This window comes from Alosa sapidissima, chromosome 3 (genome assembly GCF_018492685.1).
Source record: "Alosa sapidissima isolate fAloSap1 chromosome 3, fAloSap1.pri, whole genome shotgun sequence".
Classification (NCBI taxonomy): Eukaryota; Metazoa; Chordata; class Actinopteri; order Clupeiformes; family Clupeidae; genus Alosa; species Alosa sapidissima.
This window is the reverse complement of record NC_055959.1, coordinates 30,015,943-30,088,031: the sequence shown is the minus strand read 5'-3', so window position 1 is coordinate 30,088,031 and position 72,089 is coordinate 30,015,943. Positions and strand designations below refer to the sequence as shown.

The following is a 72,089-nucleotide window of genomic DNA, read 5'->3' as shown; positions in this document are numbered from 1 at the left end:
CATTTCCTCAAAGACCACTGACTAAACCTAAGAGGTTTGAAGACCCTTTTTAAGGTCAGGACAGCCAGTGTGCGACAGCAGTCAATCAGCTTGTTCATAAGTTCACATTATAAATGAATAAAGATTCACGGCTTTCTTTCACTAATAATAATGTGAATTTACCAACCATTGTGCCCTCCCCACTGAATAAAATACATTGCCATGTCTTTCCCACAATGCAAGCTTTTTATGACCCTGCTCCCTCCCATAACAGAATCGGTATTCACAAGAGTGATGGGGAGTGAAAGCGGCAATATATAGCCGTGACATTTAAAGTAGGAGGTAGAGGGGTGAGGGAAGCTTTTTTTCCATTTGAAGTTCTAAGGATCGAGCATTGGTATTCAACGGGCAGGGCAAGCATAAGCCACGTATTAGAAGCCCTCTCTCTCCCAGTGCAGAAAATTTGTGCAGATTTGATACCAGAGATTAAAAAAGCCAAGAGCCACTTCCGCGAACGGATGGATCAGAGTTAGTGTGCGTGGAATGACTGGCATGTTAAATGTTTCAGAGCCGGCTTTGGCACTGGCATTGATCAGGGGGAAGGGAGCGAACTTGGAGCCATGTTTTAGAGCAAACAGCAATTAGTGGCAGATACTTGCATCACAGATTGAAAATATCATTTAACACTCTGCATATAAACAAGAGACTAAGGGCCCTATCATGCACGCAAAGCGTGACACTAAGCTTGTTCTTGTTTTACACCCAATTCAGTGATGAATTTTTCGCCATGCGATTCGCCATTCGCCATGGTGTGGTCTGGTGCATGATCCAAAAATCACTATCTTACAGCCTCTAAATATCATTACGCCACTGACCTGGTCTAAAGGGAAAGGCGCATATAAAGCACTGCTAAAGACGCACCGTCACAAGATATAAGCAGCCCTTAGCAACAAGTCCCAAACAACTTGTCTGCAGGATGAATATCCTTAGGATTTATTATTGGGGTAAGTGTTGCTTTTCTTCAGGTTATGTTTTTGATTGCCACAGCAACACATCTGAGAAGGCAGAAGGGGGTTCACTTTCATTCTCTGTCCTTATCATCTTTCGCTGATAAAAAAGAAAAAGGGTTTTCACAGATGCAATCAGGCTTGTTTGATAAAGGTTGTTAAATGAGGTCATGTGTAAAGTCAGAAAAAAGAAATGATTAATCATGCAGTGTGATTGTAAACGATTACAATGCAAGCAACCCATATACATTATGTTTCCTGTATGCCGTGGTACACCCAAAACAGTAATAACACTGAAATTAAAAGGCACACATTACAAATCAAATTATACTACCCATATAGTTTAGATTTCAACACCAAAATAACTGTACAACTATCATATCTGACAATACACCACACTAAACTGACAACAGCTCTGCACAATCTACTGAGAACAACTGCTCTACACAGTCTACTGAGAACAACTCCATTGTCCATTTCCAATATACTGTACCACTTCTATGACACTGAGTGTGTTAAGGAAGCAAACACATTTCGACACATTTGTGCTGGTACTGAAAGAAGATTTATACTTAAAGAAGTAGTAAATATTGAAAAAATTGACTCCTTCAAGGGAGGATTCCCCAAGGGAAATCATGTCTATTGAATCAGTCTCAATCGCTTTCAGTCATCCATGTCTGTAGAAGCAAGACAATGAAACAAGCTCGTCCATGTACTGACAGTGGCTGAGGGTTGACTTTTCTCCACTAAGGGAAATAACAGAGGAGAAGAAACAAGCTGTACAACCACTGGCATCATGCAGTATGCTAAAAGTTTTGAAAGTACTTGTACATAAATGTAAAAAGAAAATAAGGTTTACATCAAATGCACTGTAATTGCAGACACTTTTTTGTTTTAATTCTCATCGTGATTATTACCATCATTTGCATTGTACATTAACACAATTCACAGCATGGTTTCCAAAAGATCATTATATCCGGAGTCTGAGGCTAATTTCAGGTTGATGGATTATGCCAAATCCTGGAATTAAGTGCCTTAAGTCTGTCATCAGGTTTAATCTATGTCTAGGATTCTAGCTATTTGAGATGAGAGGAGGCAGAAAGTACTGGACACCAAAATGCATGTGGATATAAATTGTATGGTTGCAAAATGCAAATTTTGTAAATGTTAAAAGAACACAACAGAATCTGAACAAAAATACATAGTTCTGGTTATTGATTATGATTGGCTGAGCTGCAGTCAAAGTCATTGTAAAACACACACACACACCCGTGACCACATTACATCAGTCAGTTACATCAAACGGACAAACAAACCATCCATGTGTTGCTTGGCAAACCATGAAGAACTACATTGCTTGCAAAAATATTTATTTGGTAACAATAAATTATTACATTTTTGCCACTGTGTGTTTATTTTATGAAACCTTGAAACTTTTTTATAAAAGCAATAAGATGCAAAAGGACATTGTTTTACAGTGATTACAGAACTGCTAAGGGAGGTTTGGGTGCAGTTTTAAGGGAGGGTTTAGGCCAAAAAACTTTTGATGAAGTTATTATGATTACTCAACAGTTTAAAAAATATGACGAAAACGAAAATGAAAAATAAAACGAAAAAATAAATTCCACGATATGTCTCTTTACATTTATGTTACTGTTTCGGTGTGGCTTATGCTAAGAAACAAATAGTTCGTAACACACACGCAGAACTTAAATCAAACATTCTTTAGAACACAGCTGACCCTCTGCCTTCACTTTTGAATGAAAACCCATTGCCATTAACAGCGGTCATTATTTAGAGGTCCTTAGACGAAAATAATGACCGGTAGAACTTTGGGAAATCCCATTCAAGTCAATGGAGCATTCTACCTGCATTGTGAAGAGCTGTTTAATAACAAGAGATAATGGAACAAACAATGCAAATTTGGGCATAGCAACCAACCGTTCCAAACTTTTAAGTACAACTCTGCTTGATGCCATGGCCCTATAACCACCAAAGTACACAATGTTCAGCCATGAGCACCATATCACCAAACATTCAACATACAGACCAAAGACCATGTGCTTTTTTACGCACCTCTACACTTATAGAGCTAGGCTAGACTCTACCACTGTCCAAAGAATGACCACCAGCAAGCAGGTCACCTGGCCACACGAGACATGCCACTCCTGTGATGAGTCAATGGCTTGACAAACTCAAGCATGCCTCTGAAAAGCCCACAGTGTTATCCATATTATTGAGTATTACTGACACCTGGTTTATCATCTTTAACATTATGCTGCCAGAGTGTAGCGCTGTAGCTGCCTGGCTACTAGCTGGCGGCTGCAACAACTCAAGCTAGGAGCACTGATTGTTTTTGTTTTATTTCGTATCAACGGTACTTGGTGACCTTGAGAAATGGAGTTCTATGTGAAAAATCACCAGAGTTTCCCTTTAAAGGATGAGTGACGATTAATTTGACCAGATGTGTTCATCCACACCTCTCTCCAACTGGTGACCTCCTAATCCCTAGCTATACACAAACACATAAGGACATCTGATCATGTTTTTGAAATGCAATGGCATCTCAGAGAAAAGCTATGGAACATCGTATGATCAGGGCAATGAAAAGTGTAGTTGAGAACAGATTCAGTTGATGTAAAATTGATAGCTATGGAGCCGAGCCACCTTTTGTTTTTCAGCACTTTAGCTCATCTAATGTATATGAAAACATATTCTACAGCTCCCTGAATCAAGAACACAGTGAAACAATAGCAATAATAGCATGAATAGGAATCCTAAATCGTATGCAAAATGCCATGGTGAAATTAATCAAGACATTCATTTCTCTGCTCTAATGCAGTGATTACACAGCAGGAGATCATAAGAAATGACAAATCGTCTATTCAAGATGTTGGGTAGTTTGGTCAAAAAAGTCAAATTTGAAATGCTCTTGGAATAGTCGAAATGGTCTTGGACCATCTGACATTTTAAATTTGTTAGTCATCTGAAAAGTGTAAAAAAAACTGTTTTTCAGGACAGGTAGACAATTTAAAAGTCATTACCATCTGAATTTAAGATTACACAGCAGGTATCAAGGTCACAAATTACAACCAACAATGTCTGCTGTTGATCTGACAAAAGAGCTTTATTCAAGAAGGAAATTCAAGAGGAGAGAGCGGCAGTAGTCTAACAAAAACACAGACAGTGTTGTAACAACATTCCAGATTCACACTGCAGGGGCCATTTGTAATAAAGCAAACCCTGGCTGGATACATAGCAAACATATTTCTGTACAAAAAAAGGATTTATTTTATAATTTCAATATGATTATCACAACATTTCTCAGCAATTTTACTGAACCATGTCTCCTGATGGAGAGGCACACAAGAAAGTAGCCTGCACATAGAGAGTGGAGCATTATGAACTTCTACACAAGTAGACACCAAGAGAAATGTGTTATTGTGTTTCCAGTGGGTGAAAAGACTAATTTTTCTATTAAATGATGACAATGGCTGACCTTTGGAAGTCATTAAAATAAGACATTTACCACCTCATTTAATCTATCATTACATGAACAGAATTTTTTTAAATGAGTTCAAGACACACAATTTGAATGCCATTAATTTTTGGCTCTATATGGACATTTAAAAACATTCAACAAAAATCAGGTAGGTCTTTGTGATTGGAATAATGCATTTCCTACATTACAGCGCCCTAATAATAACATTACTTAACAACACGTCAACATTTTGGGAAGTTAGCTTATTCGCCATCTCCTGCACTACACAGTTAAATAAGATGATACCCTTCTCATCACTGATGTGTATGATTTTTGAGCCTAGTCAATATCTTTAAAGAGTTCATTGACATAGCCAAGCTCCCCGAAAATGCTATGCTAGGGTAGACTGAGTACAGCTGACACTTTTTGCTCACACAAAATCAAACAAGAAATAGATACTGAAAAGAAGTAGCTTGTAGACTAAAATATTATCAATCAATAATACTCATAAGTAGTTTATATTTTCCACAATTAGCTCATAAACATAAGGAACAGTGTAATTGGTCCAGGCAAACCTACAAAGTAATGACTGACTTCGTCTGCTGTTGTGGGAAAGTTAATAAACTAGGCTATAATTTAGGTTACTATACCATAGGTCTTATCTTTGTGATAAATAATATTATGTCAAACAAGACATTTAGTGTTCACAAACACTGGCTACTTACAAAGACCCATCCTCCTTGCATCATATATATTTCTTGCTGATGGCCATTATTGATGGCTGTCTTTATAGGCTCATAATTATAATACTGTGGTATGACATACAGGAATTAATTAACATTTTTAGCCTCACCAGTGTCAAAAACTGCAATTATGATCCATTACCCTTATTGACCAACTCAGCCAGACTTCTTCATCATCATCATCAACATCAACCAATTTTTATTCAGGGAGAAATTGACTGAGCATCAAGCCCTTTTACAGCAATGCCCTGAGTTTACAAAACAACAATAATCAAAACTAGAAATGTAATGCTAGAGGAATTACAGTAGTGGATGGAAAGCTGCTGGCTTAAAGGAATTATCCGGAGTAGAATGCACTTTAGATCAATTTACGGATGATTGGGAGTACATACGTTGAGTTGACATCAAAATCATGTCATTCAGATGTGTTTTGAGAAAGTTCGATTTTACCGTTTTTAGTCAAAACTCGTTAGCCTGGAAGTGACCCGGGCATGTCATTTCACCGCTACAAAACGCTATTTTTATACCTCTTCTACAGTTCCAAACAACATTACACTTACATGGTAGTGAGTAGAGGGTCCCTAAAGCCAAACCGAAGTATCCCGAGGTCTTTATGTGGTCGGATAGAGAGTCCAGAATGAATTTCATCAAGCCAGTACTTTTCCGGAAATGTTGCTGCTGCAGCTGGTATCTTTAGGGGAAAGTCCGTAGGAGTCGATTGGAGTCGACATCACGTCACGTGACATTTCAAAATTCCAACCTGTTAGTAAGCTAGGGTTTGCTGTTGCATACAACTTCATTTCGATTTCAAAAGAAATACTGGACTATGTTTTTTTTTTTTTTTTTAAAACGGCGACGAAATTGTGAATTTCCAGAGCGTGTTACTCCACACTCGGCAATCGACTCCTACGGACTTTCCCCTAAAGCTACCAGCTGCAGCAGCAACATTTCCGGAAAGGCACTGGCTTGATAAAATTTCAGGCATGTATGTCAAGGCATTCTTGAGATATCGCGCTCGGAGTATTCATGGACTTGACCTTTGACCTCCAACATCAACTCACTTCATCTTTGAGTCCATACAAACACTTGTACCAAATTTGAAGCATATGCGTCAAGCCGTTCTGGATATATAATGCGCAAAGCATGCGATATGGCTGTGACTTTTATTTTGACACACGGGAAACACTTAAACAGGATATGTAGTTCAGGGAGAGCCAGATTGTATGCTAAGAAGCTGAGACAGTTGGATTCACAGGTGACACCTGTGCCAGTGTTCTGATTAGCCCGGGAACTACTCTGGGAGATTAACACACGCAGCTGGCTTTAGGCCATTATGACATCACAGCCTCCATTCAAGTCTATGGGGGGGGAAATGAGCTTTTTAACATTTTTAATCCCCTATTTCTCAAGTATAAACTTTTTTAAAAATCTGAAATAATAACTCTCTTGTCCAACTCCAGACCTACACAACGGTTATTTCAACATGTCTGTACGTTAAGCGGTTAGAGTCGCATTCATTCTTGAAAAGGTAAAATGAAAAGGTTATAATAATAAGAAGAAGAAGAAGAAGAAGAAGAAGCCAGGAGATTTCAAGATAAGTGGATTCCATCCACTATAATAACAAAACAAGAACAATAAAAAGATACAAAAGGCAAATAATAATAATAATAATAATAATAATAATAATAAATAGTAAGAAAAGAAAAAGGGAAATATGTATTCTTACTGTCATGAACATATACATTTTTCTGGAACATTCTGACATGTTTTGTCATGTATTGCATGTAGAGACTATATATTTGAAAATTATTTACTTGCTTCATTTCCCTACACACTGATAAAATCAAGGGGAATCATGATGGATACCGAGGCCGTCAGAACTGATGTGTGGCTGTCCCATAAAAACTTTTCTTATCTTGAAAGTTGAATTTACTCAATGGAAACGACGGTGATTGGAGAAATGAATGAGAAACTTACTTCAGGAAACGAAGTTCTCTCGGAGGAGGGGTGGGGCTGTTTAGGTCAGAATTCAATTTAAATATTTCACTTTAGCCTATAGGACACGGACTGGATATGCTCCTTGCTATTTTAATTCAATGATCAAGATGTACATCCCCAACCGCCCACTGCGGTCTTCTGATGAGCGTCTGTTGTTTCGACCAGCCATAAACGCTAGGTCAAATTCAAGACTCAGCGGTTCTATGTTGGTGGAATGAGTTGTGCAGTGCTCTCCGTTCTTGTGATAGTTTTGGGTCTTTCAAGAGGGGTCTAAAGGCATATTTCTTCAACATGCACTTAGTTTATTGAGCATTTCTTATGCTTTGTAGTTTGTATAGTATAGTATTTGTTTATTTTCAGTAGGCTATTAATTTAATTGACATTGTTGTTTATTATTGCTATTCTCCGTCATCTAGTCTTACCAACTTTTTAAATCGTTTCCTGTAAAATCTAACTATTCCAAATCCCAAATCCGATAAAAAGTGGCTTTTATCCTGCAACGTTGCTCTTCTGCCCATTCTAACTATGCGATTGAATGTGTGACTTGTTTTCAAGGTGGATTTTATTCAAACCAGGCTCCCCTAGCAACGCGTGTAACGCAACACCACAACGGCAGCCGCCAGGTGCACACCCCACCTTTCCACACATAGCCCTCTGTGAGCCTGCCCCTGATTTCTGCAGATGCCAGCGTGCGGACACCATGTATGAAAGAACCATTCAGCTGGCATGGGGACAAGCTTGGACCTGACAGAGGCTTTGATCTGCTCACAACGCACAGCCACAGACCCCCCCCCAAAAAAAAAAACCCTTCCCATTACGGTAAGCAGGTTTGAATGCTCCGAGCTAGCAGAGTGGCCTGGGTTTGAATGCTGGGTGACAAACTAAATGAATAAATAAAACATGAAAGGCTTTCATGGGGAACCCGACACCAGAGTTGTGGCTGATGGGGAGTCATGCAGGGAGACTGCAGGTGAAGCCCTGAGGCTGAGAGGTTTGGCGGTTCAAAAGCGGGTCATGGCTGCAGGATACACACACACACACACACACACACACACACACACACACACTATGTGTCCACCCACTGTGGGCGCCTGCGTGCAGTCATGGGGGTAAGGGGGGTCTTCGAGCCTGTGGACAGAGCCTTATCAGACAGAAACATGCTGAGGGAAGTCACCACAGCCCAGTGCAGAGTGATCTTATGGATGGGCTATTTTACATGCATCAACACATGATTTAATTCTTCCCCTTGGCTCACACACTGTTGGATAGTAAATGGAACTGTGTCACCCTCTGTGTCATTTAGTTGAAAGTCTTTTCACTGTCTAACAAAGAAGTGTGGAGATCCTAAAAGCCTCCATTAAGACAAAGTCACAGATGTTAAGAGTGAACCACTGAGTGCAGCCCTGTTTACCACTGTTTTCATCTTAAAATGGATTTAAATAACTTAAATAGGAGGCACTTTCTGTGAATCACTGAGCATATGCCTACTGTAAGCCCATAATATCTTTCCATATCAGCAGATATGTTACACTATCTTCTTTTCTTCAATTATTCATGTTTATTCACTTTAAAAGGACAAGCTCCATACTCACTTAATGTCTACATAATGGATTTCTAGGCTACTTTAGCATGGGAATGTCTTGAAATTAAATGTATCATTTGTGGACCATTTCTAAAGCAGTCAATGTAAAATGTATGATTTCAGATATAAATTCCATGATGCAATACTTTCAGTCCATCACCAAATCCCTCTATTTTCAAGTTATGGGAAAAATATATGAAAGGTGCTATGCTTCCATTTTTCCTAGACAGTCATCTGTGAAATTCTCGAAATTTGATGCTTTACTAACATTTATCATTTTACATAGAGGCTATACCCCGTATGTGAGTGATACAAATCTGTTTGTGTGTGTGTGTGTGTGTGTGTGTGTGTGTTGATGAGTTAGACCGCCAAGCCAAGTTATTGGGAGAACAAGAACAATGGAGAACTTATCTTAATCCTCATGCTTTCTCGAGATGGGTCAAGGGGGTCAGCATGCAGAGAGGAACGAAAAACAGATGTACTGAGCGAAGATCCACTATAGGCCCTCGGCGACACAGGGGGAGAGGCCCAGCACAGAGAGGAGTGGTGGCAGATAACACAGCTAGGCTGCCGCTGCATCAGAAACTAATTTAGAGACAAAAGCCGCCAGAGCTTAATGTTCCAGCACTAATGATTTCTCTGTCTGCAGAGATGCGCGTCGGACGACAGCGCTTTCCCCTGACTTTTTAAAGCCAGCGTATATCTCTGTCAGAGTCTCCTGTGCCATCCGCTCATCTCCTGCACAGGCAGGGGCAGGTGACATCAATCCTCTTGAAGACTTAGTATAGACCCTTTCAACAATAAAAACAATGCTTGAACGTTCTATTTGGTTCTCAATCTACTTCCTCTGCATTAAGATAACATATGGAATGTTAAAACGGAAGCCTTGTGAAGCCTTCAGACTTGGTGCTTTTTTAGATTATATCAATGGCAGCTGATGCTGAATCATTACCTGCTTACAAAACAATTCTATACGAGGTTGGGGATGTTTTCAATACTCTAAACAAACGTGTATCTGTTTGAAATATTTTGTTCAAGCTTGTGCCCATGTGGAAATTTAACACACATAGTATGCTCATATTATTTTTAATCAGTCTGTGCACTCTTGTTTAGCCTGATTTATAATTGCCTAATGCAATTCAAGTGGTATTAGGCTGTGTCTTACTGCATGCAATTCTCACCCCATTTTCATTCTCATGTTATCATCCAAAGATCAGACAGCATCACACACACAAACAGACTCTCATTCCCACTTACTCATTCATAAACACACATTGCTATCTCGATAGATTCTGCACTATCTAGGCTTTCCTCACTTTTTAAGTTCATCTAAGGCTGCTTTTCAAAGTCATCAATCCAATGATATGTCATCATTTGCTGGTGTAATTTATTTTACAATTATGTTACAGAGTGACTACTAATGCAGATTCAAAAAAGAAAACATTTCATCAGTTTGCCTACAACCAAAATGCACAACATGTAAGAGCATTACTGCTTGCCAGCTTCCAGATGAAAATATTAATGATTGTTTATGTACCCGCCTCATGTCCCAAGATGCACTAAAATAATGGCCTACACTTACTTTTTGACAAACTGTTATACACAACTTGCCAAACCTCTACCTATAACAAAATACATGGTAGAGAGATATATTTTGTCTCAAAGCACTCGAAGAAAGGGAGTCCAACATTGATCAGCTAAAATTCTCAGGTAAACAGAAGGTAATATCTTTATTGATCTGTCCATTGTCAAGCTTTGGTTGACACCTGAAAGATGGAAGAAAGGCAGTAGGCTGGCATCACAAATTGAACAGCAAGAGACAGGCCCTGTCAATGTTTCTTCTTCAGAAGGGAACAAAATGGATGAACAGTGTGTGGCTCAAAGGATAGGTTTACATTCTGTGTTTATGTGCAGACACACACAGATGATGATTAAATGAAAGAATAGTCTATAGACCCTTTCAACAATAAAAACAAAAACAATGCTTGAACGTTCTATTTGGGTCCCAATCTACTTCCTCTGCATTAAGATAACATATGGAATGTTAAAAAGGAAGTCTTGTGGGGCCAACTATGATGCTGATATTGGAACTCTCTTGAAAGGGTTGCTGCCATTTGCTTTGGATTGGTAGAAAGACTGGTCAAACTCAAACATATCTGTGAGGTACTTTAGAGTGCAGAATGTAAAGAGCCAGCCGCAGGTGGAGCGGTGTTTAAAATTGGACAAAATTGATCTATTTACATACAGACACACTGCTGGCAGAGACCAACCACACAAGAGGCACTCTAGGTTTGTGCTGTTGGAGTCATTTAAACAAAAGATGGATTTCATAGTGCTTATCAATGGTGCTTACTGACTGTTAAGTTCTGCTATTACCATGCTCAAAAGTATAACTGGGAATAGGAAGCGTACGAGTCAGGTAACACAAGGAGAATTCAATATCCACAAGGGCACTTTCTGCAAAACATTCCATTCGATACACCTTATTAGGGCATCTTCAAAGAGCTCTGCCTGCATTTGTCCAATAATGGCAGAATATAGCTTTAACTTTTCTTTTCATGTTTAAAAAAGTAATTTATTTTATTAGTCGTTTTGATTACGTGTTAAATAGCACACCTCATAGGTTCAACAGATACGAGATTTGGTACACATAAGTTGTGAATAACAGTTGCATTTAAAGAATCTGGTTTGCAACCAGACAGCTTGCATCTCCTACGCACACAACAGTGTGTTGTATCGATTTAGCAAGCTTGCCAGATTTGTATTATCAGCACTGTGTCTGTATTGACAACACTAGGTGCCATGAGCTGCTCATTACGGTGTCCCTTGTCAACCTCAAAATGCAAAATTAGCCATTAGCTACAGACAGATAGCAGTTGAGTGCTGGATAACCAATGCATATCTTGTGTATTGAACTGGCAATGTGTGGCCATGGAGACACTTAATCTTCACTCAGACCAGGGCCAGAGTGCATCAGAGAATGATAAACATGCTTTTCACTATTTTCAATACTTAACTCCTGATATTCCTGATATGCCCAACATTCACAACAAGAATATACCCAGAAGTGTTTTTTTTTTTTATCTGTCCACAAGAATAATTTAACATGTCTATGTTGTTTATATGCCTGGGTGATAATCACAAAAAACTGCATTGATAAACCTCCCAATCAGTGGAGCAGAATATATTTTGGGTCAGCTGAAGGCAGAATGGTTTAATTGTACTAAATAGTTTCCCTGATGTTCTCATGTGCTGGTGGAAACAAATCAAATGCATTAGACACACAAGGGAACTACACTATTGTAGAAAGACATTCAGAGCTGAAACATTCAATACTGTAAGTATAAAGTCACAAAACTTTTATACAACTGTCAAAGTCTTATTTCTCTGTGTAATGTCAAACTAGCAAGGGTACTTGGGTGCTATGTCTAACTGAGCATGGTGTAAGCAATGGAATGAGACATACCTGTACTCAGACACATGGGAAGGTCAGTGGTGAGTTACAGTACATCATGGTTTCATTGCTTCATTGTTGTCATCACTCTAACAAACTCAGGGGGATCAGACTTCATGTGCTATCTGAACCTGACAATGATGGATTTTGTTGTTGTTGTTGTTTGATTTTTGTTGTTGTTGTTCTTGCATGTCATGAGATTAATATCAATCTAACTTGTCAGAAGACCAAAGGGGTAAAAACAACTGTCATTCCTATTAAGACTACAAGGGCTGAACTGCTGATGTTTATGTCACACTTCAAATGGACTGAGAGCATGTCTGAACCTGTAGCCCTCAAAGGCCATTATCTCCTTGTCCTAGCTCTTATTCTCTGATTTAATGTAATTTATTTATCTAATTACACAATCATTTGGCCGGTATCCAGGGGCTGTTCAGCTTTCAAACTAGGTCATCAGTGATTGGCACCATTAGTGATGATGTATACAAGCAACACAAGTAATGAACTGTGAGATTGAACCAGCCTTTTCCCTTCTAAATGCGGAAAGCACTGTAAAAGCGTTGATGGAATACTTTGCATGACATGATTTTTGGACCCGCAAGTGCAAAAAGGTTATCATCACTTGCCACCACCCAAAGCAAATTGGTGAGGGGAATTTTTAGTCAATATATTTTGTAAAGCTTTCCATTTCAAATATACTGTAACCAGTTCTTCAAAAAAGATATATCTTGCGAGATATTTAATGAATTTCACAAATGACAGATTTCAAAGAAAAGCACCCTCCACACCCAAAAAAGGAACTTTTCACTCCCAAGACAATGGAAATGACTGATGTAATTGGTGTTTTCTTTAAAGCTTGATTATTGAACAATATTAGATATTCCCTTTAAAGCCAACACGCTTGGGTGATAACCGCTAACAAACATGCACAAAGGGATTACTTCTATTCTAATAGACTCCTTCACAGCTGTTTGGTATGTGAAGTGGATCCACAGGGCATTTTTCATCAATCAGAAACATGCATAAACATAATTAACTCCTCCACACTTGAACTTAGCAAGTGTCTGAAAACCAGTAATTTTCATTAGCCCTATTGGATAAAATGCTACTGGTTGAACAGAGTAGATTCAGAGAAGAGTTCATGCATTCAGAAAGTCTCCGTTCGTAAGGATAACACTGAGCATGCTGATTACATCTGCTTTCATTCTCATGGCAAGCAAATTAGAGAGCTTTGTGATGAAAATCTGGACACAAAGTACTTTTTTGTTTTTAAATGGCTTGAATAATCTCTTAATCCTTGCTCTCCATGGGTGGTGAAGCATTGACCAGGACCATATGACCCACCGTTGAATGGAGTGGTACATGCAATTGACATAAACAAGGCCCATTAATACGGACAAAGGTGTGCCATGCATAAGGCACAGCAAAACTTTTACCAGACATGATAAAGTTGGGAATAAAGTCACATCACCACTGAAGGTAATGTAAATGGTATCTCTCCAGCAAATGGGCCCTCAATGCTGCTGACCAGCAGAAAACATTCAGGAATCGAGCAATGTGTGCCAAAAAATATGGGGACACTAACAGCACCAATAATATATTATCTCAGTGGACTAACGCTCCGAGTTCCAAACCCTTTCAGCAGGATTTCAGCTATCTGCACCACTCTCCCTTGCACACACTACCCTTTTCACTGCTCAACGCCTTCCCTCTTTCATTTGTCAGGAAGCTATGGTATCAATTGCTATGCAGAGAATTTCTTACTCAGCATGTTGCCTTTTGCTCTGATAAACAGGCAAGTGAAATGAAGTCATCCAGTGATGTGGCAGTAGATCACATGGTTATTCACTGTTTTTTTTAAAACTACATCTCTTAAAGGACTCAACACATTGCTACTCTGAACAAAGATCCACTCAATTACACATCCATGTGCAACATATCTACAGGGAATCTGGAATCTGCTTCTCACAAGACATTCAACACTCTAGTGCTCTTTGTATTACAGGAGCCAAATTGAACTATTTAAATACCATATATCTCCTTGAATATATAGAAATCCACACAAGTAAACAGTACTAGTTGCTTACAGGCCCAGAAAGGTGCTAAATCCATGTCATATTAACCACATTGCCCCAGAAGGTTTTAATACACCTGTCTATCTATCTAACAAATAGGAGAAAAATACACATGCAGCCTTATAGAAACCAGATTAATGCTGGATTAATTACATTGCTCAACAAATGCTGTAAGCCTTGATGTGGATACATTGTGGCCACAGGCAAGGTTGAAAACATCACTTCAATTACATTCTACTTTTAGAGTGGGAGGCCACATCAGACATGCTCTCAAAGCAATGTCACAGCATCGGGATCCAGAGTGGTGCAGTCACACAATACTAAAGCTCGACAGCCTGTTCATGACGAGATCTCATCATGCATTACTACTGAAATACTGACTATCAGAACAGCGCTGAAAACTGAACAATAGTTTCTGGCCTTAAAGAGTGGCAATGCACACAACTTAGAACATGCAGGTATCTCATCATGTTTCACAAACAGTCACAGAGGGTCTATTAGGGTGACAAGTTTCTATTCCTTCCTGTTATTCACACCAAGCTGTTACAATAACCACCCTGTCTGAAATCAAATCATTATCAAGCCCACTCAAACATTTAGACATTAAAGTGAGCACTGTGAAATGAAGTGACTGTCGCATCTCGGACAATAACCATTCTGAGCTTGCTTGCTGCACGGCCCCCAGGGTGGTTTTGTTGCGGTATTAGTTGCCTGCTGCTACAAGAGAAGCTGACAGCTGCCATCTCTCTGAATCAGGAGGAAGCCACCTCTTCGTCTCACCACTTCAGGCAGGCTACTAATTCACCCAAAGGCAATACCCTCGGAAAATATTTCACAGAAGATGCCCTTTTCATGTGTTTCCGTAAAGAACTTAGGCTTGAATGTACTGGTTCTGCCTCACTTAGGAGTGCACACTTGAGAGTTAAAGTGACCTTTACTGTCTTGGCTTGACTAGCCAGGAACAAATGAATATCATATAAAACAAACGTAAGGCATACGTTATTGTTTAATAATGGAGAGTAGTTGGTCCTTGGCTCCTATCAAAGCTGAGGTCATCCTCTGCTTGGCTCATGGAACGAGCTGCGGGCTAATCAAGATCAAAGAGAAGTCCGTGATTTACATTCAAACCAGAACACGAAGGGGGATTTCTTGTGTGTTTCTTTCCTACTTTACAGGTCTGTTTCAATTGTCCAGTGTGAAAGTGAGGTATGTGTGTATTGATAAAATATGTTAAGCCTCTTAGAAGTCAGACTGCCAAGTCCTTGCCTCATCTGGGAGGTTTGTGTCACGGTGCTTTCCTGTTTTAACCACCTTGTATAAACACAATTTCATGGGTGTCAGGGTTGTGTGTTGCACCTCAGTAAGGTGCACCATGTCAGGTGTCCGGAAACCTTATATAAGCCTTTATCACAGAGGGCAGTGAGTAGCAACAAGCATGGCATTATTTTTGACACAATGTACATTATTCGCACAGTTGATACAGTATTTAAAGTGAAATATACACTTACTTTGGATTCCCTTTCAGTGTTAGATAAGATTGGTAAAGTACACATAGGTATGTGTCTGGATGCAAAGTCCACAAATGTAAATGAAATGTTCTAGTATCGTTACATCTACACATGCATCATAGCAACATACCCGCCACACACTCAAACTCAGGTTTCAGCACAGCAACGTGAAGAGTTTGTCCACTCGCACAATGCAGTGAACCATTAGAGAAATCTACAAGTGCCCAGACAGACAACATCCCCGGGGGGGTTCACTTAACACCAGTGGGGGACACGGGTGGGCAATTTCAGGAGTCAGTGTAAGATGAAGATGAATGTCGCCAGGAGGTCCCTGGTGACACACCCCGCTCCCTAGCCTCTCCGTGAAAAGCCTCACAGGGGTCTTAGAAGAAGCTTTGACATATACACACAGGCACACACACACAGGCACACACACACACACACACACACACACACACACACACACACACACACTGCTGCTGTTCCTGGCTCAGGCCTGGGCTCTCAGACGTGCTATTTATAGGTTATCAGATGTGTCACTTCTCACATTCTTCACATCCTCCTCTTTTCATCACTCAGGCCATGCAGCCGCAGACCGCCAAGGAACACACACACACACGCGCACACACACACAGACATTCACACAAACCGTCTCGCCGATCCCATCAGAGACTCACAAACTGACACTGAGGCTAAGTGACGCACAATAGCTGAAAAAGAGCGAAGTACCATATCACTGTGGTCTGTTCTTTGGCTTTGAAATGAAAATGTCCATTACTTCTCCACTAGCTGAACAACTCTGCTCGGATTGACCATCTGATAATTGTATTAATCAAATCATATTATTTTATTCAGTAACGCACGTATGCATAATTCAAACTCGGACACAATTACTTATGGATTTTGTAATGGTACATGATATAGCAGAAGTATAAGCATGCTGACTCACTGAGATCATGTGTTAATTTGGACTCAGCTTTCCACTTCTGTGCTCCATGTCAACATAACAATGAATAAATACAGAGTAAATAAATACAAGGAGCTATATAAATGCTCTAGGCATATGTGCCGAGGGCTGGAGAAAGCTTATAGAGTTATTATGAAAACACATAGCCTTGGCTCGTCTGTTGTAGTGTGGGAAGACAGAGCCTTGTTTGTGAAACACAAAGCTAATGCAGCTCTCAGTTAAGCTTGAACATTTGGTCTCTGCATGTCTTTGATAAAGCCTTCTGTCTTCAATCACCATAAAATAAGACGGCTGCTCCCTTGTACAGTATTAAATCGAAAACAAACCTTACTTCCAAGAAATCCTTGTTTGTGGTTAACACCAGATTATTTCCTCTCAAGTTTCAGTGGCCAATCTGGTTTTAATAAACCAAGGATAACAACAAATAAACAACCCTTCCATCCACATCCACAATAAATTAAAAAACTCTATTTGCCCTCCAATCTAAAACTGTTTTACATGCTGTTTACATGCTGTTGTTCAGCTTGTAAACACTGATGTGGGTAATGCAGTTACAGAAAGTTAAAGTAATTAATCGAGTAATTGAAAAGTGATTGACCACAAAAACTGTCTTTAGTGGCAGTGAAAAAGTGAATATCTATAACTACTGTATAAAATCATTTAGTAATATTCATGCATCTCATCTCGTTTATCCTACCCCAACCCAGTAAAAATTACTTCTTAAAACACGGTATATGGGGATCTTTTACACCAGAATATGCAGTGGCCAACCCTTCAGAATTCAGGCCAGACACCTGCTACCTTTCCTTCCGCCTCATCATCAGAGAGGCTCATGCTGTCATGACAACCAAAGAAGACCAGCACTCTCTCCATACACTATCCGAATTCTGATGGAGCATATTCTCCACTGGCCAAGTCTGTCTCCCCATTCCAACGCCAGCAAGCTCACCTAATCCCAGGCAGGTCACCAAGCTGCCATGAAGCCCAGAACCTGCAGCAAGCCCAACAAGTCCTCAACCACCCACACCCCAAAAGCATCCGAACCCCCCCCCCCCCCCCCCCCCAACCCCAACCACACAGATTCAAGAGATTCAGCCAAAAGATAAAACTCTGTAGATGATGCAAAGAGGGGGAAACAGATGCCTTCTCATTTGCCACAGCACTTCACGTAAATAACAAGATATCACAAATCTGCATTATGCTGCTGTTTTCGATAGTTTGATACTGCAAGGTATTGACATTCTATGCTTTTCTAAACTAGGGGGTGGGGGTGGGGGGGGGGGGGGGTTTGGCACTCACTTTTGGCTGCACATCCCCACCATGTGTACTGGCACACTTGCAGCTCTCCCTGCCTCAACCTCTCTCCCACCCGCAATCGGGCTGGCCACATGGTCCTGCCTAAATGTAAGTAATTGTAATTAATTACATTTAGTTATATTACTAATAATCAGGATGCCTTTTAACTATCTAACTGACATTGTAATAGTAATAAAGTATATCAATTAATTGTAAATATAAATTTGGATAAAAGAGCGAACATGGATTCTGATGCAGCGACAAGCAGTTTAGACATTAGCTATATGTCTTCCAACATAAAACCCTCTTCAGTCACAGGTGTTGCATTGTGACTGAGGAGACACTGACAGCTTTGAGTATCTTGTGGCAGCGCCCGATGTAGGCCTACTTGATGTAAATGTAAGTGTTTCCCTTTCCTTTCAGCACTGAAGCGCCGAATCCCCTCTACTCCAGGAATCGCTTTCAGCAATCCACGCCTATCAAATCTATTTGTCAAGGTTTGCCTGTGCATTCTTTGTGCTGATAATGCTCAGATGCACTTGAGGGCTTCGCCGGAGAGATGGGTGTTCTTTTATGTTGAGAGCAAACATGTCCCTGATCAAAGTGGCATGGAGGCTGGCTGAGTGGATGAAGATTTTTTCTGTGTTAATGTATCATGATCTGCCAGTCTTCTCATGTCACTGCATCCTCTTCACAGTACAGCTGATTTCACTTTTCTTTTTCTTTTTGACAAGAAATGACAAGACAACAGGTATCGTCGGAACACAATCACACACCTCTAGCAGTCTAGCAATGAGGTAAACAAAGAAAATATACAGGAATATAATATATAATAGTGTCGATATCACTCATGTGAAATCCCACACTACCTTCACAGGCTTGAAAGTGTTTATAAAAGCAAAGTCCATGAGGATTTAAACAGAGGGGAACGTAATATACTGGACACAGAACAAAGCCTGAAGGAAATTTCGGGAAACTCGAATAATCTTCACAGCACATCATAAGATGGCAAACAATACAAAGCACAAACGTGTATTATCCATGCTGGGATGAGCAGCTATTAGCTGTTTTTGCCCATTTAGGAGAAAGCAATTAAATCTTCCAGTCAGCACAATTAAACTGATCAACACATCATAAGCCTTTCAATAACTACATATGAGGCATAACAGGAATGAAAAAACATTTACATGTAATCACTAATATAATCTGCTTTTAATATTTTAAGCTGACCTCTACCCCTCTACAAAACACCACAACAAATTGCTCTTTGCCCCCCACAATTCGAAATAGCATCAAAATGATGTAACTCTTGAAGCGTGTCTTTAGGTAAACATAATTTTAAAAAAATACTCATAGGTCAACTGCTGCATATGGGGTGTGCATCTTTACTATGTGCCAAACAGCCAAAGGCAGGTATGGCCAGCCAGAAAGGCTGCCAGAGAAGAGCTTCTAAATCAGAGGCTGGCACTGACCACATACAGTAAATGAGAGATGAATCACAAATCACACCAGTGGGCTTTGCCTATTTTCTGAGCACTTGCAAGTCTGTGTCTCTCCTCTGTTTAAGGACCTAGTAAAAGGGAAGGGAGGAGAGTAGCTACTGTGTGCTTTGTGTACGTGTGTGTGTGTGTTTGTGTGTGTGTGTGTGTGTGTGTGTGTGTGTGTGTTTGTGTGTGTGTCTGTGTGCTGCAGGGGTTGTGTTGTTGTGTGGTGGAGAAGGCCTAATTTAAATGTGAATGATTAAATGAAAATATGGTCTTCGCTGGCTCCAAATGGCGGGGTGATGTCACGCAGGGGTTCAGGGGGAGTCATTAGACCTGGCACGCCAGTCCACAAATCAGCCACCTGCCACAGCCCTGTGCCCACCACAGCTGCTCTCCGCCGCCCTGCCTGTGCCCTCCTCTGGCTCGGCCCCCCCTTCACCCCCACCTCCACAAGTCATCCTCATTTTCATATGCCATGCCACAGTGCACGGGGGCCAGCTTTTATGGAGGGAAAAGATCATTAGTAAAGTCATTGCCGCTTCTGCTGCAGTTGCTGCCAAAAAACACTCCCGTTCCCTAATGGAGCTGGAGGAAATTTCATGGTTTGCCATGGAAAAATATTTGCTTTCTTTCGCTGTAAATTGTAGTGTACAAGATGGCTGTTTTACTATCGCAGGCATTAGGCAGCTGCTATTGTCACCCTGGCTTTCATCATTGGCGTCCTTCAACTTGATGCTCTGTTTAACTTTTAAATGATGATGGGGTGTTTTGCTTCCCCGTTGCTAGAAAAGCACTGTTTACGACTTTGACTTATACCACTAACCCCCGTCATCCCTTATCCTTTTTCTCTCTATAAAAACACTGGCAAAGTGCACATATGTTGCTAGACGCTATAATAGATGGAAGAAATTCAGTCTTTATTACAAAGCCTCAGGTGCCTCGTATGACAGAAAGGGCAAAGCTAACATTTACAGATTTCTCTGGGCTGTGCCTCAACCAAATGTTTATTTAAAGCATTCATCTTCTTACGGGGAGTTCCGCTGAATTGTAGCAACTTCAAAAGTCAAGACGATTACTATCATATTCCTATTTTTTTTTTCTATTTTTCTTGCCACATATAGTCCAATTTCACTGCTGTACTTCTTTTTGCTTCTTTGATAAATTGCACTATGGTTGTGAGAGCTCAAGTGGTTTCCCTTCTTTTAAAAATTGCATTTCTGAATTCAAGCTTAAGTTGGTATATGTTGCCTGTGCATATCTGGACTATTTACATTCAGTTGTGCATTCCAGGCATGGTACATGTTTGCACAGGGGGGAATGTAAATGACAAAGTGATATCACCCAGCTCCGTGTGACAAATTGTTCATCGAGTCTTGAGGCCATATTTTAAAAAGGTAAAGTAAAGATTACACTGACACTGATCCTGCCGTGCAGAATATGCTGAATAGGTAAAACATTTATTTCTCATGGCCACCTGAGCCACTCAAACACTTGAGCTGAGAATTCATATCCATATACTTTCTAGAATAGGATAGATCAATCACAATTGAGATAGCACTTATCAATGGAATGTCATGCTTTTTATAATTGGTTTCAGCATCACTTTTCCTCCCTCCTGACACATCTCTATCAAAAAATTGAACAAAAGGAAAAGCAAAAGGAAAACCTGTTCCTCTAGAGCATATCAGGCTCTCGCCCTGGACAATGTGGTAGCGCTTGTTTGCCTGTCCCCACTGACTGAAATGGTTCCAAACATCAACAGGTGTTTCCTGGTTCCCACTATGTCCAAACACAAGCCTCTGTTCCATTAGTCCTTTTAAACAGATATCGCATGCGTCTACGTAAACCGAAGCACACATTCCCACGCTATGCTTAATGTGTATCCACATTCAATAAAAACATTCCTGTTGACCCCCCCACACTCCCCCTTTATCAGATGGTATCCATACTGGGACAAAAGGGCAGAGGTCAATGTTGGGCAGGAAAAGACACTCACTTAAAGCTTTACAACAAATGGGAAGCTTGCTTTATGCAAGTGTTTGTAAGTATTAATGTTTAACAACCAGAACAAACAAGAACCAATTACGTTGTATTACTGTAATGTTGAGGAAAAGTCGAAAATATAATTGGAGAATTGTTCTCTGAGTGATCAATATTAGTGTTGGAGCCCCAGCACATTTTAAGGAAAGAGCTCATGGTTTATTTTCTTAACATGTACTAGTGTTTTCACACACTAAACTACTGAGTAACAAGAAACACAGTTTATGGTAGAGATGGTTTATTTGAATATTCAAACCATGCAGAAAATAAGCATTTGTTTTGACTGGACATTCCTAGTTCCATGCAGGCAAAATCCTTCCAAAGGTAACAGCTCTCTAAGGCCACAGTCATGCCTGCTGCACTAAAAACTATCTCAGTGTTTATCTCTTCATTAAAGAAAGAAATTCATTAAGTGGGTCTCTTGTGAATTACAATTTGTATTTGATATGAACGGGGATAGCTATTAAATAGAAAATGTACTTTGTAACTTGGTAACACTTTATTTTAATGTGTCGCTGTTACAGTGTACCTACCTAATTAGATACAGTGGTACAACCTGTGTAACAACATGTACTATCAGGTACTATCATTGTACTTGCATTATGTATTTGTGGGTACCTACATATAGTTGTTACATTGTAATACTGAGTGCTTTGCCAAAACTTTGTTAATTTGCCCAAAGAGCTGACCTGAGACCTGCTGGATGGGGTAAATCTGGTCATGATAGATTTGATATACAAACCATTCTTAGCTCCAGTCAAGGCCTTATTGTCTTCAGTGTACATGTAACAGCTGTGCTGCTACAACCTTGTTACTCTTTGATACAGTGGAATAAACCTATTGGGTTTATGCCTATGGGTTTATGCCACTGTATCAAAGAGCAATAAGTGTGTACTACCAACACAGTTGATATATGTACCATGTAGTGAATTAGTAGACCTGTTCTAAGACATCGAAGACACAATATACATGTCATATGTACATGTACTGTAAGTAATTAACTGGTACACTTAATAGGTTTATTCCACTGTATCACACTGTAACAGCGACACATTAAAATAAAGTGTTACCCAACTTTTTACTTAGTATTAGTAACATCTGATAACATGACACCATTGCTATGCATCTTCGTACAACTGATTGAATGTTGTGCTGCAACATCTAGTACAGATAGGGAACTTCTACATAAACACATGAGCTAGGAATGTTAATGTTAAACATTTTAACTTTACTAGTGGTGTACTACTGGTGTCTCAAGTAGTCTGTAGTCACAGTTTTTGGTAATGGTTTTATGTAGGCTACTACTCTAGGAATACATGTACACATTTCTGAAGGTTAACAATTTTTTTTTTTTCTCTGTTTATCTCTGTGTTTCTTATGGGACCACGGACTGGGCCACTCGGAGATTGTTTCTGGGCCACATTTGGCCCGCGGGCCGCCATGTGAACAGGCCTGATCACTGATTGTTATTATTATCTTATCATATGGATAACCAAGCAAACTGTACTTTTCTAATAGTATTAGATTTTATATACATATACATTTACCTCAATCCTTACCAATAAAACCCCAGAAATCAACCAAAGCCCAACCAAATCAGACATCAATGAGCATATGACAGAGGCTGATGGAAGACGCACCCCCCCCCCCACCCCCTCCAATTGCAACCATGACAACCACCAAACACACTCACTCAGGCCAGCATGAATGTTAAATGCTATTCATTCAAAAACTTTTGTATATAGCCTAACATGTCCATAACCCCCTGCCTGCTCTCTTAAATAAGATAACTCATCCTATCCAGTAGCCACTCAATGTATTTACATTTATGCTTTCATATGAAAATGAAGTTGCCACTCACAGGGCATGTGGCACACGTTGTGTGAGCTTTGATATGAGGGCCTTGTTCTGCACAAGTCTTCAGAAAGAAGCTTTTGAGTGTTAATCACTAACGACGGATTGCAAGCACATAGAGGCATTATAACTCGCTCTCAGTGAAATCAGGACCACAGCCAAATTGCATTGTAAGACTGTGTGTAAAAGGGAGTTGTTGATGTATTAATGGCATGGTCAAATTGATGGGCCTAATACTCTGTGTGTCCTGAGTTTTATTCCCGAAGGGATGGCTGGCAAGACAATCTCAAAAACTTAAATCACACCTTAGGGACTGTTTAAGTGGATGATATTGTTACTAAATTGTCCATTACTAAATATTCTTTGTATTTAAATACGCTTTCTTAAAATAATGCATTTTTAAAGTACTTTTTTCTTTTTTTCAGTGTCACTATGATCTGAAAGATAATTGTACAATACAAAGGCTTAAATGATTAGACCACCAACAGAACCTCAAGCACTAAAGGGTTCAACCCTGCTAATGATGTTGCAAAACAGTGGGTAGTATATTACCATGAATTAAAATGTGCAAACATTTGGCAGAACCAAACTACTTAGCAGTGTGTGTCAAATCAATGATTTCACATGCATTTTACGGAGACAAAAAATCAATAAATTATGGATACAAAATTTGCGATTTGCAATTCATTCCACAAAATCAATAATCAACAGGACGGAAATCAAGCACTGCCTGCCTTTTCCCATGACAAATAATCTTGTGTCTGACCAACACTCAAGCAAAACGTTACACATATGAAATCACCGATGCGAGAGGAAAGCTACAATTTCTCACTCTGAGGACCTCAAGAAGGGGGAGGGGGGGGGGCAACAAAGAAAAGCTTCTGCAGTAAATGATTGCACAGATGGTGTGGCAATGAAACGTCAGGGTTTACAGTCGTGAATGGGTGATGTGTGCGTACTCGCCTGATGGTGCAGCCAGCAGATAATGCACATGTGGAGGAGAAAGTGTGTTTTCACCTGCCATATTAGACACAGTGTTTTGATGGCCTGGATATTTCTACAGAAAAGATCTTGCCAAACATCTTGCTATACTGGAGCGCTTTGTGTTGCACTCTATGCATGAAAAATGACTATAAAATACTTACTTACTTACTTATAATCTGTTTAAATCCTCACAGGCTCTGACTCTATGCCCTGATGACCACTGGTTAATATATTTATAATTTTACGTCAGATGAATATCCTTATATGGTATTGATTGCCACTTTAGAGTTGAAAGTGACAGTAAAGGTAATGGATCCTGTTCATTTTATTCTAGTTGATAAAACACCAGCACCTTTCATGAGTCTTTATGACAAGTCACTTATGACATGGGAAAATGTTGAAGCTCTTGGCATTTAAAGGTGGAGGCTGAATGTCAATCTCAACCCCGATTTGCAAGCTTTGATAATGCAGGCAGCTGGCTGGTTCCTCCTATGGGATCAATACCATCTAACCCATTCCCAGAAAAGAGCTGGTGGCTTTCCAAATATCCAAAGACCTTGACACAGGACTTGAAAACTGGCTGACACCGTATGCACATCAACAACTTTGCTGAACCTCTCTGAATTAAATAAGCCTTTATGACATGATGTGAACTGCCATCACCAAAGTAGCTGGACAGTCAGAGCTATTGAGACGGCATATGAAACACTTGCAGTACTGCAAAAGTCCTCATGATTGGCAGGACCTTGCAAAGGCTCTGGAGTCTCATGGATTCCTGTGTTAATCAGTAATCCCTGCTTCCATGGGTATGGACTTTGAAGTATTGAAAGACTGTGATGTGGGTTTTGCTCATAGGAGAGTCCACAGTTTTGACACATTTATTAGAAAGTTTTATTCTGTCAGTTAATATAAAGCAAAGTTTTTTTTCAAGTGAACTTCCTAAAGCAGAATGGTGTATTGCAGTGATAGGAGAGTATATCTGGAGTTAGGCTTTGGAGTGTTAAGAACACTAAAGCAGTATGACACTTCATATCCCTGCTTTCATAAGATCCTGTGGAGTTGTATCTGTTTCAAAGGTTAAGCTGTTGGTGTTAATACAGTGATTTACCCACAGCATCTCTTCAAAACAAAGACAGAAGAGAAGCTGATGAGAAAATGAAAGTTAAGTCTGCTGGAGCAGGATGTCAAATAATGTTGTGCATTAAACGATAGTGGCAACTGTGCCACCCCATTTATTCACTAACTAAATTGATGACTGTCTTCTTTTGAAACGCTGTTAAATGGTGTCTTTATATGATCATTATTATCATTAATTTTCTTTCATCTTTACAAATGCAAATACTCCCCCTTTACCCCCAAACAAAAATACATATTAAGTGGGCGGAGAAGATAGCTTGAGGAATACTGTTGATGATTTATCTTTTTCAATGCCTGCCTAAAATAACCCTGAAAGATGCAAATTTGGGAAATCATAAATATGCCAATTAATGGGGCATGTTGTTTTTATTACCCCAAATCAAAACACATGATGATTTCATAAAAGGGGTCTTGCATCAGTAATTACACATGGATGATCTCTAAACAGGATTTACTTGCATGCCATCATGCGATGTATAATCCATTTTAATGAATGGAGAGAAAAACATAGCCTACATTATGTTAAATTAAGTCTATTCCTCAATAAAAAAAACTAGGCATAAATCTCTCAGATGTATGAAAAAAGACACAGGCTATCCCTTGGGAGATCTATAACCTATTCTATTTTTTTGGATGAGATATTGTTATTTCAGACACTTAGGTTCTTCTGTAGATCCAATAGTAGCCTAGGCCTAAATTAAACAAAAGGCCTAAATAAAAAATCCCCAAATTAACATAGAAGCTTTCCTAATAGTGAAATTGTCATGTTATGCTTGACCCTCAACCTCAGCAAAATCCCCCACCCACCCCTTCAACAAACCCTGGAATTCGCGCGTAGTCGTGGTCACACGCCTTCCATCTGTGACCGTCCAAAGACTTTTGAACATGTGCAGCAGGGACTTAATGACTCATCGTTTGTCTACAATGGACAGTTTATCATCATAGATGCTATTCCTGTGAAAGTCCTGTCTCATTAAACTTTTGAAATGTGCATTTGTTTTGTCTACTTACTGGTCATTAAAGAAGCTAGAGGTGCATTTATTCCGTTTGTCTAAGTGATTATAGGCTACAATAAATCCAATGACAATGATAGGGTAGCCTATTATCACTGCAAATGGCGTTTGCCATATCATATAGCCTACATCTTTAAAATGTAGCCATGTAGCTTACTTTAGGCAGACTTCCCTTAATTGAATGTGTATAGAATATGGTACATTTTCTTACCTTGAGCTGCTGCTTTCAACACGTGTATGGAAAGACACAACGCCCACCAACTCCATGATCTAAATGCCAACTTTCTCTTTCCATTGTAGTTTGAATATCTTGATGAAAATGTTTTTGCGTTATCGACAATCATTTTCTTCTTATGGCTGTGGTTGTTCAGAGGAACTTCACAGTCGGTGCAGAAATAGTGGCGTTCGGTAAATCTTAAGTCAGAAGCGCTGTGATGCATAAGCATCACATTTGTAGAGTTACAGGTTTTCCCGGGTTCGGTCCGATACGAGCCACTGTCTCCTCTGCGAGCAATGTCCTCTGTATTCACTCTTCTGTTCAGGTGCTTGTTTCGGCGAGTTTGACGTATCTCCTTAAAATTTCTGGAAAGCGTTTTATTCTGCGATGCTTCGGCGTCAACACTTATTTCATATTCAAAGCGACCTCTTCGGTCAGTCATTCTGAGGTCAGAATTGTGGCAGTGGCAAGTCGCATAGCAGCTGCCTTCTGAGCTACAGTTCCCCTCTCGCTGTTTCGTGGCTGTGAGGATTCTGATTAGGCTACTGAACTCTGTCTGCCGTCAACTTGCTCGGCATGAAACTCACCGACTCTATAGCCTACACACGAACATGCTGCTTCAATCCCGAAATAAAACGCAGAGAATTCAGTGAGTTACAAGTTAAACTGGCTGGACTAAATTTAGGGCACCTAACGTGAAAATACAACTGTAACCGTCTGTCCGTTGTTCACAGCTGCAGGGATGTGCTTTTGATCAGCCACTTTCTGGAGCACTTCTTGAAATATGCTTCATCATTTGGGTTGCGAGAGAGCACTATCGCAGTTTTCCTCTTCACTGTCGGCCGACGTACATACAACTTAGTTTCCTTTTGAAAAGTATTGGCTTAGGTTAGGTTACCAAGCAGGCTGGCTTGTAGTCTATCTTTTGGTCTGATTCTTTTAAATAGCCCATACACATCCTCGCTCTGAAGTCAAAGAAATCTGCAGTAGGCTAAACCTAGGCTTTCAAAAACAATTCAGTTCAGGACCCATTTTTTTTCTGGCATAAGCTACATTTATTTCGCTACGCACCATAAGCTTCTTTTTATAGCATGGGCTACAGGCGATCCTATCCGAGAAAAGGTAAAACCATAAGTTAGGCGTCTGACAATGCTGCTCTGCTATGCTGACGAACTGACGTTGTAGTTGTTAAATCCCTTACTTAAAACAATGCTGTCTTCGGCTATAAACATTGGCTATGATTACAGTCGCATTCAACGACAAAAAAACTTATAACTAAGAATGATTAGAAAGAGTCTTCAGCGAAATCCCACAACGAGATAAGATACATTATTACACATATTCTTACGGGACAGCGATACAGCCTGTGGTACCTCTAGAAAACATGCATCGGTCGGAGCTGTGATTTTGACATTAAACGAAGCCACGACCAGGTGGTGATGGTGAGAAGAAACTCACGTAGCCTGTAGAGCACAGAACTATCCAGAGAGCGACGTGGGGTTTGTGCCACCGCAGCAACACTACGGCTCTGCACTTGCTGCTCAACTTCGATTCAGTAGCATAGCCTACAGTTCTGTTCCCCCGCCCTACCCCGACTCATTGGCTGTGTTCCACAGATTCGGAAGTTGATCGCATATGGTGATTTTGCATATTAAGCACCTTTCGACAGCAGAGGGTTATGTTAGGCTTATAAGTGGTCTGTGCATTTGTCTTTAAGTGATAGCCTATGCTATACCATGCATGACAAACGTGGACTGGCAAATCTTTAAACAAAAACTGTCCATCAGAAGGTGATTACAAAAGCTAATGTTATCAAAAAGTCATATTTGTTTGGACCTAAACTATAAATGAAACAAACAGCAGCTCACAGTTTGTTTTTCATGACCTTTTGTTATGACAAGGTTTCTGCTGTAGGGGCCTGGGAGGGGTATAATGAGAGAACCATGAAAGTCAATTGTAAAGTCTTTAATTGTAACTCAATATCAAATCAAAAAAGCTTTGATCAGTTCATTGTATACATAGAAAATTGTGATTGGTTGTGGCTGCTCATTATACATTGTAAATATCTTTCACAGGGCCATCTTTTTCATTCCTGTTTGAATCACAACAGCGTATTTTCAAATACCACTCACCAAGGAAGGCAGGAGAACTATCTCTGTAATTCTGCATTTTCACGTTCAACAACCCTCCACCCACCTACTAGCAGGCACACAGGCACATACACACATGTAAAACACAAACACACACACACACATACACGCATGCACGCACGCACGCACACACACACGCACACATGCTGTATTTCAGACAACTCTGAAGTTGGGGTATCGACTTACACTGAGTTCAGAAGTGAGAGCTCCAACTTCAAGTGGCGTTCCATTGTACTTTTTTAATTTCAGAATTCTTGACCTCCTAGTTTGTCTGAAATGAAATTGGGAGATTCCAACAATGAAATATCTGACGTCCAAGTTTTCTGGAATGCAGCATTACAACACACATAGGCTACTCAAAACATGTACACCCACACACCCAAATTGAGTGACACAAATAAAGTGCATGGGTAGACACACTAACACAGAGAGAGAGAGAGATTTTATTGCTTGAATAACTTTACACAGGATATATATTTTTATGCTGATGAAATTTGAGTTTCCAGATTTCAAGGTTTTTTGCTTGTGTCTGCACAAAACTGCTTGCTAACAGACAACCTGACAAGCCATGTGATCTACGTGTTTCCATACAAGGGGCAATTCATCAGATCACTTCACAGAAGGCAGTGATTTATCTTGCCCAAGTCTCTGCATAATCATTATGATGGATTATAGATGGCACACCTGATTGGTATTTTAGCCTTTCGCTACCTGACCTGAAAAAGGTTTTGATGAACTTCCCTCTTGTGTTTGTTTAGTTACTACATTATACACAGTGGTGCATATGGAATAAAGACTCGCTGCATCTGCATTTTTAAGGTATCAGTTCTTCACAAGGTATCAGTTCTTCTTTTTTTTTTTCAGTGCCAGATTTACATTGTACATTTACATTGTACATTTGAACCTAGCCCTGAGATGAAAGCACAGGTTAACCTTGACCAAGAGGGGATAAATTAAACCTCGAGTAAATCCTGTCTTTCTCCAATAGACTTATGCCCCCCTCCCCCTGTCTGTCACAGGCTGCACACCATGGCTTATGTTTTGCTTGTTTCTCACTACCACTACGGGGGCAGCCGTGGCCCATTGGTTAGCACTCTGGACTTGTAACCGGAGGGTTGCTGGTTCGAGCCCTGACCAGTGGGCCGCGGCTGAAGTGCCCTTGAGCAAGGCACCTAACCCCTCACTGCTCCCCAAGCGCCGCCGTTGTAGCAGGCAGCTCACTGCGCCGGGATTAGTGTGTGCTTCACCTCACTGTGTGTTTACTGTGTGCTGTTTGTGTTTCACTAATTCACCAATTGGGTTAAATGCAGAGACCAAATTTCCCTCACGGGATCAAAAAAGTATACATACTTATACCATTCATGTGAATTCCTGTTGCCTCCAGAAGGCAGACTATAAGGAGAGAGCTTGTCTCTCTGTCTCTGTCTCTCTCTCCCTCCATCCCTCTCTCCACTTAGGTGGATGAAGAGGACTCCACATTGCTTCCCTCTCACCATATATTCGCAATGGCTGTCACAGTCCATCCCTGCTGACCACATTCTATGGCTACATCTCAATGAGTGGCTCGCTCTCTCTGCTGCAAGGGGAGGCAGGGTACCTCTCGCCGACGGAGGCCAATAAATCATTCTCCCCTCCTTATCTAAAGCCGAGTGCCGATGACACGCTGTGGGAACACAATCAGATGAAAAGGAGACATTGAGCATGTAGGGCCAGAGAAGGGTTTGATGGGCACCACGCAGAGACGGATATGGGAGGGGAGACAGAGAGAGATCACAGGGACGAGGCCGTGCCTGCAGTGAGCTAAAAGAGTCACACTCCCAGGCTGGGCCCTCCGTGCCCTGGTTGGACCGTAGTGGTCAGGCCAGATTCTGAATATCAACTATAGTAGGCTAAGACGATGGTTGGCTGGTGTTGTTATCTGAATGATAATACTTTGTCTTGCCTTTGTCTGAGTGTTTTTGCTATGCAGCGAGGGTCTTTTTGAAGGTAGGCAAGCTGTTATACATAAGGCAGCCCTCATACTTGCTTTCCCTGGAAACTGACTCCATGACCTTGGTGAAAGAAGTATCATGCTCTTCTAAATAACTAGCAAGAGCAAGGGAGACAAGTACAGTTAACTACACGGAACTCCTTCAATTTTAGTATTCTGTCAACAGGAGAACATTTCAGTGTTCTGTAACCCTGGCCAGCAAGTGCCTTGATATGTTCTCTCTTTCTCCTGTTTAAAGGAATGAAGTTTGTTGGGCATGGGCCCAAGTACTGTCCATTATCTGCCCCTGCCCTGATGAATTTCATTTTTTTTCTCTCATTAGTGCAGTAAACTGTCCTTGCCAGCACTCTGTGATTTGAAAGAAAAAACAGCAGATGCTTAGTATCATCCCCTCTTTAGCCAGAGGACTCAGAGGAAGTCTCTGCAGGATCGTTCCAAACAATCTGGAGGCCAGTGAACTCAAGGCATCAGTGCCAGTCAAACTTGGCCCGACCAATTATTATATTGTTAGACAGTCTCTGGGTGGATGAAAACTCCACACAGACAGTCTGTGGATGGATGTTTTATCAATAGCCAAAAGTCAAGAGTGCTGAACAAAGTGGATAACTATGAAATTCATATGATATACTATAATTCATCACTGATATCACCTGATGTTTTATACTTATATAATATAAATAATATATATAAATCCTGTATATGTGTTTAATACTGATATAGATAAATAGTCTACTCTTCAATTTTTTTTTGTGATCACAGACATATAGGTCTACTGCTTGTCTAATGCAATTCCACCTTACACAATACAACACCTTGGTAAATTAGCATTCATTCAAGTGTTCTTGTACAGTAATGAGAAAATTCAGGAGCCACCACCACTGTATATTTGAATCTGTTTGCAAATGCAGTGTTTTCCCCATTAAAGTTTTTGTTTCAGACAAAACATATGCTGGGTTGATTGGGCAAACAGTGCACTCCTCCAAATACCCAATGTCAAATGTTCCTGGCACGCATGCAATATAGCAGTGCATTCATAAAGCATGGCATGCTGCTGCTGCTGCTGCAGCACAAATCAAGGGGACTAAGCCAAAATAAAAAGCCCACTAGTGCCCCCTGTGGTACTGGGAACGAATTGCAGTCAATTATGCATAGCAATGAGCTGCCTGGCGCCTGCAGAGAGGCATGTCATGTAAGCACTGCTAAAGGATGTACAGGAATGGCACTGCTGACACTATTATAGCTGGGTGATTGTGTGTGACTTGTGATCCTAAACCAGACACTGCAGGGGGTGAGATGGAGGCTGTTGAGGTGGGTGGAGGGATCCCCCCCTCCCCTTCCAGCCAGCCCGCAGTTTGAGTTAAGTCTGAGAACCTGAGGAGACAGGTTGCTTAAGACTCATGCTGGGTTCCCTGGGAGTCTGTGGCCTAGCCCAGTGTGCAGTGATCCATTTCATCGTTAAATATCATAGATGCACTACGGTGACGATGTACTTGGCAGAAGAGTTGCCTCTTAATTATACAGTGCCCCCAAGTGGCAGGGGTGGAAAACAGTTAATACATTCACGCTGGTAATCATGAGGAGCTTGGGGGACACTTTCTGTGCCCAATTTTCATTGTTGAACTAGAGCACATGCCCTTTTTATATTTTAATAATCATGCCAATTATGGACATGTCAGACGCCACACGTACAGCTGCAATTGCATTGAAACAAAACATCCCCATTTTCTTGTGAAGCTGGCAGCACTGTGGTTATTGACGTCAATCCAGGGCGTTCACGCTTTGGGCATTCATTGAGGACACTGCGTGTGAGCATCAAGGATGGATAGGAATTTGTGAGTGACCAGGCTTGTTGCCGTAGGGACATGTGGAAGTCACCCTGACAGTTTCATTTACCAGAGATAACATTTATCAGACCCCCCAATTCAGCTTGCTTTCCTGGGGATTAGAATTTATCAGAAGAACCACTTGAGAGAATAATTAAGCCGGCACAAAATGCCTCCAAATAACGTTCGACCTGAAACAGTGGCAGCCATTGTGCCTTCGCAGCTGTCATTCTCATGTCCCCTTTTTTACGGCTGAAATCCATAAACAAGCCCAAAGAGAGGCAGAAAGCACACGCAAATAATCAAAGGCCACAGCGTTTTATTTTTAAACACGCTGAGCAATGTTCCCGTACCCTTGAAGTTATTGCTGGGTTTTCTTTACTGCTTTGTGCACGGGTCCTGAATGCGCCAACAGCTCTTCAGTTGGGTGGCCACAGCTGTTTCTCTGTATGCCTCCATGTGAATACAGGCCTGTAAATATTGATTTATGCTTCTTCCCAACCCCCACACCCCCATAACGAGGGTGTGTAGACAGAAACACATACTGAGTGACCAGTGTGCTGTAAACAAGAACAGACTCTGAGAGCATGATTGAGCTTTCCGCTGATGGAGAGACAGGAGATGATGCTTCTGGCCCGCCTGGTCTGATCTGATCAAAATGAGAACTTGTGGACTGTCTGGTGTGTTTTCAGATCAGGACACTGACTCAGATGCCCTCTGGACAGTTTCTTTGTAGCTGGTTGATTACTATACCAAGGTTTTAATTGATGCACTTGTTTGATGTAATGCACAGAATCTTCCAGTTATTTGTGGTATGTTACTTATCATTTGCATTTGCCCTTTGTTGAAATGCTGAAGGGAAAAATAAGGCACGAGGAGAGTGGATTAATTTCCTGCAAAACTGAACAAAAAATTCTCATCTCACAAGGGAGGAGATCAAACATCTAATTAGATTACATTCCATATTCATTCTGATTTTGATTTAGGCCCAAGCAGACTAATTAAATCCCAAAATGTATAAAGTCACCAACAGGTCCCTGGGCAATTAAGAAATGTTTGTTTAGGGTGTTGTCACATAAAAAAAAAAAAAAAAAAAAAAAAAAAAAACGGGAAATACTGACCCATTTCATTTGAACATGTGCTATGAGGAAAACATCAACAGGAAAGCTGTAGCACCACCGGTGGGCAGAGTTTTAAACCACCTCTTAGCACACGCCGTAAGATCTGAGTCTTGCTGGATACAGGTAGTAGATAGCGCCACCACTTCTCAATGAGACGTGGTCTGGGAACCAAACGTTAATTTTCTCGTATTTGAAAAAAATGCCCAGATCCGTTTATTGGGTGCCACGGATGTCTATCAAATGCGTCTGTGCATAGCTCATCATTGTCTTGCTTTCCCCCTTGTTCTGTGATTGGTCCCCTATCTCAGGCGAAAATTTGCTCCATGGTCTCCAGGCTGCCATAGCAGCGTGAATCAAATCGCGCGCAAGGCAGCATGGGAACACCCAGGCTAGGTAGTAGATACATACCCACCACCACCACTAGATTTGAATGTTTGCTGCTGATAACTTCGGTTGAGAATTAAAGGTCTAACCACGCTGTTGAGGATCATTGTGCACCCCCCCCCCCATCATTTTCTCCTTCTTTCTCTTTTTAAAACAGCATCTGTTGAATTTTACATAAAGCTTTTCTATGAGCCTTCTTTCTCCAGTGACAAGTGTTTGCACATAACTCAGCTCTAAATTCAAAAGTGTGCACCAGTCTCGGGCATGGGATTGTTTCTCAGCACTTGTTTGCTGGGTAATAGATTCTGTGAGGGAAGCAGAAATGCAAAATAGTCGTACCTCGGGCCCACACTACAAGATAATTGGCATCTGATAAAATATTCCCTCGCAGTGATCCTGGGTTGTTGCCTGGCTACTCATACCATCTCATTGTGATGTGAAAGGCAGATGGTGTTGATCCAGTTTGTAAACTTAGCTCTGCCAAAATCACCTCCCTTAATGATGAAAATCTCAGTTGTTTCTCATGACAATCAATTGTTCGGATCTGCATCATTTTATTTTGGTTGTTAGTTGGGATGTTATCAAGGTCTCTCTGTTGTTTCAGAGTGATATTACTAAATTTGACATCTTGAAACCTTGACAGTTTGGTGTTTTATCTGTTTTAGCCTTTTCAAGTTATAAAATTATACTGTGCCACAATGGTATCTCTCTTTCAAAGCAATACTTGGCATGTTCTTGAGTTATTCTACACAGTATATAATTCACATATGGATTCACAACACATGGATACTGTTTCTCATTGAGATGCAGTACAATACAATGTGCTGTATGCTGTAGTAATCTTTGTCATTTGTTGCTAGAATGCACCATGTAATATTCTTTATTACATACTTTATTACTATTTTTCACTAGGTTTTTTGTATTCCTCATTTATCAGGAATGATAGTATTAGTAATCTTGTGCTTGAAGCTTATACATGAATCATAAAGCTCAGTAGAATATAAATACATTCTCCACATCAAGCACATGAAGATATATTACTTTCATCCTCGTTTATTCAGTGAAATCCTCAAAGTACCCTAAACACTCAATATTGTGCTAAGGATGTCATAGAGTAAAACAACCGCTTAGATCTCCCCCCAAGTGTTCATATCGTAGTGCTGTTATAGACTTGTAAGAGGATCTGCCTCTATTCAGCAGTCTGAATGATGCAAGAATAATGGTGTGAAGGTTCGATGACAGAGCTGGCTGATTAATTTACCCTCCGTCCTTTCAAAATTTTCTTTGGTCTCCTTGGACTCCCCAGTCGCTTTCCATTGGAGCTCCATTTGGCATCTTGTTAAAACTGAAAGATGAAATCCCCTGGCCTACTTTCCAGAGGCGAGGCCTAGTATTATTTGTCAACATCAGATGTTTAAGAGCAGCCCGCTTCTTAGCCCTTGGGGCACGGTTTGAGCCACACTTAATCACGCACACAGAGTGACAGGTTTTGCTTCGGCTTTTCAAGGTGGTCCAATTATCCTTATACTGGCAACGGCACTAAGTGACACACAGTTTGGCACTAACTGTGTGCCTTGTCTTAAGAACACGACTTGTTATTTACTCTTAATTAAAACACGTTTCATCCACTGTGACACAATGCTACGGTAAATTATGTCTTCCTCTCTGTGTCTTTTTCCTGTTGTTTTGTTTTTCTCCGCCTCGTTTGCTGGCCTGATATTTTCAACCTGTTTCTTCTTGTTATTGTTTTTTTATCAGCTTGACAGTTTTTTAAATATAATTTTCATCCCCAACAGGTGGAACAGCTCCCAATCATGCTCTCGTATTTAATTATGTGGCGTCACAAGGTCTGCCTTGAACAATGCTGTTTAATTACATTCATTCTCAGTCCACAAAGACACATGTGAAGGGCTGTTAATGGGTGAACATGTGCATGTTTTTTTTTTTTTTTTAATGCACAGGGAATTGGAAAACATGGAAACAGGCAGAGAGGCCCTTCGCCAGTATGTGAAAGTGTGTCAAACATTCACCAAGTTGATTCACATGATTTCCTCCCATTTATTTAGAGAGCATGAACGATTGATTCATTAATTTACATCACCAGATGTTAAGTAACATAAATACATGACAAGCCAACTCATTAGGAATCTTCAATCAAAATGTCGGCTAATCTGTCAGTCTGAGGCTTTTCCCTTTGGCTATTAAGGACATATGGTTTGACAGCTGGGAGGTAGAGGGAGGGATGCTTTGTTAGAAGATGGGCCATCACCAAGTTCTGCATTAATAATAATACATTTTATTTGTTACATAGCGCCTTTGCATTAAGTTATAATTATGACATTTCATTCATTCTGGAGAATATACGGACTCAACAGAACACGGAAATTGACAAAAGAGTGAACGCCAAAATAAAAGTCCTTATGCTTCTTGCATACCTTGACAGAGAGGCTTACTGATTATCCATAAGGTCTCACAATTCCACTGGAATAATGCTTCCAGTAAGGCATGTCATAAAGTATTTAATTTTCATAAAAGAAAGAGTAGGCCTACTCATAAAGAAAAAAAAAACAAATGACTACACAGGTTGATTTCACAACCTTGTGGATTGTTCAACCCTACCTTTTTAAGGATTGTGAACATTTTGTAAGTGCATAAGTTTGCACTGACCTCTAAAATCCTCTTAAGGGCCAACTCATTGGATGGTATAGGTCTACTGTACATATTGTACGTGTTTTGTGTTGCTAATGCTACAGGTGTTAGGTTCCCATGTGCTACCAGTAGTGATAAAAAGTATAATAATCTCCTTATATCTGTAACATTAGAAAATGCAGCAAATGAACAACAAATCAAACCTTATGGTCTACAGCGTGATGACATCTCTGGAAATGTTGACTGTTGGCAGAAGTAATGTGATAATCATACAAAGAGGTGCCCTTTCTTCCTGACTCAGGGGCTGTCAGAAGATTACACTCACTGTATCTCCTGAGAGGACATCTTGTTTTTATCCTCGATTGTCTCGATTAGAAGAGGACATAACCACATATCATATCACATTGTCGTCATGTACTAAATGCCACTGTGAGCTGAGGAACAGACACTCTGGTCAGTGTGATATTCCAATGGAATGTCAATGTCTTTGTCAGTCATTTATTCTTTCTCGCTGTCAAGGGAAAAAGGAAAATGGCAAATCTGATTATTAATACAGTATGGTTTGATTATACATTGGTATATTCATATGTCAGCGGTCCATAAGAAAATGACAATGCTTGACCCTCTATGTCTAAATTCAATTTCATTGAGTATTATTTCCTTTATAACAGGAATGGCCAACCTGTCAATATGTCAGTGTTTACATTAACTATTATCCTATTTATGTCAAAATGGCAATGCTTTTTTTACTGTTTAATATTACTTTCTATGTATCTGATTTATGAATTTATGAATAACATTAATGATCTGAACACTAATAATATGGGTGGAATTGCTCTATTACAGTAAAAACAGAATGAGTGACACCAGCCTGGCTAACACCAGCCAGCTGAGATTCCAAGAGGTAACAGCAGTGGAACACCTAAATTGATACATTAAACTCTTCTCAAACCTTTTCTGAAGTACAGCAACACTGATGCTATCAAAAGCTATTTGTAGTTAAACACACTGCTAATCACACTCTTCTGTCTGTCATCAAAGTCCACTCATTCCTGGGTTCCGATTGATGATTTGGAAATTGGCTTGAATGGATGGGTCGCCAGACAGATCGGCTGAGCAAATTGAAATGTGCTCAAAGATTCATCTGGATTCATCAGACTAAAGAACTAAAGAGCAATAACCAGAGAATGAAGGTAGGTTGGGGAATATGTCGAAACGATGACACTCTCTGGTAGCATAAAGTGTAGTCAGCAGGCAATAACTCACTACATCCCAGATGGAATGTCTAAAAACATCCAAACAAATCAATAAATCACAGCTTTCCTCTAAGTATTATTTGCCAACATCTTAAGCACAGGTGATTGTAATTGTAATGGTAATTAATCCTGAGTGATCAGCTTTTACTTTAGGGATGTGAGTGGTTTCAATCAGCCTGACAATTCTGCAGTGATTGGAGTTCGATCAAACTAGTTAACAAATTCAGCCTTCAGTCAGACCTCAATGGACACTCAAGAGCACAACACTATGTTGTAAAGATCCAAGCTATACACTGCATGTTATGTTTAGGACACTACAAGTCCTTACATTTTTTTTTATTTAACTTTTACCTTTCAAATTTCTCGCTGGAAATATGTTTGTATTAACCTCCAATCTTTCACTGACTATTTTATATTACTCACAGATTTTTACCTCTCGAATGTACTGTAGCTTAGCAGCATGCCATTATTCAGAGGACATGGTGTCAAACTGACACCACAACCCGTCTGTAACTTGCAGACTGGGCAAAGTCACTTGTATAGATGATGAGATGAATTTGATGTTCCCATGGGAAAAAGGAAGAACACTTGCTTTGTCGTTATAACAAATAGACTAACCAATGGGAAAGAGGAAACTTTAGGCGTCTGACACACAACAAGAGGAACAGTCAAATTAACAACATCAAATGGGTTATGCCAAATAAAAGAGGATCTGAAATTGTGCCTTGAGAATGATGTGAATTCACTTCCCTGTATTAGAATAACTTTCTTTTTACAGTAGCATGATACTGTAGCCTAATATAAGTAAATAACTTCACCTATGTCACTCAAATATCATGTGTCTACCTCATGAATGGATGTAAAGGTATTAATATCCTGAACATGGTTATTGCTGCTTTGTGATATCTTAATACTACACTTAGTGACAGTTATGTAAAACTGTTGAGCAATTCTGCAAATCATTGTGAAGTCATTGACATAGCTGTAGTGAAGGAAAATATACCGTTTGCTGTCGAGAATATTGAAAAAAAAGAAAAAAGGGTATCAAAAGCAACATTGGACTGCAATGTCATCCACAACAATGCTATAATCATGTTTTTTGTTTTTTGCAGTTTTTTTTAGTTTTGCACACACACACACACACACACTCTCTCTCTCTCTCTCTCTCTCACACACACAGACACACACACACACACACACACACACACACACACACACACACACACACACACACACAAACACACACACACACACACACACACACACACACACACACACACACAAAATGAATACTGAATAAAGGGTAGGGTCAAGTAAGTGATCTGACCATAACAGTCTTTGAGTCTTTGAGTGTGTGATACCAGAATACCTGGAACATCTAGTTACTGATTAGAAAAATCAATATGTTTTCTTATGAGCCCTAAATGGGTAGAGGCATATGCAGACCATACTTAAGGACATCTGTGGAGATGCCAAAGCTGTAAAATGTATGAGAATTTGTTTTCCCCAGGTATGTAGAAGTTTCAGCTATCAATGTTGCCTAGCTTGTAAACACAGAAACTGAAAGCCTCCCTACAGAATTAGAGCATGCATAACGAAGTACAGGTATTTGAAGAACTTTGTACCTTGTCTCAGCTGACAAATGTTTTTGTGAGAGTTCTGAGATACAGAATTGATCCATTCTCCAAGTAGACTTATATGTGTTCTGCAGCCTCCTAGATCCTAGTTAAAGATCAAGCACATGCACGAACACAGCTGAAACAGATCATCAAAGCAAAAGGCCTTGCCATTGTTGGACATGTTTCCACCCGTGTCCGTGTTTGTTCGTTTGCTGGTTGGTTGGATGGTTAGCAGGATTGCACAAAAATGTTGAAAATGAACATGAACAGAAATGAACAGTAATGCTGAAAAATGCCCTATCTATTAATGTTACAGAGAATGAGAAGCAACTGGATCCACCCCTTTATCTGGATCTGCACCAAAATGCAAATGCAAAAGATGCATAACCTCCATGGCAGAGGTAATAGCAATAATAACAGGGCTGTTAATTAATTCAATAATTTATCTATTCAATTATTTATTTGCAATGAATGCATAAGCTTAACATCCAGGAGCTACTATTGTACAGTATTATTCATGTGGCCCAGCCATGCTACATCATAAATTGGTACACAATCTATGGCAACATTACTGAATGACATTTTCTCCTGAACAGAAACACAACTTTCCAAGAATAAGAACTTTACTGGTTCAAGACTCATGTGGGGAAAATTGAATTGGAATTCCAAAGCGAGAAGTCAATATTCCATGTGAAGGAACTGGTGCTGCAGGTGCCATAGCAATAATGAACTAACCTCTCACACAAGTCAAGCATTCCCTTACAGTACCTAGTTTCATTTAGTCAAGGCAGAGAGGTTGGAGCTGAAAACTGTGGAGCTGTCAAGGGCATGACACTTTGTCACTTTTTTTGTACTCATTTGAGATTCTCATATTGGTGGCTGTCTATACAAATGGATGGACTTCAATTTCATCAACTCTGAGGTGTGTGTGATGTACAGAATGTTAAAGTGATGAAGTGTGTGCGTGGTCTGCATGAATGAGTGATTGTGTGTGTGTGTGTGTGTGTGTGTGGATTCCATACATCTGTTTGCACACATTTTCACTGACAGTGTTAGTCGATGTGACCATATAGGTGCATGTATTACTAAGAGAATGTGTACTTGAGTGTGTATGTACCTGTGTCTGCACACAAATGTTTGTTGATGTTGAATGTTAAAGGGACACCAGGCAATGTTTTCGTGTTAATTAATCATCTTCGTAAGTCGGTATATGGTTAAATGACTCATTACGGGGCGAATGAAGGCTCTCTCGCCCGCCCCTACTGCCTGTAGGAAGAATATCCCACTTGCAAGTTCGGTGTATCCTACCCGCCGACCGAAGCAGGATCAGTTTAAAGCAAAGAGGCAGGCTAACGAAACGCTAGCGATTGTTGCAAACGTGTGTATAATGGCAGAGCCGGCGAAGAAAACCCTTGATGGAAGACGCAAAGAAAAGGAAAAGAGCTTCAGACCGAGCGAGGGGGAGTTTCGTAGAGAAAAAGCATCAGGCTTGCCTGGTGTCCCTTTAATGATTTCACCAGCTTTAATGGATCTGCACTGAGGTGAGTGGCCTTGTGAGGTGCTGTGATGGCGTTGAGACATGTTATTAGCGTGGAGCCTGGTCAAAGAAGGTGACTAATCAGCATCTGGGTCTACACACTGCATTCACACTTCCTCAACCCATCCATTCATCTCAGCACTGTCAGCCAATCTAAACACGGACTATGATTGCATTAATGACACATCCACTTTGCCCATTGCCAGTTGTCTGCCGATGAAAGAGTCGTAATCACGGCCCAAGGAGGCAGTCTGAAACCTGACTGACATTGCTGTGGTCACAGAGGCAAGATGATGATGCCTGTGCGCTGGTTCATTTGAAATGGCAGCAGCTGCTTCATTGATTCCATTTAGCCACTGAAGAAAGCGGTGAGCTGACCTAGACTCTGTGCAGAGTGCACAACATAAAAACTTGCCAGGAGCCGTGCTCTCTAGGGCATGTGGGCGTCTGAGGAGGACACTGGGAGGAACGAACATGTCTAATCATACTAATTACTCAAAGCTTTAACAACCCCCCCCCCACACACACACACAAAATAAAATAAATAATAAATAAATACAGATACGGCTTAGAATATTTTTCAGTGATTTATCAGCATTTGATTTATTGTTCTATTCCATGTTGACAAAAGAGTAACATTGCAAAGGATTCAAGGGCTGATTAATATATCTTTTGGCCCAGAACGGAAAAAGGCCGGTATGTGTGCTTGTAGAGAATGACAAAGCAATGGGTGCATCTCTGCTTGCCTGTGTCTGTCTTTGAGTGGGCGGCCCTGAGCTGTGGAGTCAGCCCAGAGGATGGGGGCACCATCTCCGCTGCTGCCTCTTGTTTGTAATTCAAATGAGCCTCTGCAGAGAGGTCAGCCTGGCCTGTGTTGAGGACTTTGGTGGCGTGGGGGGGGTGGGGCATGGGCAGCTGCTCAAAGACACCCAGCACCGTGCTACTTTTGGTGGCGTTAGCAGAGCCACGTCCCTGATCAGCGGAGGTTAACAAGGCCAGGCGCGGGGCACCACTGGGGACGCGCTGGCAGTGGCCCAACTTGTCCTGTTGTTCCGTGCGCGTCTCCCACCTCTGCTGCTTCAAGGATTCTCGGCAGCTGTCGAAAGTCGGGAACCTCGGATTTCTGCCCCACTTGTCATTCATCGCACCACTATGCTGATGAATGGCGGGTCAGTGGCATTCAATTTACCCACATGCCATGAGCAGGTTGTTTGCTTTCTTTCTTCTCTCTCTCTCTCTCTCTTTATTGCTCTCACGCTCTCTCCATCTTTTCAGGTGACATCTGAGGTCATTCTCTTTAATTTCCCTCCATATTAGGTTTTCATGGGTTACTTGTCCTTTCAGAGGAAGGCTTTATTCATCGTTTTAGCTGGCCCTCACTAGTCAGTCTTCTGTAGATCCATATATCTTATACAAATTTCATGGCGTCCATGAGATAGGCCTGCATTTATCTCTCTAGTTATTAATGATGTCCAATTGGCCTTGCCATATCACATTGATGTTTTCTTTAGGTCTCTTTCTAGCCATGACCAAATCTTCTTTTTTCCAAGTCTCTTTTAACCTCAGGTTAATCTCACAGTCTCTTCTCTATAAGTATTGTGGTGGTAGTGGGGAGTTTGTGAAAAAAGACACACTTGTCAAAAGAACACTTTAGATCTTCACAAGATCTTTTCCACAGTATCTAATGGTTCCAAGAATACCCTTTTTGTATATTCTTCTGTAGATACAATTGGAATGTATCCATCACTAATTAGGGTAGGCCTATTAGGGGGACAAAAATGATTGGGTATTGTATTTTGCTGCTAAATTATATTTCATAATTTGTCTATGCTTGAGAAGCTTAGTAAAATAAAAAAAATCCTCTTGCCCCGTACCTCAGCTCGTTGACCACTAGAGGGAGACCTCAAAGACTGACACAGACGAGGCAATATTGTGGGTTGAAGACAAACATTGCATTAGCCTACGTTTTAACTACATTATTTTACACTCCCCTATCTAATTTATTAACTCTCCCTCTGTTTCTCACGCATACGGAAACACACACGCGCAGTGATGAAAATGGTAGTTGTAGGCTATTGGGAGCTACAGCCTACTAACAGATGCGTTCAAGCATTAATCTAGACTACATAGGCTACCTTTGTTAATCAGAGTATGGTTAATTAATTATTATGCATCGTGCATAGGCCTAAACCACAAGGGCCGTAGCTCTTTTATTTAAATGCAGCGTCCCATAACAAACATGCCTTTATTCTTACTAAGGCTCAACCGTTAACAAAAACAAATAAGCTGCAGCCTACATATTTGCATGCCACCAGTTTATGACATCACCCTGCAAACAATGCAAATAACTTGAGAGTTATAAGAAAACGTCTTAATAGTAGGCTACATACGTGCAGTGGTTAGATAGCCTGACCTAGTCATGAATTGTTCTGTCAGTCTGCAGTCAAAATTGTTTATCACCTTTCTAGAACTTACAAAATGAATATTGACTCTGTTTCATATTCAGATTAATATTGATAATAAAGTCTAGGTCTTTTTTATTAGACTTACACACATAGCCGGAACTCAGCAACAACAGCTCCGCAATTTCATACTAACTCCGCCCTATTTACTTGTAGGCTACTTGTCAACTTGACTGACACTTTTACTCTTGCAGGTGTCGCACTTATGATAAGTTGAAGTTCATCCAGTTCGACGTAGCCCTCTCCAAACGTTTTAGTGTTTGAACGTTTCTACACCCGAAATGAATTCGTTGAGCTGAGTGTCCACTCCAGAGGTTGATCCTCTATCAGGTAAACAATTTGTGGGTAGTGTGGGAATTTAAGCTAAATATTTAATGCACTTTTGTAAACTTCTCTGACAAGGCACAAGGTCAGCGCTGAAGCTGTAGCCGTGTACTGTGTACAAGTAGCCTAATACAGGCGAAGTTTTGGATACTTTTGCAGTATGCCATAGAACAGATAGGCTTTTTGCACACATCGTGAGTAGCCTATGAAAACGATGCCTCAAAACATCGCAAACATCGAATCGCAAATTTACTTTACGGACTAAGCAGGCGAAACCAAGCTATCAGCAGGGTGTTGACTCCAGATTATCTATCACAGAAGACTGAGGAACTGAAGTGTCGTAAGTGGATTCCATAAAACAATATAAAACTGATAGAAAACATGGTGACACAATTAATTTGTGTAATTGTCTTTTGAAGGGTATGTTCTCATGTTCTGAGGATCACATGTAATTGTGAAAAGTGAAAGAGTTTCTTAGTTCTAATTTAGCCTATGATGTTTTGCTGTGAAGTATCGATTTCAATGAAGAACCAAAACTGGGGTGAGAAGCAACACGTTGACTCAATAGCCTATGGCACCAGAATTATTTATTTGTCACCTTTGTAACAGTGTAAAACTTGTAATTTGCAATTGCAAATTGTAGTGGGTCAAGGAGATGAATGCTCAAAATTGTGTTGACTTAAACCTGTTGCACTTTGCATTACCCATATGTGCTTGGCCATTTTAACTAGTCAGATTATTTTATTTTGAGATTAAGTGTAATTTGTCAGTTATCCATCTAATGAAAAGTAGCCTAGTATACAATGCAATGTGGGCATTATTAATGCTATAATCCATGTCCTGAAGAAAACATGAAATATAATACAAATTCATATTGAGTTTGCACTTTGCATTCAGATGAAATGAATTCATCCCACCAAAAACTGGTGCGGATCATGGCACCAGGTACTGTGTGTTGTGAACCGCAGTTCAACTAATCTGAAACCTGCCACTGCAAGGCTTTCTCGTTTCTAATGCACCAGACCTTTGTGTGTGTGTGCATGAAGGGGGCAGGAGTTGTTCGCCATCTGCTTTCCCTGGAGAATGCTCTTGTCAGAGTCACAGCCTGCCTGTGTGTCCATGGGAGCAGGGGAGGTTAATAGAAATGTCATTTGAATAGACTGTACTATGTAATACATGCGTCCTCTGTGCATGGCATACAGAGCAGTTGCCACTTTCGGCGTCTCTTCTTTTGGTTCCCCATGCACTTAGCTCCATCATGACCCATTCAGTTCCTATGCCTTGAAGCCACAAGGATGAATCAGGTCTTAGACCTTAGTTGATAATGCTCTTTTAGAATGCAGGCTTATATCAAATTCACATCTATGAAATTGACAGTTTCCTGGCCTGTTAAATACTTTGAAATTGGCAGTATCCTAGTGGCAGGAAATCTTGATGTAAAAGCAATAGCATAGAAAATATATCATTAACTAACTTACTGCACTGCAGGGTACTTAAAAAAATACATTATTTTTCTGTAAAAATATACATTATTTTACAGTAGTGTACAAAAAGTGCACATTATTTTACCTTTAATCGATTGTGGAAAATACAAACTGGCAACTATTGGCCATTGACATACTAAAAAAAAAAATGCAGCATTAATCAAACTAAGATGTTGGGTAACCAGGGGGATCCAGTGGCACACTACCATCAGGCCTAAGTTGTCTTCTTATCAGAATCATGGGATATTTTCAACTTGCTCATGCTCAATCGTGTACTTCTGAGGTCTTGTCTTCATGCAATACCTTCATAGCCAATTGAGCTAACTACTCAGCCATTGGAATGATAAACAATTGATCATGAATCGTTCATGATGTTTAGTTTGTTAAGCCACCGTACCAAAAAATATAGATTTATGGATGTTCTGAAAACACATTTCTACCATATTTACATTGTTAAAAGTCACTTTTCAATTAAGCATTTTTCATGCAAAGGAAATCGTTCAGAAATAGTACAGGTTAACTGTGGATAGGGTTAAGAGGCTGTGTGTTGAATGCCATAGTTATTAAATTATTTTGCATTAATCAGGAAACTGCACAATTTCTAGACATGCACTGCCTAATGTAAAAAAAATAAAAGGAAGTCTGATAATCAGTGGTGGAAAGTAACTTTTTATTCAAGTACAAAGAGAAGAGTATTGATAGCCTGACATTATCATACTCAAAATTCTAGTCAGAATATGAGTCTGATACTGCTCCATTGGGACATAATTATGAGGTGTGTTTCAACCGATACAGGGGGGAAACAGAGCAACAAAAAAGCTTACCGTGAGCTGTTGGAAGAACACCCGAACCATCCTTCTCCACAAATGCCTTAACATTGTTTTCTGGTCTTTTTTAAAAAGTTATTGCGCTGTCTATACAACACCTGATAGCGAAATCTAAGACAACGAAATGCAGGGTAGGCTATTCGGAAAAATGGATATTTCCCCTCTTTCGTGTTAAAAAATAATTCCGTTCACACCAATGCTACAAACATGCTGTAAAACAGCTGGGGAAGGGTGTCGCAAACCCCTCGAGCAAAAGGGTGGCCAATCAGAGATTTCAAACAAACGAGGGAACAACGGCACAATGTCACAATGCAAACACGCTGTTTTCCCTTGATGAAAGTAAAACCGGAGTTTTCCCACATATCCACTTTGGCCGAAGTTTTCAGAAATAATCATTTTCAGTGATAAAACCTCAGTTTTGTATGAAAGATAATGTAATGAAAGGCCAAACCGCATGGAAATAATATGCATTTCTCCATATGGGGGTCTTAGAAGCCGTCTGTCTAGCCTCTAGCCGTTCGTTTTTGTTTCAAACAGAATCAACTTTAGCGGGCTCAGATGACTTGATAGATGAGGCACTGTTGCTCATCTGTCATCATCGTACAAAGCCCAATTTGATTGGTCCAAACAGCTCTTGTTCGGGCATACTGTAGTTGCTCCACAACGGAACAAGTCCAGACCAAACTTCCCGTCCTCAAATGTTGTGGGCGGGGCTAAGTTCGGCTGGCATCCAGGCTAGAGTATTGAGGTACTTGTACAGACTACTAAGACAGTCCCCATGGGTTTATTTTGCTATTTGGAAGAATTGGAAGATAATTTCTACATGGGAGACAACTGTGCTACTTCAAAGATTTAGCAAACTGCTCTTCCATTAGATTAATGGCAAGAGATTATATAATCACCATAATTTTTCTCATTACATCTGAGGCTGGATGAGATTCTATAATAGACAACCATTTTGATAATCATTCGTGCTGTTTCTGGAGTTGTTTTGGGGGATTGAAGGGATTAGGCAACTTTCTCAAATTCTATTGGCAATATATTCTCTATTTTCTATGTACAGAGTGAGTCTGCTGTTACAGTGCTTTGATTAAGGCCTATCTGACTAATGGTATTGGTGCTGTTTGGTTGTAGTTATTTGGTTGTAGTTTTTAGTTTGGTGAGTCCTGGCCTTTATTTCAAGGTACACAAAAAATGCATAGAACAATGTAATCCAATGTAGTGTACATTTTACAACTACAAAAAAACAGCAAAATGTCTATCTAATTGGTTTTGTTTTCCAAATCACCAGCACAAATGTGCAATTTCATCCTGTTAAATTCCTTTCATCCTGTTAGCTTTGACCAGGAACAGACCAATCACTGCCCCCCTATCCCCCATCCCATATTTGGAGCTCTTGGAAGAAACTAATGCTTGTAGATAGTATAATGTTTTTCAAACATGTAAAATAAGTTTTGGTGAGGGAAATCAGATGAACTCCAGAAACCTCAGCTGTGCACTATACCATGATCAGTGGCAAAGAATGAGATAAGTCAAACAGTTACCTGACAGAATGGATGACATTTACCTCCATTAAGATATTCAAATGAAAGTGCAGTGTTTTTTGCCTGAACAATGCCCCAAGCACCAAACATGCAATGGAATGTCCTGCTCATTGCGGTTGTGTAACTTCCTGATGTTTTTGGATTTATTTGGAAGAGATGACACTCTCTGAGATTACGTGCCCCCCCCCACCCAAATACTGGCACACACACAGACACAGGTTGGCAAATAACATAGCATAGCATAGCCAAGTGCCATAGAAATGAATGATATTGGCTCATAACAGACAAAGAGTCCATTGTTTTGAGGACCAGATATTGGGTTCAGGTGAATGCCCTTATCTTCATTTACCAGAAAAAGGGAAGAATAGATGTTTTGTAATATATACTATGCTCATTATTCCCTTTTCATCTAAGCTGTCATTCCTCTATGAATAAGGTCTACTTCAATGGAAGAAGCAAATTATTGAGCTCACCCACTCTTTTTTCATCTGTCTCCAAAAGTCATTATGGTTGTTAACAGTGTTAACAGTGAGCTGTGCTCATGGCTAAGCGAAATGACACTTGAGCCTTGTGCCCATGTTATGGTTTAGTGTCGAGATTGAGTCCTGTTAGTATTCAGCGTCTGACCAGAGGTTTGTGGCCCTCAGTACTGATAACATGAAATCAACTGAAAAAATTAAGATGACATTGTAAAATTACAGTGCATCAGTTGAGGAGTACTATTTTTGTTATGAATGCAAACAGTAGATGACTCCAGGAGAAATAATGAAGCACAGCCACCCGAAGCACAGCCACCCAACTCTGAATTGATCTAAACTGAGATGTCACCATGAGCTACCTCCTGTATGCTACCTCTGATATTTCTCAGGGGGCACAGTGGGTGATGTCATTACATTATGATTGGGTGTATTAAACATTAATTGAACATGAGAAGTGTTGGGGTCAACCTTTAACTATCAGCCATTGACAGTACTCTTCTCCAGCATTGTTGATTGCCAAAAGACAAAGCCTCTCGCTCTCATCACGCAACCCTACCCCTTTACTCACTGGTGGGATCGAAAAATCTGGGACACCAAACGTTTCTCAGGAGTGACTTTAATCCAGTGCAAACTGAACTAAGATGTAACGTGTCAGGGCCACCAGGCTGTAAGGTCTGCAAAATCCTGCGCAACCATCTCAAACAGAGGATTATATCTGACAGAAAGAAGAGAGGGCAGCACTACATGTCACCCCCCTGTCTCTCTCATCTCTTTCCAAAGACCCATGAAGAAACACAAGCAGAAAATACTAGCTGCTATCAAAGCACACTCCTTTGTCCCAATCCCATGTAGGTTAATGTGTTTGCTCTGGGCTCTCAGTGTAGTCCAGGCACATATCTGTTGTATGCATAAATATCAAGGATGGACACACAGGCAGCTCAGGCCCCCCCCTGTGGGACCTTGGTAAATCAATTTAGCATCCGTAGCTCATTCAGGAGAGTGCATGGGATTTAAAGAGCGCTGGCAGCCTGCCTAATTGTGTCCCTGTTGAATTCACAGTGTACAGTGGGTATGGTGTGGATGATCAATCAGACGTGTGTATTTGGTGGGCTGTGCAATGCATGCTGCAAGGGCTTCAGCCAAAGTAGTTAAGGAAGACACTGCCGCTGGTGTGCGAAATGGTGGCTCGGTTCGTCTTTCAAAATGAAGAACAAACATTGTTGAGAATGTTGAAAAGACAAAGTCGCTTCATGAACTCTCCTGTCAAAATGTGTTATCTGTTTATGAATGTTTTTTAAACCTCAAACAACTAGTTTGCCCTTAGCCCTGAACATAAATATGTTAAGCTAGTTTTAGAGAAGGACAGTACAAACAAGGTTGCAGCTGTCACACTGTATTTTTTTTTATAAAGTATATTTTTTGGGGCTTTTTGCCTTTATTTGGACAGGACAGTGGAGAGTGAGACAGGAAGCAAGTGGGAGAGAGAGATGGGGTGGGACCGGAAAATGACCGCAGGTCGGACTCGAACCTGGGTCCCCATGGGCACTCAGGCCCGTATATGGTACGGGCGCTGTAGCCTGCTGCGCCACAGCACCCCCACGCTGTATTTTTAAACAGAATCATTTTCAGTTATTTACTGAATCTCACTTCAGCCACTTTTGAGTTTCTCCAGCCAAGTAGGGGTGGGGTTTGGGGTTAAAAATTAAAAAGTTAGAACTTAAAAAACTTAGAACTTTCGATGTGGTTGAGCATAGCATGTTTTCAGTCAGCGATTCAACACTGCAAGCCCATAATGTTAGATGGGCCCTTGGGTATCAGTGATGTTTGTATGTGTATGTATTTGAGAGAGAGTTAAAGAGAGAGAGAGAGAGAGAGAGAGAGAGAGAGAGAGGGCACATGTGTGTGGGTGTGGGGGGGGGGGGGGTCTGATGGCACCCATGACCGAGTGCTCTGTATGTGTGTGTGTTATTTTCACACCCTAAAGCTTGGAGATGTTATCGCAAAGTTCGTACAGCGAAACAGCAGATCTGCAGCCCATTGGCTATAAGCACCCAGTGGGTTTGTGGTTGTTCTAAAATCAGATCAGGCTAAGAGAGCACGTGGTGAGCACTTCCGTTTTTGCCTCGTTTTTTCACGCACATCTTCAACATGACTTGAGAGGTGAGGGGAGAGGAGAGGAAAGGGAGGGGGGGGGGGGGGGGGGGGGGCTAGATATATTTTATATGGGGGCTGGGGTTACGATATGGCACAAACTCTGGCTCGGACAAAAGCACTGTCATCAGTAATAACACATTCAAAGCAGTTGTTGAACCATTTAGATGATAGGACCTTATGGTTAATTTATGCATACGCCATACGCTATGTGTTAACATGTTAGGCTCCATTAGAGGAGCTGTTTATCATCCTAGCACAGCATGTTAAGTGCTCATGCAAAATGTTCTTATTTACTGTAAATGCACATAGAAGTAGGCAACAGATCCTCTGTGGGTGTTTGGGTGTCTTAACACAGTTTAGAGCATCTGTCCTTGTGGAGGCATCTACAGTACGTTGGACCAAACTCTTAATGTTCTCTGAGCGAGGTGGTTTGAGGGTCACCGCTGCCAAACATCTGCTGGTGAGAAGGGGAAGTGGAGAAAGAGGTTATTAGTCACTGACTCCAAAATGAGCAAGGAGGAAACTTGGTTTTGATATGTGAAGGAGGCGGAGGAGAGTTGTGTGTGTGTGTCTGTGTGTGTGTGTGTGTGTGTGTGTGTGTGTGTGTGTGTGTGTGTAATGTGGTAGAGAGTGAGGGGAGAGAGAGAGAGAGATCGAAAGGGAGGAAATGAAAGGCAGGAGAGAGAATGCAAGAAAGAGAGACAGACAGACAGACAGATTAAGCACATATGACTATTTGTCATGTTGTAGGTGATATACATAGTAAAGTGAAAGAGTAGGTGTGTGTGGCACTATGAATGGGCTTGTGTTGTGAGTCTTGCACTTTATGTTGTGTCTCAGGGTACTTTCACTGTCCTTGTAAATCAGACCTCTGCTTAATTACACAACTGACAGAGGGAGATACCCTCTTTACCCCTCAGCTATTTCCACCCTTTGGGAGCAATCAGAGCCAAAACCAAAGACAACAACAATAACAGTCAGAGTAACAGTCAGATTAATAATCAAAATGTCTGAAAGTCATCAGAAAGCTGCCGGCTCCGATCTGGCCCAGAGTCTGAGCAGCCTGAGCGCCTAGACTGCGAGGGGAGAGAGAGGGCGCGTTTGAGGTCTCTGCTCAAATTCAGCTCACTTTCATTCTCTCTCTGGTTCTCCCCTGCTGTTCTCTTTGATTGCCTCAGTACAAAAATGCTTTAAAAGACTTCCTTAAGGTAATGGATGGTACTTTTTTGAATGGTGTAGCATTATAAAAGTGGTGACTGATGGGCTGAGGGATCGTGGTCATCTTGAGTGTCTTTTTTGGTGAAGCACATGGAAAATGCCCAAAGCCCCTTATCACCATAAAGACATGATGGAAATAGCCCTGTATCGGTTGAGGTCTTATACTTGTTATATCTTATATGTTTAATCCATGTTTTAAGTAAAGAAAGTAAGGAATTTCTTTTCATCTTTAGAAAATCTGGTCTAATAGCTTTTGATTCAGTATTAATGTATTCCTGTCCTGGTGCAGGTCTTTAGGAACAAGAAACATGGAAGAGATGAATTAATCAGCTTTAAAACCTTCAAGAAAGACAGACAAAAGCTGTATGGACATTCTGCGTCCTACTGTCAGCTATCAACCTGCAATTCTTTGCACTGCTAGTTAAATTTAGGCCTAAAACGATACTGTTACTGCATGAGCCTCTATGCAAAGGCTATGTGTGTGTGGGGGCAAATGGGCAGCATCAGATATGATTTCATTTGCAAAGCTCTGTGAGGCTCTGTGGGACACAATGAAAGGATTATGTTGTCAAAGGTGAGCAAACCTGCCCCTCTGGCCCACGCCTCTGCCTTCTTCATGTGTGAATATGCAAAGATTCCGGCAGGCAGCAGGCAGTGACCCACAGGCCCTGAAGCAAGCGGATACTCACCACGCATTGTCACCATTACAGGGCTGCACGGCCCCATGTTGATTTGATTTGTTTTAATTGCACATAGTGAGCACACATGCTTTATTCTGTAATGGGACAGAGTACCGCATGGGCACTCTTCACATGGTGACTTTGGTGAATGTGAAAGATTGACAACCAAACACCGGGCATGAGGGTGTTGTTAGTAGATGGGGGGATAAGCGCAGAGCACACCGCTCTGATGGCACTTGTGAACAGATTAGATGGCTGTCATCATTGCACAGGGAAGGGACTCAGTGATGTTGTTCAATAATAACATGGCAGGTTGACTGTCAGCACTTTATTGTTGTGGACGTCAAACAGTCATCATATAAATAGGTAGAAAGGGAATGCTAAGACTTAGCCTGGGTGTTCCCATGCTGCCTTGCGCGCGATTTGATTCACGCTGCTAAGGCAGCCTGGAGACCATGGAGCAAATTTTCGCCTGAGATAGGGAACCAATCACAGAACAGGGGGGAAAGCAAGACGATGATGAGCTATGCACAGACACATTTGATAGACATCCGTGGCACCCAATAAACGGATCTGAGCATTTTTTTCAAATACGAGAAAATGAACGTTTGGTTCCCAGACCACGTCTCATTGAGAAGTGGTGGCGCTAGCCAGGCTAGCTAAGACTGAGAAACTAAGATGAATGTCTCTGCATTTGGACTTAGACACCATTTGGACTCTTGGACGGCAGGCTTGGCTTGTCAAATGTGTCATATAGTTAATTATGTGTAGGATCAAGTGTGCACTCCATGTGCATGTGTGTTCACGTGTTGCATCATGTGTATGCATGCGGGCATCAGTGTGTGAGTGTGTGTGTAAAAAAGAGGCAAATGACACCTATTCAGCAACTTGTAACTATAAATATCATACAGACATTGACCTTGTGTTTTCCTGCTATCTTTTCTGTAGGGCACATTAAAACACAGAAAACATCAAACGGTTACACTTTACTTAAGAGTATCGACATAAGAGTGACATGACACTGTCATGAACGTGTCATAAACAAGTCATAAACGTTTATGAGATAACGCTTCTGTCATTAAGTGTCATTCGTTTTTTGTCATAACAAGTTAGGATTAGGATTAGGATTAGGGTTACGGTTAGGGTTCATGTGTCATGACAGTGTCATGTCACTCTTATGTCGATATGGTCAAGTAAAGTGTTACCCATCAAACAACCATGGAGTTGTGAAATCATTACAGTTCACATGGCAGAACATTGAGTGTTCTTTGCAGGCTTTATCTGCCACCCCTACTGCTATGCGCTGCCATCTGGGTTTGTTGCCCCCTCTCTAAATTTGAACATTTGCTGATCAGAAGTGAAGAAGCTGACTTTGCATGATGCGGTTGCAATTGTAATTGCAGAGTGTCCTGTTTTTCTACTTGTCTTTGCCTAGAAAGTACGGTTTAATACGGTTCAAACTCACACTCTGCAAAATGATTACTTTTTGCATTTGCATTTTGGGAGGGTTGTTTTTGTGTTGTGTAAAATTGTGTGTGTGTGTATGGGGGGGTGCAAATCTGACCTGTAACAGTCACCGCTTTCCTATTGGACGCTTTAAAGCAACTCATGGTAGTTAGTAGCAGACAAACATGTGGAATGTTCAACCTGTGACCAACGATAGGTCAGAGCCCCGTCTGCAGCAGTTGGCTGACGCAGATAAGGAGATAGCAAGATTGTCAAGTGCATGAACATGTTAATCAGAGATCGGCTCAGTGGTTTTACTGAAACATGGTCTCCTGTGCAAGTAACCTTCCCCCAACAGGATCAAGACAATATCACTGTGGCTTTCTTGGCTGTGCGAAACAGGTTTTGGGAACTACTTAGCCAGTGACGTGCATTTGACAGACCACTCTGTGGTCAGAATGCTAATCTCCACTTCACTAAAAATTTGGTCAGTTCATCTTGTAGGTGGCCCAGACCACAGAGTGTGCATGAGAAGCAAGCGAAGCAGGAAGCCAGCTGAGACCCTTCTCCCGCCTTTCCTCCGTCTCACCCTCTTCTGTGTCTCCTTCAGGGGAAGAAAATGGAGAACGGTTGCTCGGACTCGCTCAAGGATGATGACGAGGCTCTGTGGGAGAACGTGGAGAACAACCGCTACATCCTGAGCCGCTACATCAACCCCAACAAGCTGACGCCGTACCTAAGGCAGTGCAAGGTCATCGATGAGCAGGACGAGGACGAGGTGCTGCACTCCCTGCTGCTGGTGTCCAAAGTGAACCGGGCAGGTATGGACACACACACACACACACACACACACACACACACACCAATGTTCATTAAGAACTGTTTGACTGTTTCATCCTTATTCACACACACATCCTTTTTACTCTGTTTATCTGTCTGTCTGTCTGTCTCTTCCTGTCTCTTGCTCTCTTGCTCTGTCCCTCTGCCGTCTCCTCTCCCTCTCTCTGTCTTTTCTTCTCCCTCTCTCTGCCTCTCTCTGCCTCTCTCTGTCTTTACTTCAATCCTCTCTCTGCCTCTCTCTGTCTTTACTTCAATCCTCTCTGCCTCTCTCTGGTTCGCTCTTCTCATTTCATTTCACTCTCTTTTCACTGTCTCTGCCTCTCTCTGTTTCACTGTGTCTTGTTTTTCCATCCAATTCTGTTTCACATTTACTCTCTCTCCCTCTCCCTCTCTCTCTTTCCCTCTTTCTACCCACCCTCTCTCTCTTTCTCTCTATCTCTCTTTAATACAAGTGTTTTTGGATGAGTTTGTGACTGAGTTCGTACACATGTGGGAGGACACAGATACATTGTCACACACATTCACACACACAGACACACATGCACAGACACACACAGGCATTCATATTCTTTAGGAAGGACTACACACTGTGGAGTATAAAAATGCAAATTCTGCTCCAAAAACATTTACATGCAAATCATGCCATCAATCAGTTACTCAGTCAGCCCATCTTTCACCATGCTTTTCCACTTGTGTAATATGATGATGAATGGAAGCTTTTAATCTGGTAAGCTACTGGTGTGTGTATTCCTCTCTCAGGCAGTTCCATTCCTGCCTCTTGTGTCATTTTTCAAACCTGTGCCTGTGTGTGTGTGTGTGTGGGCCTGCTGCTTAAATGGATGACAGGGATGTTGTTTGCAAGTTACTCTGTGTGTTTGCTCACAACATGCAGCCTGCCGAATCCAGAATGGGGGATTTATCCATGGCTCTTTGATGCCACTTCTTTGTGATTATGCACCATTCCATTGCTGAGTCATCTAGTGGATTTGTAAACACCCCCATCCCAAATCTGGTCTGGTCTCTAAAATCTGGTCATGAGTAATAGTTGCAAAGATAAGTGAAAAACCTTCTTTATACAGTCTATGGAAAAACATACCGGTACACTTTAAGAGGAAAATGTTTTCTTTGGAAGTAATGGGTTCAGAGCCAGAATTCAGAGCCAGAATGTGTGTTTGTGGGATGTTTATCAAACACATATGCTTGGTCTGCTGTTTTTTTCTCGTCAGGGCGGCTATTGGATATCCTGCGGACGAAGGGAGAGCGGGGTTATGTGGTGTTTCTGGAGAGCTTGGAGTTCTACTACCCCGACCTCTACAAGATGGTCACCGGCAAGGAACCGACACGCAGGTTCTCCACTATCGTTGGTGAGTCACCAAAATCCAGTGAGTCACATTTATTTATCTGAAAACAAAAGCAAAGTCAAAACAAAAGCACAAATATTTTTAACGTGTCAGTTGAGTCTTTCTATTTGTGTCTGGACGCAAGTTAGTGTGTGGGCACACATCCTTTTGTCGGGCTTTGACTTGGTCTGAGTCGCTCTTGCCTAGGCCACTTCCTGTTCCTCTTCTAATGTGTCTGCCTGGGTTTATGCCAATTCTACTTCCTCTGGCCCTGTCCTTTTAACACGCTCTCACTCCCTTACACACACACACACACAGACACACACACACACACACACAGACACACACACAGACACACACAGACACACACACACACACACACACACACACACACACACACACAGACACACACACACACACACAGACACACACACACAGACACACACACACACACACACACACACACACACACACACATATATAATATAATTATTTCACTTATAACTGACAGAGTTGAAGCAACAAAGAGCTTTAACTCCTTTTTTCATGGCTGTTTGTATTCTGGCATCTAGGGCTTTCTATTCAACCTTCCACTATATTTACATTTTGTGATGATGTGTATGTCTGCTCTTTGTTGTCATTCAGATATGTTGCATTGTCTTATTGTAAATGCATTATAGTCTTAATATGTCCTTGTCACTTTGACACACTATTTTTGTCATCACGGCAGGGATTACTCTGTGTAAACTCACACAGAAAGAAAAGCTCTGCATACAGTAGCCTTTGAAGCAATACTGACATCTATCTTGATGAGAAACGTTATATGAATTTCATTCATTATTATTATTGCTTCTTATTGTTATTATTACTATTGTTATTATTATTATTATTATTTTTATTATTGTTAGACTCTATTGTCACCCTTTCTGCAGTGGAGGAGGGTCAGGAGGGCCTCACCCAGTTCCTTATGAATGAGGTGGTCAAGCTCCAGCAGCAGGCCAAGGCAAAAGATGTGCAGCGCGTGGACATCATGGGCAAATGCCGGACGCTGGAGGACGAGCAGCGGAAGCTGCGCCTGGCCAACCAGGAACTGCAGACCTTCCAGGAGCGCTACAGCAAGATGAAGGAGGAGCGCAACAACTACAACGACGAGCTGACCAAGGTCAAAGACGAGAACTACAAGCTAGCCATGCGCTACGCCCAGCTGAGTGAGGAGAAGAACATGGCTGTCATGAGGAGTCGTGACCTTCAGCTAGAGGTCAGAAGGGTGGGGGAGTGTGTGTGTGTGTGTGTGTGTGTGTGTGTGTGTGTGTGTGTGTGTGTGTGTTGGGGGGAGGGGGCCAAAAGCTAAGTGTGTTTCAGATGGAATGGTTACCTATGTAAGAAAGCATGTCAGTTTCAAGATTGAAAGTCAAATTGTCATGCAACTGAATAGGTTTCACTTCTGCTGACTTATATTTACACGATAACACATGCAATTGTGATAACACATGCAACACACAGTAACATGCAATTGTGATAACACACTGCAAACTGTTAAAACTAAGGTGAAACTTTTTTGTCTTTGCATTTGGCAAAATAGCTAGTCAGGCCACAGTTGTGTGTGTCATTTCCTGTCCCTCCATGTTCAGTGTAAAGCCCTGGTGTGCCCTTTCTAGGTACTGAACTCTTGTGGACTCCACTAGACCACACAGGCCAACCTCGGCGGCCGCATTACTCTGGCGCAAACGCATGTAGTTTAAAAATGCAGTCAGTCTTTTTGTCTTGATGGTGTAGTTGAAACTGGTGCTCGCTGCCTGACCCTCCTCTTGACTGCTTACCACAGATTGATCAGCTGAAACACAAGCTAAACAAGGTGGAGGAAGAGTGCACGATGGAGCGCAAGCAGTCCCTGAAACTGAAAAACGACATTGAGAACCGTCCCCGCAAAGAGCAGATTCTCCAGCTGGAACATGACAAGGAAATGCTGCAAATCAAACTTCAAGAGTTGCAGTCAATCATCCAGGTGACTCCCACAAGAGATGTGGCAGCAATGCTGTTTCACGGCTAATGAGCAGCAGCCTAATAAGAGGAGGGAGAGGTCAGAGACTACGCCCACTGTGACATTGTGTCAGCACTAAATGAGAAGCCAAAATTGAATGGATCTTGGCAGCAATGCAAGAAAGGATATTGTCCTTTGAAATTCATTGTAACTTTTTCTTTTCTCTGATGTCTTGTCATATTGGCTATATGTCTTTCTATATAACTGAGCGCAGCTAACAATATAACAATACAACAACAAATATCTCCAAAGGGATAGATTAAAGTGGCAGGTTAAATTCTACACCCATCACCTATCTGTTCTATTGGTGGCAGTATTCTGGTAAATGACCATATAGAGAAACAGTCAAATAGTTCTTAATGAGCGTGTGTGTGTGTGTGTGTGTGTGTGTGTGTATGTGTGTGTGTGTGTGTGTGTGTGTGTGTGTGTGTGTGTTGCAGCCAGGGCCTCTGCCTGATTCGGACAAGGCCATCCTGGACATCCTGGAGCATGACCGACAGGAGGCTCTGGAGGATCGCCAGGATCTGGTCAATCGGCTCTACAACCTGCATGAGGAGGTGCGTCAGGCCGAGGAGCTGAGAGACAAGGTGAGCCTGACCCGAGGGGACCTCTACCTACAGATGTGTGGCTGTGAGACTGCTCTCAATACATGGCCTGGAAGGTTCTGGTGGGGGTGTGGGGGGGCAGTGGTTAGACCTGGGTCTGTTCTGGCTCTGGATAAAGTGTATGCTAAATCCTTCTCACCACTCACAACATACTCATATGAACACACAGTGGATCCAACAATACTAAAATGGAGACAACAATGACACTGTGCTAAATGTATTTGACATTTATTTATTTTAGCTTTAGTGAGTAGACTGAGTTGAAAATACTAAAGGAGAAATACCAATATCCACAAAAAGATACATTGAGCACTATATACTGTACACAGATTCATCCTTTCCCCTGGTTAATGGTATGAAGAAAAAAGAAAATTCAGTTTGACAGATTCTGGTGTTTTGTTGTATTTCCCTAGCCAGTGTTAGATCAAGGGAAGAAGGGGGTGAGAAGTAGAAGTGAGAACCAGACATATGGCTGCCACTCTTGCTATTTATGATAAATTGGAGACATATGCTCCCCCTACTAAATGCTGCATGGCAATTCATAATTGAGCAGTGCTTCACATGTCACAGAGGTGTCACATTTTTAGAGGACAGAGGAACTAGCATGGCTCAAATGTGTTAGAGGACATCCTCCCTGAAGCAGCCTCCATAACCAAATATAGTGATAAGCCTTTCACACCCCTGTCCTCCACATGGGTGCTAATACAGATATGACTCAGCAAATTTTGCTTCCTTCATCAGGGAGGATCCATTTTGAGAGGCTGGTAACTATGATGTTGCCCTAATACTATCGTAATCATGTTGGTTTAATTTTCTGCAACAGTACTTGGAGGAAAAAGAGTCATTGGAGCTGAAGTCGTCCACTCTGGTGAAGGACTGTGAGATGTACAAGAATCGCATGAATACATTCATGGTGCAGCTGGAGGAGGTGGAACGGGAAAGGGACCAGGTGACACAGCATGTTGTACAGCCTCCCCGCTATAACTTACCCCGCTGCCTTAACCAGTTTATCTTATCCATAGGTTGTTATGGGTCTCTGTGCATTATTACAGGCTTTTAAGTCGAGGGACGATGCCCAGAAGCAGTTCTCCCAGTGCCTGATTGACAAGGACAAGTACCGCAAACAGATCCGTGAGCTGGAAGAGAAGAGCGATGAGCTGCACATCGAGATAGTCCGCAAAGAGGCCAAGATCGTCAATCTGGAGTCCAAGATGAGGCGTCTCGCTAAGGAAAATGGCCTGGATCAGGTGTCTATATACAAATATTAATCAATCAATCAATCAATCAATCAATCAATCAATCAATCAGTCAGTCAGTCAAAAGTCACTCTGTTCACACAATGCTTCCCTAGATATGTACACGCAGATGCACCAACAAACATCCATGTCTTTGATTGATACCGCTGTGAAGTCAATGACTTTAAGAAATACTCAGGCCTAGAGCTGCCTTTCCTTCAACCTGGGGGGATATGACCTGTGCTGAAAGTTTTACATCAGGTCACATGAAATAGACAGTTTGTTTTGATCAACAAGTTATACAATGGCTTGCTCAATATGTTGTGATAACTGAAATTGTTGTGTGCACCACCAGCATTATTTGAGTATTTTTAGTCTGCCCACCAGAGTTTACTTCGAGACATTCCATCCACGATCATCTCGCAGGACCCCAAGGCGGAGGGTCCATCCGAGGACTCTGGGGACGAGTCTCCCGAAGACAACAAGTTCTTTATGCCTGAGCCGCGGTTCAGGCGGCGGCCAAACCTCAAGGGAGCAGGGGTAAGCATTCCGCACCGGGTCACAGACAACCACAACCCTTTTTCTGCCTCTTGTGCCATTTTTATTTACAGACATTTTATGTTTTACGTCTTATGATTTTTTGTTTTATGGATCTCCTTCCAGATTAGAGTCAAGTCTCCTGTGACTACGCCCAAGGCTCCTGACTTTCAGGGTACCATAAGTTACTGTAACTGTCAAGCCGTTGATGTCAAGACATTGTTGGTGCCTTAAGTAACTGATGTAATCTTTTTTCGATAGGTGTGTCAAACACGAATGGAGAGCTAACAGAGGCACCTAGTGTCGACAGGCCACTCTCTCAGACCTCAGCCTGTACAGCCGTCAGCAATCCCCCAATTGCTCCTACCAGTACCACAGAAGCCCTCAATAAAGTATGTCTTTTTTAAAAAGAGGGACTTAAGAGGGACTTAAAAAGAGGGACTTGTTTAATAAAAAGTTGTTAACTACTGTAAATAGACCTTAGGCTGTTTTTACTCTGGAGTTGCTCCGGAGGGACTTATAAAGAGGCATTTGTTTTTTAAAAAGGTTCTTGTTTCTTCAAGCCAAGCTTTTTTAGTTTAGTTTAGCCTGAGGCATTTGTCTTGCACTTCACTTGTTAACCATACTAGGTGTCTGGCAGGGGTGAAGTGACTTCAGGTATACAAGTGTACAATTCAGTGTTTCTCTTTCTTCATTTGTTCATGTGCAGCTCCGTCTCCGTAACGACAGCATTGTGTCAACGGTCCCTGAGCCACCAGGAAATGCTTCGCTTGTCAGGAGAACCAAAGAAGGAGAGGACGAATTTCAGCCAAGAAGGTAAGTGTGCTGGAAGTGAACGCGCCATGAATTTTCATCCGACACAGTGCACAGTGAGATGGCTCTGGTGGTGCAGAGTGGAGGAGATTGGACGGACAGTTTGAATTTCCTCTTTCTTTTTTTCAGCCTCTCCAGTGTGGACAGTGACAGTGGAGACTACATGGAATTTGGTGAATAATAACTTTTTTTTTTTTCAAGTTACCATTTGGCTGAATCCCCAGACCAGACTGTGCAGCCTATGCTTCAGTATTGTCTGTCTGTGCATGCAATGCACACAGTGACATTCCCTCAGAGCCGTTGTTATTAAGGGATATTATGGGAGTTTAATCCATCTAATGATGTGGGTAAACATGAGTGCAATGAGATGCCTAATTCTCTCACTTTCCTCTCTAGATGAGGACACTGACAGGTTCTCCCACAGTCCTCCATCCATCCACTCATCATCCTCCTCTCACCAGTCGGAGGGCCTAGACTCGTACGACTTGGAGCAAGTGAACAACATATTCAGGAGGTTCTCACTGGAAAGGTAGAGATAGCAGCCGCCCAGTAACTGATTGCACTCTGTGTTGTGGCGCTGACGTCTTCAGAGAGGTGTTCCATTCATTTTCAATACAAATTTCTGCCAAATGATGGTTGCCCGTTTCAGTTATGCAAAATGGTGTGCTTAGTGCAGTGTGAATGTATTGCTCGTAACGGAAGAACAAGTTCCATAAAATTAATTTGTATTCAGCTGTTTATGCAGACAAATTCTATGTTTATGGGTGCATATCCTGAGGTAATTCCAGTCCATTTGCTGTAATTTTAATTTAGTGAAAGTCTCCTATAATGTTATTGGAATTTTCTAACAGTAGTTGTTAAAGTAAATAATGCCTATTAAGCCTTTTATTCTGGAATCTGTCAAATGTTCATGGAGAGTGCTTCCATTATAACCTATTAAATGCAATTTTTCTAACTAATTTAGGGACATTTAAAATGATTTTACATTTAGTCAACTGTATTTACCCTCATCAAGTCAAGGCACTACACAGAAGTAGTAGTCATAGCATTTGCTTTCTTGTATTATTACATGGGGAAAAAACGACTCTGGTCATTTTCTGAACTATCTGCTTGTTTTTTTGTCTTTGGTGTCTTTCTAGACCATTCCGTCCCTCTGTTACGTCCTTCACCCGAGTCAGCAGCTCACTGCGGCCCATCCAGGACATCGCCCTCCAGGGGGACAGCCTCCTCTCCGATGTCACCCTCATGGGGGGAAACGAGAGCGGCATCTTTGTGTCCTCGGTGCAGCAAGGTTCCAACGCGGAGAAGGCTGGCCTCCGAGAGGGCCACCACCTTTTAATGGTGAGTGGCTCTGGGAAAGGATAGCGTGCAGTGCAGTTGGTATGGTGCAGATTGGGGGGAAAAGGATGGGAGAGTGAAATATATCCAGCCATGTGTGTAATGCAATGGCTCAAAACTTAGCTTGAAAGCCTTTCACTGTCTCGTATAGCAAAGGGAGCCCACAGATACTGGGCTTGGTTCTAACATTCCTTCTTCTGTCTCTGTGCTAGTTGGAGGGCTGTATCCGTGGAGAGAATCAGAGAGTGCCTCTGGACACTTGCACCAAAGAAGAAGCCCACTGGACCCTTCAGAAATGTTCTGGACAAGTCCATCTCCATTACAGGCCCAACCATGATGGTAACTCTTTTAACATGAGAACACAAGGCACTTTATCCTGTTGATTTTTTCCTGTTCATTCCTGTTTTTCTTTTATATGTAACTATTGCTTGCTGCGCCAGAGGAGAGTCTGGGCCATTTGAGCGCTTTGAGAAACACATCAGTCTGTCATGCCAGAGCTTGCCACCCAGCATCTGTACCATTCAAAGCGCAGGGCAGGTCTTTGGTCTGCAGGCCCTCGGGCTGTCTGCCTTGGCCATTGTGCCTCCCCCCCCCCCCCCCCCCACACCTGTCCATCTCCATGCTGTGGCCTCAAAGCAGCTCCCTCCATCGTCAAAGAGTCCACCATGTTAGAATCCATCTGCCTCCACATGGCTGTGCCTTAGGGCGCTCTGCTCACAAAAGTCTGCCCATCTCAGTTTAAACTTGCTATATATCGGCCTCAGAGGCTTACAAGAAAGCACTGCTCCGCTGGGGCGATCCGCTCAGATGTCTGCTCTCTGTAAAGGTCTACTCTCTGTAGACATCCAGACCACAGACTGCTGGACACCAGCGATGAACTATAGTATCTTAACAACAGATACTGATGGGCCTTTGGAATTAAGCTCAAATCGAGACAGATACTATTAATGGGTTCAAATAAACTCATCCAGCTGATAGATTTTCCTGTTGGCTGTTGGCACGGAAGTGAGTCAGAGTACTAATGACAGGCCATGGGATAAGCTGACTGTGTACATTTGTAGTAGTGGTTACAGTTCATTTATCAGCAAAGCAGTACTGTCTCACCTTTCAGTGAGAACCAGTGAGTCATATGACGTAGCACTGAAGTGAGGATCCATGCCAGTTGCAAAAATAATCATGTGCAGAGGTATATAAGCATGCTAATACGCCATTATGCACTAGCAGAGCAACCTAGCCACAGAACTAACCACGTTTCCTGTCTCTCTTTGAAACTTGGTTGAGCAATAATAATCCAACATGACAACATTGTTGTGTCTGTGTCTCTGTGGAAGAGAAATATCTGGAGCGTTGATAAAGCCTGTTATTCCTTTTATGCCTGTCATGCCTGTTGAAACAGTAATTAACAAATAACATGTAGTGAAAGTGTCGTTTCTTAAAACAAGACCAATAACTATGAGAGAGAGAGACAGAAAGAGAGAGAGAAGAGAAAGAGAGAGAGAGAAGAGAGAGAGAGAGGGAGAAGAGAGAGAGAGAGAGAGGTACAGATATGATTGCATGAGGAAGTACTATCATGGAGAGATAAAGTAACCATGCTATGAACAGAGAGAACTTTTTTCACCACTGTAGACCTTTCAGAACTAACCATACCCCCAAATCATGTTTGGGATGCAGGTTACAGGCGGCTACAGAGGGAGGTGGAGGATGGCAAGCTGTTGTCCGGCGACTCTTTCTACATCCGTGCCAACCTAAACGTGTCAGGCCCGTCAGACAACTGCTCGCTGAGCGTGCGCTGCGACGAGGTTCTGCACGTGCTGGACACCATGCACCAGGGCAAGTGTGAGTGGATGTGTGCGCGCGTTGACCCCAACTCCGACAAGGACCTGGAGAGAGGCACCATCCCCAGCTACTCCAGGTGACCCAACACCCCCCCCCCCCCCACACACACACACACACATACACACTCACTCACTCACTCACTCACTCACACACACACGCACACACGCACACACATACACACACACACACACACACACACACACACACACACACACACACACACACACACACACAACTTTTTGGTGAACCTAGACACACACTCGCCCAACTTTTTGGTGAACCTAGTCTTGCTATAGTGAAAACAACTCACAGGAAAAACAGTGAACAAACGGACAGGAAATATTTTTTTCTTTTTGCATGGGCTGGGCTGCTGCAGCCTGTCTCAAGGTAAAGGTTAGGGAGGCAGGAAAAAGCCCTCATCAAACTAGTGAAAGGAAACACATTTGTGAGTTTCTTATCCAAGGAAATGACCCTTTTCACTCCACGGCTGTGGCCCTGTACTGTTTGCGCTGGCTACATCTAAGTGCTCAAAGACACGCTGAACAGCGAAAGAGGCTGTTCAGAATGCACAGCACACAAAGGCATTGTAGAAATCTCCTCTTACCACCCATCAAACCATAGCCTCCTTCAAAACAGCATGGAAACTGAAATGAGATTTAAATTGTCTCCTCTCTGATGTCTATCGCTCATGAACTACCTACATAATTGCATGCTTTCTTTCTCTCTTTCTTTGAATGAGAGCATCAGCGATGAATGAACGTAAATGAGATGTTGGATGCAAAGAGTGTTCCAAACTGTAATAAAACAGAACAGCGATGGCCGTGTGGAGTGTTTAACGGCTCCCTTCCTCTCCGTTTGTCTTTGCAGGGCCCAGCAGCTGCTCCTGGTGAAGATCCAGAAGCTGATGTGCCGCGGGGGGCGAGACGAGGCTGATAGTCAGCGCGGGGGGCTGAGGGTGAGTTCACGCTAGGTGAGAGGGAACGAGAGAGACAGAACTAAAACAGAGAAAGAGAGAGACAGAGAGAGAGAGAGAGAGAGAGAAAGGAGAGAGACAAAGATGCTTTGGCTTGTTTCTGTACCCGCTGTGATGTCAAAAGTGATCAATAGAAGCCGTGCGTGGATGAGAATGGGCATTTTGATGAGGCACAGGAGAAGTTTGTTCGCAGTCTCTGCTGCGTGTCCAGAATGTCTCATTGGAGCAAAAGAGCCAGCTAACTTTTCCTGTGTTTGTGTGTGTGTGTTTTTGTGTGTGTGTGTGAGAGAGTTTGTGTGTATTTCTTTGTGTGTGTATGTGTGTGTGTGTGTGTGTGTGTGTGTGTGTGTGTGTGTGTGTGTGTGTGTGCGTGTGCGTGTGTGTGTTTTTCTGTATGTGTGTGTGTGTGTTTGTGTGTGTGTGTGTGTGTACGCAGAACTCATTAGTGCCTGAGGAGCCCACACTGCCCGCAGACCCTAAATCCAGCCCTCGCCTGTCCAGAGCTAGTGTCTTCATCTGTCAGATTCTCCAGGTAGACACTTCTTTTCCTCAGTTTATCTCTCTTTCTGTCAGAGACCGCAGTGAGTGGGCTTGGTGACAGAACAGAACATTCACACTGTGTGGTCTTATAAGATTAAGAGCATCTCTCTTCTGTCTCCTTTCAGTTCGTCAGCAGGGCTGATAACAAGTACAAGCGTATGAACAGCAGCGATCGGGTGCGTATCGTTAGCGCTGAGAGCTTGACAGCATTTCCCAAACCCTTCGCCGAGACTTTGAGGAAAGATGGTGAGTTGGCCCAGTCCCTCTGCATTTTTTGGCCCTGTTTTAGACTCAGAAGAGTGAAGCCTACTGGTATTGAAGAACATACCGATCTCTGGTTGCCTAGTTTTACAATTCTGCTAAATGTCTATGCAGATGCGTCAGATGCGGAGAATGACCTGAAGAAGGGTTTGAACTTGATACCTTACAGTCTGGTGACCTCGTACCACTGCCAGCGCAAGCGGCCCGTTCTGTTTGCCCCGAATGCGCTGGCTAAAACCATTATCCAGAAGTTTCTCAATCTGGGTGGAGCCATGGAGTTTAACATTTGTAAACCAGGTATGAATCCCAGCGCCAGAGAAATCTGATCTACTTAGGCAGGCAAAGGACAATGACTGAGACTGTGGTGGGTGGACCGTATGTGCTTTCCAGTCTGTTGCCATTGTATTATTGTTAAGCTGTTTATCACATGAACCTTACAAAACATGGCTTACAGTACTGACATATCCAGCTTTATGTACTTCCTAGAAGACGTGGCAGATCAAGGAAGAAGATAACCACATATCGACATACTGTGTTTTTTTTTCTTCTTGTAGATATTCTGTCTAAAGAGGAGTTCCTCATGAAACAGAAGATTGAAGATTCCATCATTTATTCCAAAGAGAAACAAGCCAATACCTTCGAATGTGTCACTCCGGAAAATATTGAAACAGTTGCCTTCAAGGTAAAATAAGGAATTCTGTTCTAAGTTTCTTAAATGCGACCCCAAAAAAGACCTCCCCTCTAAGCACTAAGTTGTGTTTCATAAATGTTCTCTTCTCCCTGCCTGGTTAAAGTCTGACTCATTTTAAAATCTCAATCAGGAGTTTTCTCCTTACTCCGTACAAGTTCATTTTCTTCAGCTCACTGACCCTTTACTCTTCCAAAACTCTTTACTCTCCCAACTGTAGAGTAATTTAGAGATATCTTGTCTGATCTGCACGGTCTGTAAACCTGTGCCTGTTCTACGTGGAGAGAAAATGGAGGTAAATTCAGACCTGACTTAAGTAATAGCTTTCCCCGGTTTCCCCTGAAAGTCTATATCTCCATAGGGAATCTTCATGGTTATGGCCAAGCTGCATAAGCTGTAGACGAGTGCTCCATTTTTTTTTTCAGGGGGGAGGAAGGGAGAAGGGTGTGGGGTGGGGTGGGGGGGGGTCAGGTGTGGAAGTGTGTGAGGAGACACCACTAAGTTCCCATTTCAAATCGGATTGCAGGGAGAGCCGAGAGGAGATGGAGAGATGGAGAGTGTCTGAATCCTGAGTTCTCTGGGGAGAGGGGGGGGTTTCGGGGGGAGAGAGGGCACATGATTGAACCATGACTGATTTGGAGACGGCTGCAGGAATCCTCCTGCCTTCCAGACAGCTGCTTCTTCTCTGTTGAATGCATTTGAGGGGGGTTGGGGGTGGATGGTGCAACCATGGTAATGCTTCCATGAGAAACCGTGCCTAAGCTGAAGGATTTGTCTGTGTCAGACAGAAACATGTTTTGACTGTTCCCTTTTATTGTGCATCTCTACTTTGTTGTGGCGAGGAATTGATTTGTGTATTTTTATCCCACAGAATAAACACTGTCTGCTGGAGGCCGATCTGGGCTGCGTGAAGCACCTCCTCCGCAGGGAGATCTACCCCATAATAATCTTCATCAAAATCAGCGAGAAGAACATCAAGAAATTAAGGTGTGCAATCTGTTCCGAGACATAAAAAACTCACCTATAGTTGTTTTTTATGGTCTGGGGAGAAATTCTTCAAGGCTTAATTTGGCATTTCCATATTCACGACATGAGCGTTTATGTCAGAGAGGGCATGTGCATATGCCATAAATCTCAGACATACTACACACTGCAGAACACAAGCTGCTGGAGTTGGTGTGAAACACTATATTTATGCATCTATCAGGGTGTGTCTGTGGGTGATCTGTAAAATAATAGTCTCAAATCTGCCATATCAACATACTATCATCTGATATTATCACTGTCACTAAATACGTAAAGGCACCAGTAAAAAGTTGTGAGCACATTTTGAAGATTGAAGATGAGAAGCTTTGATGTTTTTATAGATTGTATTTGGACAATTTTAAGTTTTGACATTTTTAAGGTGAAAACGTCTCGGAGATTGGAGATTTGGAGATTTGTTGTTTTAAGATGTTGTAAGATGCCCTTGCCCGCCAGCCTACTTCATCCTGTCATTTTGACTCAGGTCCACCTGTTTGTCCTTCAGGCGGCTGCCGGTGAAGCTGGACTCTGAGGAGGAGTTGCTGCGCATGTGCCGGGCCAAGGAGAAGGAGCTGGAGGGCCTGCCCTGCCTCTACTCCACGGTGGAGCTTGAGGCTTGGAGCAGTGTGGAGGACCTGCTCAAGGTCATCAAGGACAAGATCCTAGACGAACAGAAGAAAACCGTCTGGGTGGAGCAGGAGATGCTGTAGGACTGACCCAACCTGACCTGACCTGACCAGCCCTGGACTGGAGGTCCCGAGGAGTGCTGTGGTCCTGAAGTGGCGCAGGGTGCGACTCTCTCTTGCCATGCTCCCTTGAGCATGATGCTCGCTCGCCGCACACACTCTGAAACCTTTCGGCGTCATCGTTTCCAGCTTGAGCGGGGATGTAAGCTGCGAAGCAAGCATGCACAGGAAATGACGTCACCACACAAGGCTGCCAAGCGAAAAGGTGTGCTGCTCAACAGAGACAATAATGTGGATGAGCAATGTTGCCTCCAATGTTGATGATGAGGTATTCACAACACGTCAAGGAAATGTTCTCACCTGAGCTCACTCTCTCTCTCTCTTTCTCTCCAGAAGTGATGCCATTGTCAATAATACATTAGCTCTCCTTCCCCCTATCTGTAATACCCAATAAGGCACAGCTCATTGCACTTTGTGGGTCTCTATCAGTGGAGTGCTGTGGGCAGATTGTCTCTACCGTTGTTATATATCACGCTGAGTGACCACAAACAAGATTAATGCTGATAACTATAAATTGAATTTTGATGCCCTTATATGTCTCTCTGTGTGATGAATGGTACAAAACTTATATATTTATTATTGCATCTATTTTTTACACTGAATGTGTATAAGTAGTGTGTGTGTGTGTGTGTGTGTGTGTGTGTGTGTGTGTGTGAGAGAGAGAGAGAGAGTGAGAAAGAATGAGAAAGAGAGTGTGTATGTTTTTCTGTTTTTGCTCAGGCTTCCCCTCAACCTGATAAAACATTGTCTCTACTTGTTTTATCACCCATTCTCAGTGAACAGATGATTTATGCCTTGTGGCATATGGTAGTGCTAATTACAAACATGTGCCCCACTGTAGAATAGTAGCCCAGAAGAAGCAGCAAAGCACATTTCAGTGTGTGGGGCTTGATTGATTGCGCTTTTTCATGTGTATGACTTTGGATGCCTTTGTTTACTGACATCCATCCTTTTTGCATTTTTCATGAATTTCTGCCCTGTTAAGACGAAAGAGTTTTAAAATGTTTTTTTCCCTTAATGCTATTGAAACATAATCAAGAGGGAAGCCATTTTCAGAGATATGCATTGTTTTACTTTCAGTTTCAATCGAAAGAAACAACACTTATTTTTTAACATCTATATTTTTTAGAAAATTACTGAATTCAGCCTGTTGAGAGTTGGAACACTTGTTCAGTCACAAAGGTCCTTTAGATTTTCCTATTTAAGGAGAAAAGTGTGCTGTACTTTCATAGCCTACAGAAAAGTATGATATTGCTGAATGTATTAACATTTATTTGAATAATATATTTATTGTAGTAACATTTGCTTTGTAAATAGACATGCTTCATGCCTGTAACAGATGTGGTTGCTAACTGCTAAGCTAACTTTGTCAAGCTATGTCACTTTGTAACATGCATTATAATATAACCCCCATGCATTATAACTGTTGTATGTAATCATGCCTGAATGTGCTGAAACTTTTGTGTAAAACATGTAGTGTGTTTTGATATAAAAAATATCCTGCAGATCAGGATCTCCTTGTGCTATGTAGTGAGAGGTGGGCTTCATGCGCACCAAAAAAGACTATATGGTTCTTAGGATAGTAAAAGGATATTAAAATCCAAAGAGCTTGTGCATCGTTGTGTTACAGTGGTGTTTCTATTTACTCTTCTTACTTTCTGAAGCCACCAACAGCACCTCCTGCTAACATGCAGTGCAACCTTTAGCTGTCAAAAACATGCAACCAAGAGGAGAATTCTTGGATTTTCTGTGTCATCCAGTGAACAATGGAAAATTCAGTTGAAAAATTGAGCCCAAAAACAAAACCTTGCTGTAGCCTTTATGTTGTTGTGGTGGTGGTGGTGGTAGTTCCTCTTCAGGCAGCGTCACTGCTGTCAGACTGAAGGCTGACGGTAAACCAATTTTCCACTGTGATTGTAAATACCTGAAACAGCTCTCTCTCATCTCTCTCTCTCTCTGTCTCTCTCTCTTTCTCTCTCTCCCTCTCTGTTTGCACCCAAGGATCTGAGATTATGAAAAGCGATGAGTATCGTAAAAAGCAAACATTTCCCATTTTAAAAGGCACCACCATGTATTTGTGTATTTTCTCACAAACCCTCTACAAAGCGCCTCTCTCAGTGCTGTCAGTGTCAGTGAATGTTGGAGGACTTGTGACAGCTGTAGGTTGCCGTCCTGTTTATCCTTATAAGAGGCCCGTGTGTAGGTGAATGTAAAGTAGGTGTGAAACCCGCCCCCCCCCCCCCCCCAGCAGTTAATGATTTTTCAAAGCTAATTATGAGGTGCAATTTATTTTTGACCACAGGGAAACTACCTATGAGCAGGCAGGGAAACTACCTACACAAAACCCTCACAGAAAGCCACTGTGGCAGACTGAGTGGATTCCTCTCCACTGTGAGTGCGCTGGTGTTTGGAGAGGCAGCAGCTGCCTGAGTCCCGTCAGCCCTTCCTCGCCTCGCCCTGCTCTGCCACTGCTACTGGGCTGCCGACCGCCACAGGAAGACGCGTGCACACACGCTGGCGGGGGGGGGTGGGGTGGGGGTTTGTTGGACGGGCGGACGGGGGGTTGTAGGGTGGGGGTGGACGGGTGCCGCTGCTCGGTGGCAGATGGCTCGCCAGTCTGTTTAATGTGACACTCCCCCGAAAGCATCAGTCAAATCTGTGAGGCCTCTGCTGAAGCCAAGATGTCATAATAAACTCTCCATCAGAGCTGTGTGTGTGTGTGTGTGACAGACATCAAGACTTTTCAGGACTTCTCCCTCCTCACTGCCATCTGTGCCCGGGAGTTCTGATGCTCATCAGTGAGCTATTTCTGCCTGAGCTCTCCCACTCTCACTGCAAGTCTGCAAGTTCAGAAGGAGGCGTTCATCTACAGCCAAGTGCTGTGGTCTGTGCAAGCTTTGCTTCCTCTTCTTAGCCGAAAAAATTTTTTGTATTGGCCACCAACATTTGCAAGCATGTTGTCATATCCAAAATGCAAAATGCAACGTCTCTGGCCTTATTGAAAACAGATTTTCAATTTTGTTCTCGTTAGAACATATGCCTCATGAAGTGAACAGAATAATGAAAGGCGTTTGTTTAAATTAGCACATCCTGCTTCTTAGAGTAATGGAATAGAAAAAGATAACAAGTATAAATCAATTCTGATTTTGAATGCATTTCTTCAAGTACTGGTAAACAGAATTGGGATAAAGATGGCCATTTCATTGGTCAGGCATTTGAAATATATTTGACCAGATACAATACATGTTCATGTGTTGGTTTAGGTGTTAAGCACGTGTGTCCATGCGAGTTCATTGTTTATGTATCA

General features: G+C 41.8%; 2 protein-coding genes across 13 annotated transcripts in view; one reads left to right on the top strand and one right to left on the bottom strand.

Annotated features, from left to right (window-relative positions):
• sdk1a (sidekick cell adhesion molecule 1a) overlaps positions 1 to 28,364 on the bottom strand; it is a 242,219-nt gene extending 213,855 nt beyond the window's left edge. The window contains exons 1-2 of one of the 2 annotated variants that reach the window (XM_042086167.1): positions 26,814 to 28,364; positions 18,094 to 18,192 (exon numbers count right to left, since the gene is read on the bottom strand). In XM_042086167.1, coding sequence (XP_041942101.1) covers positions 18,094 to 18,192; positions 26,814 to 27,261 — 547 coding nt within the window. In that variant the 5' untranslated portion in view covers positions 27,262 to 28,364. The remainder of the gene's footprint in view (positions 1 to 18,093; positions 18,193 to 26,813) is intronic. The other variant, XM_042086168.1, reaches the window with a different exon arrangement.
• A 15,621-nt stretch (positions 28,365 to 43,985) lies between these two features.
• On the top strand, positions 43,986 to 70,396 carry card11 (caspase recruitment domain family, member 11). Of its 11 annotated transcripts, none has more exons than XM_042086244.1 (24): positions 43,986 to 44,140; positions 54,577 to 54,787; positions 56,033 to 56,188; positions 57,055 to 57,404; positions 57,972 to 58,151; positions 58,628 to 58,774; positions 59,616 to 59,741; positions 59,845 to 60,039; positions 60,403 to 60,567; positions 60,691 to 60,739; positions 60,826 to 60,956; positions 61,274 to 61,380; positions 61,507 to 61,550; positions 61,774 to 61,906; positions 62,517 to 62,718; positions 62,928 to 63,054; positions 64,387 to 64,627; positions 65,419 to 65,506; positions 65,961 to 66,056; positions 66,190 to 66,310; positions 66,440 to 66,622; positions 66,880 to 67,007; positions 67,885 to 68,000; positions 68,521 to 70,396. In XM_042086244.1, the coding sequence occupies exons 2-24, from the start codon at positions 54,586 to 54,588 to the stop codon at positions 68,744 to 68,746; spliced, it is 3,513 nt and encodes a 1,170-aa protein (XP_041942178.1). In that variant the 5' UTR covers positions 43,986 to 44,140; positions 54,577 to 54,585; the 3' UTR covers positions 68,747 to 70,396. The 11 variants fall into 11 exon arrangements, with proteins under 11 accessions (XP_041942178.1, XP_041942179.1, XP_041942181.1 ...); XM_042086245.1 differs by having other exon boundaries at positions 43,986 to 44,143; positions 54,583 to 54,787; XM_042086247.1 differs by lacking the exon at positions 43,986 to 44,140 and adding an exon at positions 54,279 to 54,368 and having other exon boundaries at positions 56,033 to 56,170; positions 57,079 to 57,404; positions 60,415 to 60,567; positions 68,542 to 70,396.
• The last annotated feature ends 1,693 nt before the right edge of the window (positions 70,397 to 72,089 follow it).

Bases quoted from the DNA above. Each gene is read 5' to 3' on its own strand.
- card11 (XM_042086236.1), top strand. From the start codon at position 54,291: ATGGTCTCCTGTGCAAGTAACCTTCCCCCAACAGGATCAAGACAATAT. The intron at 54,369-54,576 runs GTTTTGGGAACT...TGTCTCCTTCAG, and splicing joins TTCTTGGCTGTGCGAAACAG to GGGAAGAAAATGGAGAACGG. The intron at 66,623-66,879 runs GTATGAATCCCA...TTCTTCTTGTAG, and splicing joins GTTTAACATTTGTAAACCAG to ATATTCTGTCTAAAGAGGAG.